The sequence below is a fragment of the Pelophylax lessonae genome (assembly GCF_965119305.1).
Source record: "Pelophylax lessonae genome assembly, chromosome: 11".
Classification (NCBI taxonomy): Eukaryota; Metazoa; Chordata; class Amphibia; order Anura; family Ranidae; genus Pelophylax; species Pelophylax lessonae.
Window position 1 is genome coordinate 12232002 of NC_138778.1, and position 72089 is coordinate 12304090.

Below are 72089 nucleotides of genomic sequence, written 5' to 3' on the forward strand. Positions count from 1 at the left end.
GGAAGCGGGTCAGCTGATGCATGACATACGTGCACAGGAAGTGATCAGGGTAGGGAATTTTCACGGGGTAGGGTTTTTTAACGTTACAACGGCCCTAGTCGGGGGGTGGAGCCAAATAGCAGCACATCATATGACATCACTTTAGCTAATAAACGCCCTCCCTTTAAGGCCATTCAGAATAAAGTGCACTTTCAGGCAGGCATGTTCTTTGCCCACTGGGCCAATCAGACACTTCTAATGTTATTGAATCGAAGAGAGTGTAATAGCGATAGAATTGTGTATCCTTTGAATAAGACCATATATACAATCCCCTTTCCAACTGCTCTTTTCATCCTGCTGCAATCCTAGGTATTACACTCATTCAAGCATTTGACCTGCCTAAGGGGGCGGAGAAAACGTCTAACTGACAGTGCACTCCGTTCTGAATGGACTGCAAGGAAGGGTGTGGATTGGCTAAAGTAATGTCACAGGACATGCGACTTGCTATGTAGCTCCGCCCGCTTCCAGGCTGAGCGCAGATGAAAATAGGGATCAAAATTGCATGACCGAGGGGGGAAAGAAAAAAGGTAAAAAAATAAAAAAAAGGTACAAACAACATTTTTAAAGCCCCGTGTGTACACCCACGTGGCTGTTTATGTGCCCTATCTATCTATGCAGGGGCAGATAACAAGGTTTGGTATCCTTTTAAGTTGGGGTTTTGCACTTAGGGGTGTATTTATGAAAAATACAATAAAAAAATGAAAGGATTGCATAGCTGTTTGTCTATTGAGACTGCATGTAAATTCATTGTGTGTGACCAGGGTAAAATTGAATGTTCAGTCTATATTCTGTGCAGATCGAGTGTGTAAATGTGGAAAATACAACATTATGGCCACTAGAAGGTGCTGGCCATCAGAAGAAATAAATGTACTTCCCACCGCCATCTAGTGGGCATAATGTATGCTTTCTGCATTCACACATTTGAATTGCCAAGAATAAAGCTTGGGGAAATGCAGTGTAAATTTATCGGAGAAACAGCTATACAATGTTTTTTTTTTTTTTTTAATATAAAATACACACCTTAAACCGAATTTCCGGCCTCAAATACCTTTTTTAACTAAAAATACCCCTATAATACTACTCCATCGCCCTTTACAGAACCGCTATTCTCATACTTACAAGGTGTACAGTATTCGATTTTAGTCAAAAGCTTACTTTTAATAACGCTGTCTGAGTGCGGCCATCTTGGATGTGGGCATCTGAAGCCGCAGTGTAATCTGCTATGTCCTTCTTCCTGATTCCAGGGAGTGTTCTGGGAGTTCTTCCTGATTCCGGTGTAACGTGAGAATTACCTACCCCGTGAGAAAAACCTACCCTCGTCACTTCCGGCCAGGAACAGCTGAGCAGCGCAGCAGTGCGCATGCTCCCAGCCCCGGATACCTAATAGAAAAGCTGAGGACCTGACTAGTGCGCATGCGCACTAGTAGGAAATTATCACGGTGTCCGTGAAAAAAACCTACCCACGCCACGCTTACATTAAAACAGCTGTGCTACAATATAAGTCATCTCCGCTCCTGTCCCTGTCACTCCCCTGATCTTGGCTAGTAAATATAAAAGCGGGTCTTGGCTCCTTGATTTATGTTCTCATACAGCCGCCGCCGCTTTAATATTTACTAGCCGAGATGAGGGAAGTGACAGGGATAGGAGTGGAGATGACTCGTATTGCAGCAAAGCTGTTTTAATGTAACCGTTGCATTACATACAGTGCCGTGCAACCGGAAGTGACGAGGGTAGGTTTTTCTCACGGGTAGGTAATTCTCACGGAACACCGGCCTCCTGGGAGTGATGACAAACAGCTCCCAGGATGCAATGCAAAGGCGGAAGTGATGTCGGTGGCCGTGGCCACAGAGGGGGGGGAGAAGGAGGAAGTACAATAAAAAATGCACTGAAAATAAGGTAAGGGATCCCCGAAAAAAAATGAAAAAGCCCAATTGTTGATCAGCATAGCGAGCACTCCAGGAATCACTAAAGTTGCAAAATAGGCCGGAACTCCACTTTAAAGCCACTCTTTAAAATTAAACTGGACTGGTTTGGGATGTATTTTTGGGCATTTTTTAAAAACTGATATTTTATATCTTTAACCACTTCAGCTCCGGAAGGTTAACCCCCCTTCATGACCAGGCCATTTTTTTTTTTTTCTAGATACTGCACTGTGTTACTTTAACTGACAATTGTGCGGTCGTGCGACGCTGTACCCAAATAAAATTTATGTCCATTTTCTCCCACAAATAGAGCTTTCTTTTGGTGGTATTTGATTCCCTCTGTGGTTTTTATTTTTTGCACAATAAACAAAAAAATACCAACAAACTAAACAACAAAACAAAAAAAAAAAAAAAACATTTTTATTTAATTTCTGCTATAAAACACATCAAATAAAAAAAAAAAAAAGTAAAAAATCTAATTTATTTATCAGTTTAGGGCAATATATATTCTGCTACGTATTTGATAAAAAAAAAAATCCCAATAGGCGTATATTGATTAATCGTCTACAAATTATGGGATATTTTTATGGAATTTTTATTTATTTAGTTTTTATTATTAATGGTGGCGATCAGCGACTTATAGCGGGATTGCGACGGACAAATCGGACACTAAGTGACACTTTTTGGGGACCAGTGACACGAATACAGTGATAAAAAATATGCACCGTCCCTGTACTGGCAGGGAAAGGGTTAACATCAGGGGCGATCAAGGCGTTGTGTCCCTAGGGCTTACATTTCTCATGATGCTCATGCATTCTGCAGTGTAGTTGAGCGTCATGGGAAATGTATTTTCAAAACATCTGGGGTGCCAAGGTTCGCCATCACTGCCCTAGGGAGTGCTTGCTAACTGTGTGGGGGAGGTGCTTTTACTGTGGGAAGGCAGAGATCTGTGTTCCTGCTTAGCAGAAACACAAGATCTCTATCTTCCCTTCTAACAGAATGGCGATCGGCCTTGTTTACATAGGCAGACCGCTGTTCTGCCTCTGTTTAGAATGTTCAGCGGGTACCGGTGGACAAGCAGGTCCGGCAGACCTGCTGATTGGCTCCCGCTGTGTCCAATCAGACCAGGAAATGCAGAATCACGTACCTGCATAAAATTCTGTGCAGAGAGGATGCCTTGCTGCCGTATAGCTACGGTCAGCAAGCGGTTTATATATACCCAGGGCTTTTTGTTCAGCAGGAACGCGGGGGAACGCAGTTCCGGCACCTCTAGCACTGAATGTATTTTATAGCAAGGAGTGTTGGGGTGTGCCTGAAGGTCTATCGATGCTGGCGGCTGGGGGATCTATTGTCGCTGGTTGGGATCTATCTTTGTGTAGGGGTCTACTGTTGCCAGGTATGTCTATTGTGGCTGGTGGGGGGGTCTTATGTTGCTAGGGGGTAAAATGTTGCTGGGAGAGGTTTATTGTTGCTGGCTGTTGGAGGGTCTATTGATGCTATCTACTGGGGAATCTTTTGTTGCTGATGGGGGTCTATTGTTGCTAGGGTGGTATTTTGTTGTGGGGGGTCTATTGCTGCAGGAGAGTCTATTGTTGCTGGAGGGGGTCTACTGTTGCGACATTCCCACAATAATTCATTATAATCAATACAAATTAAACAAAAGAAAGGGAGCCTCTTTTTTTTTTTTTTAAGATTTCACCACTGAAATCCCTGAGAAAGACAAGAAACCAACATACTTGGGCTTTAATGCCCCAGCAACACAGATCTGGGTCTACTGATAAAACGGTCACGGTCTACACCAGGGTTTTCCAAACTACGGCCCTCCAGCTATTGCGTAACTACACGTCCCATGAGGCATTGTAAAACTCTGACATTCACAGAAATGACCAAGCATGATGGGAATTGTAGTTCCTGAACATATGGAGGGCCATAGTTTGGAGACCCCTGGTCTACACGGAATGAAGCAAACAGCACAATATATTCCTAGTTGGTAATATTCATTGATCCAGTCCAAATACAGATCACAAGGTGGAGGGGCTCGGTGAAGGTGGTGGTAAAGGTGTGGAGGTGTCTGATGGGGTCACACAGCTCATAAAAGGATATCCGCCCAGCTTTATAATCCAGATAGATCCTGAATTTATGGCTGGTAGGCTTGTGAAGAAATTGAAAAGATTTACTTTCATGTATATTTTTATATTCCTTTTTATACCTGTACAAACACCAGGAATCCTTATCGACCCCAATATACGATTTCCTGTCCATACTGGGATAACACAACCCCACTCTCCATCCAATGGAATTACTCGTGTCCACCTCCCAGAAATGCCGCCCTGAAGAAAAACTGCTCTTGCTTAAAACCTGATTGTACTTAAATCTTTTGGGAGTTTCTGGACGATTTAATGATACTGCTGACCAAGATGCAGTTTTCAAATCCCCTGAAATCTGTATATTATTAGCAGCTGTGTTTTCATCAAGTAAAACACCTTCTGGTTGCTGTATACAGATAGAAATATCTTTTATAAAGTCAGATAATTTGTGTAATCTGTCTGTGATAAGATTCTCATAAAAATCACCTTCACTGGGAATCATTGCGTCCATAATATCCTCCTGCTCAGTACAACAGATGTCCTCTCCGTCTGAGTTCTGATCCTCCAGGACGGTCATTGGGTCGGTGGTTTTACACAATTCCTCAATGTGTCTCATCTTCCTGGACATCTCCTCCTTCTGTATCTCCAACTGTTGGATCAGATTGGACACAGATTGTGAGATCTTTTCTGTCTGCATGGAAATTTCACTCAGGACTCTCTTCTCAAGTTCTTCCAGCTCTCTTCTCACATCTCTGAACAGGACAGTGACTCTCTCAGTTACACCGGCTGCTTTATCTTGTACGTCTGTCCTTCGTTCCTCCAGACTCTGAACTTGTTTCTCAGCCCATGCTTTCTTTGAGGTCATCATCTCCAGATCTTTCCTCAACTTCACTTTCTTCTTCTCAGAGGCCTCATCCAGCTTCTCTACCGGGTGTCCTTTGTGTTCTCCCTCGGCAATACAGTATACACAGATACAAGCCCTTTCCTTGGGGCAGTAATATTCCACAATCTTTTTATGGATGGAGCATTTTTTGTTCCCCGGGGAGTTGGTGGGATCAGATAAGACGTGTTCTGGTGACTTGACATGGACGGTCAAATGTTTGCTACACAGAGAACTTTCACAGAGCAGGCAGGATTTTATAGCCGGTACAGGAAAGTCCACACAGTAAGAACAATAAATTCCTGCCTCTTTTTGATCAGGCTGAGAAATAAAAAACATCTCCGCTATGTTACGTAGAGCTCTGGCGCTGTACAGTACAGGTCGCTCCTGGAACTCCGCTCTGCACTCCGGACAGGTATAAAGTCCAGATGCCTCCTGAGTGTCCAACACACGGCCAATACATTCCCGGCAGAAGTTGTGTCCACATTTCAGGTTTACCGGATCCGTATAAATGTTCAGACAGATGGAGCAGCTCAGCTCGTCTCTCAGATTAGCAGATGCCATTGTAGCCTGCAGGAGGAGAAATTAAACCAAATGTTTGTTTAGTTTCTGTTAAACAAGACGCACAGAATAATATACAGGAAGAGTCACCAGAACTTTGCTTGTCCAGCTCACCATTCAAAGAACAGTCCACACACACACACACACTCCAACGTCTCAAATGTTCTAAGATTTCAAACATTGTTTGCAGATCTCTGATCTTGGTTACCTTTGTAGCAGCTCTGGATGAATTTAAGGCCCCTTTCACACTTGTGCGACCTAAGAGCCAGTTCACATTGCCGCGACTTGTCGGTCGACTTGTCAGCCTGACAAGTCGCGCTCCCTCGCGGTCCATTGACCGCTACAGGACCCGTTCTAATAGGAGTGACACAAGTCGCTCCGACTTAGAAAAAGGGTCCTGTACTATTTCGGGGCGACCTCGGAGGGACTTGCATAGACTTCCATTATGTGAAGTCCATGCAAGTCGCTCCAAAGTCGTGGTGCTATGTAATGCACAAGTCGCCCCCGAAGTAGTAAGGAGTCGTGTCGCCTCAGTGTGAACCGGCTCTAAAAGTCACGCAACTTTTTGCCACGATTTTGATTGCACTTGAAGCAATACCTGTGTAATCTTGAGGTCTATGGACCTCAAAATGCATCAAAGTCAGACCAAAGTAGTGCAGGGACTACTTTGAAGTCATTGTGACTTGAAGTCGCAGAGATGCGAATGGTACTCAATGGAATTCATGGAGTACGACTTGTCACGCGACTTTACAGTCCCAAGTCGCAGGACAAGTCACACAAGTGTGAAAGGGGCCTAAAGTGGTTGTTGACATTTGATATAGTCAAGACAATTTTGAAAGCTTAAGACCGCATTCACACTGAAGCGGCACGACTCCTGCACGACTTCGGGGGCGACCTGTGAAGTCCCGTGCACCGCGACTTGCACGGACTTCACATAATGGAAGTCAATGCAAGTTGCCTCCAGGTCGCCCCGAAGTAGTACAGGACCCTTTTTCTAAGTCGGGGTCCTGTAGCAGTCAATGGACCGTGACTTGTCAGGCTGACAAGTCGCCTGACAAGTCACGGCAGTGTGAATGGAGCCTAAATAGAAAAGTCAAATTTATTTATGTTATGAGATCATGGTTTAGCAAACCAACAAAATGTGTATAAAAATATGAGCTGTGAATCTGTACAGCACCATTTGGCTCTTGGTAGCTGAGGGTCCAATGATCATTGTATACTCTGAATAAACCATATACAGATGATGAAGGCTGATTGGCATTGATGTCCTTCCTTGAAAGACCAACATAACATTGTAAAGGCAGAAGTTGATTTTATCTTAATACATTCGGCTAAAAAAAAAAAAAAACTTGTGTGCAGCAGCCCCCCCTAATGTCCCGTACACACTTTCCGATAATCGTACGATAAAACTCGCTTTCGACCTGATCGCACGATAATCTGATCGTTAGTACACAGCTTTCGACAGCCGATCACGACAGTTGGTCCAACAAAATCCGAAGGGACAAACAGGAAAACTTCTGTCGTACGATAGCCCCGCGAACAACAATCGTTTCATCAGTACACCATAAGTCCGCTAAAAATCGATCGCCAAAGACCGCGCATGATCAGAAACACTAAAGGAGCACGGAAAAAGCCTGGCTGCCACTGTTTTGTTTTGCACCATCTGATACGTACGGTTTGTACGCATTGTTGAATTTGTCCCGTTGAATTCAATGTTAGTATCATGCAACAAAATGCGAACGATAACTCATCGGATTATCTGAACGCGTGTACGGGGCATAATACTTACCTGGAGTCCATCTAGGTCCAGCGAAGTTGCAGCAGTGTCTCGGCTGCCCAGGACTCCCCTCCTCATTGGCTGAGCCAGAAGACTTTACAATCACTTTACTACATTCCAAGTTTGTGAACAAGTCTGCAAGTCTCCAATGAAAATTTACCTTAATTATCTCACTGTGGGTCATTCGTTGTCTTCTTCAGAAATCTTTTTTTTTTGCTCAGAGACTCTGCAGAGCTGAATCGTCAACTTCAGTCGCTTCCAATAATGACCCAACTTTCCTCTCTGCAGTCAGGAAAAGTTTGACTTTGTAGTCATGTGACTGCTGTCCCCCCCCACAGAGGGAGCTAAAGCTACAGATAGTTCCAATAAAATCCCTGGGCTGCTTTCTGGTTCCTTCTGATTCTCTCTCAGGTAACAAGCTGCCTGGAGTTACTGGGCAGAAGTGCTGTCACCGGGCAGATTGCAGCCTATCACCAAGCAGAGCTGCCAGTGGATTGGTGATTTAGGTTTTGGAGGGAAAACAGCTGTCCAACCTCTGTGACCTTTGCCCATTTATATGTCCTGTCCCTGTGGGGGTTGTCAGCAGTTACCTCAGGATCTTCCTACAGCTTCATCTGACCACCACATGGCTTTACTCGCCCAACCCCCCAGGTTTTCTTGTTTATTCTTTTATCACAGTCAGACTTTATAGGGTAATGTCACCCTTTGTGGGTGTACACCATCTGTAACATTATGGTTGGTACGGTTACATTTGGTCAGCTTGAGTCTTAAAGTGGAGTTCCACCCTAAAATTATACTCACCTCCATCTTCTCGCTCCGGGTCACCTGAAAAACAAATGGATAATCGCAATTTTTTTATTTTTTTTTTAACTTACCTCGTTTAGAAGAAAATATACTTACCTTACTTCCTCTTCCTCCCCTCGGCGGCCACGGCGATTCGTCACTTCCTGGCTTTGCAATGATTCCTGGGAGCTGAACGTCATCGCTCCCAGGAATCAATGCGCCTGCACCGGCCCCCGACGTCAGTTACGGTGCAGGTGCCATCATACCTTGCAAAACAGCTTCTGGGCATGCCCAGAAGCTGTGCAGGGATGATGCTGCGGCACTGGAAGTGACGGTGGGGCCGGTGCAGTGCATTGTGGGACCGAAGAAGACGGAAGAGGACGCAGAAGAGGATCGCGCTGGCTTCAAGCTGCCCACACCTGAGATGGCAGCGCTGGAGAATACATTTTCAAGGTAAGTATTTCTTCTAAAAGGTAAGTGCAACCCGGGACAGATCAGAGGCTAGCCATTGTGGAATGCACTAGCCCTGACTGTCCCGGGGGTATTTTTATAAAAAAAAAACGTTCACTGAGTGGAACTCCGCTTTAAGTGCTTTGGTTTTATTGGTTGTATTTGTAATTTGGTTTGTCATTTTGAATTTTTAAATAATGGTATTATTAGTGATGTACCAAAATTTTATTGGTTGTATTTGTAATTTGGTTTGTCATTTTGAATTTTTAAATAATGGTATTATTAGTGATGTACCAAAATTTCTTCCGCCGAAAATTATTGGCCGAAAATATGGTTATCGCCATCTTGCCGATAGAAAAACAAAAAATGCAGATAATGGCTGTCGAAAATGCGCAACTTTGCTGCAATTTTGCCACCATTTTGCTGCCCTTGTGTGACTCAAACTGCATGAAAAACTTAACAAGGGTGCGTTTTTTTATGCCTTTCAATGGGGAGGTGTGTTTTTGGTGTGGCTTTTTTACCTGACCAAAAATGCAGCAGGCAGGATTTTTAAAGCCCCGTACACACGATCAGATTATCGAACGATCTGTCGTCCGTTTTTTGTGGCATGCTAGTCTGATGTGGAAAGTGAAGAGGTTATTTTCATACGAATTTTCCCGTACGACAGAATTCTACTTCAGAAGGGATGTCATGTGTTGGGTTGCTTTCTGTGTTCTTTCGTCTCTGAGCATGCCTAGTCTTGCTCTTAAGATTTTTTTCCGTCGAAATCTGTACTAATGAGACAAAAATCTGACATTGATATTACGGATGATAAAAATTATATAGCCTGCACATCAGGATTTTGTCAGCCTAAAAGTCGGAGTTGGCTGTCGAAAGCACCATACTAACAATCCAAAAATCGGCAGATTGGTCGTCGGACGAATTTTCCCATCAGATTTTCTTATCGTGTGTACGGGCCTAACAGCCCATTCAGACTGGCGCGACAGGACTTTGTGGGGCGACCTGTGAAGTCGTGGTGCACAGCGTGCACCGCGACTTTGGCGCAACTTGCACGGACTTCCTATAATTGAAGTCAATGCAAGTCGCCTCCAGGTCGCCCCAAAGTAGTACAAGACCCTTTTTCTAAGTCGGAGCGACTTGTGTCGCTCCTATTAGAACGGGTCCTGTACTACTCAATGGCGAGCAACCGACCGCGACTTGTCAGGCGACCAAGTCGCCTGACAAGTCGCGCTAGTCTGAATGGACTCTTAACACTGCAACTGACCAGGGTGAAGACATTCATAGAATATTCATTTAAATTCATGATATTAATTATATACATCCCGCCTGGCTATCATTCTGCTATAGGCCGAGCGGGATGTGGTCAATTAATATCATGAATTTAAATGAATATTCTATGAATGTCTTCACCCTGGTCAGTTGCGGTGTTAAAAATCCTGCCTGCTGCATCCACTGTTCCACTATCGTGGGATTCGCTAGTGTGGTGTGTCGCTCTGACACACCGCATCTCCAATCTCAGTTAGGAGTCTGTGACGTAGGCCCTTTAGCTGTGTCCAAGCTGATCACAGGAAGTGCCAATAATAGTAGCTGACAGGGTGCATGTAATGGAAAGCCGATAAGCGGCCCTCCTGCCAGGAGGGGTCTGCGCTGATAAGTAGGTCTGGTCTCAAAATACCAACCAACTCGTTCTCTTCGTTCCTCCCAGGACCACCTGCTCTCAAGCTCCCTTGTAACCTCTTCCCATGCTCGCCTCCAGGACTTCTCCCGAGCCTCTCCCATCCTCTGGAATGCTCTACCCCAATCTGTCTGACTATCTCCTACTTTGTCCACTTTCAGACGATCCTTGCTTGAGGTCATTGAGTGTCACACACACACACACAAATGGGACCTTTAATATAACGGGATCATACAACTGCACCTCCAGTAATCTTGTGTACCTCATCCAATGCAAAAGATGTAGCAAAGGATCTTATGTAGGCGAAACAGGACAGAAGTTGCAAGCGAGGATGAATTTGCACAGACATACCATCAAAGAACATATAGAAGATAGTTTCTGCACACCTGTGGGACATCATTTTTCACAACCGGACCACACTATAGAAGACCTCAATGTTTTAGTTCTTAAAGGGAATTTCAGAACTATCCAGGAAAGGAAAACTTTTGAATTAAGAATGATATTTCTTTTTGACACTAAACATAACGGCTTAAACTTAGACATGGGTTTCCTTACTCATTATCCTACAGTTTTATGACCCCCTCTGTGACTATCCCCCCCACCTTCCCCCGTCTTCAGCTCTCCCTCTATCTTACATTTTGTGAATCAGTACTGCTTGGATCTTGATGAAGGGGACATACCCCGAAAGCTTGTCCTGAAAAATTGTATGTTAGTGCAAATAAAAAAAGTATCACGGACATTACTCAATTGTCTCAGACGATCCTTGAAAACATATCTCTTTAGAGAAACCTATCGGGCAACCACCTAACAACTGTACTTTTATTTTTCTCCATTAGCCCATCACCCACAGTTATTACCTCTTGTATCTCTTGACCCTCATTCTTAGATTGTAAGCTCTGACAAGCAGGGTCCTCTGATTCCTACTGTATTTAAGTATATTGTACTTGTACTGTCTACCCTCAAATTGTAAAGCGCTGAGTAAACTGTCGGCGCTATATAAATCCTATATAATAATAAGTAAGCGCATTGATTATCAGTGCAACCCCATCAGTGGTGCCCACCATGAAGCCCACAAACGCCTACTTGGGAAGCCAATCAGTGCCATCTATCAGTGCTGCCTCATCAGTGCCAACTCATCAGTGCTGCAGAAAACGTAAAAAAAAAAATATTTTTTCGAAATTTTGGTCTTTTTCTATTTGTTTAGCAAAAAAATAAAAAACCCAGTGGTGATCAAATACTAGCAAAAGAAAGCCATTTGTGGGAAATAAATTATAAAAATGTCATTTGGGTACAGTGTTGCATGACCGCACAATTGTCATTCAAAGTGTGACAGCGCTGAAAAGTGAAAATTGGCCTGGGCAGGAAGGGGGTGAATGTGTCTGTTATTGAAGTGGTTTTAAAAAGTTAAAAAGTAATACAATTATATATAAAAATAATTAAAAAAATAAAAAAAAATGTAAAAAAAATAATTTTGGTTTCGGCCAAGTGAATCCTGAATTTTCGGTTTCGGCACCAGAGTTTTGGTGCACCACTAGTTATTAACATTTCTAAACCCAATAAAGGATCCGCGTCCTAATTTTTCTGGTTTGTGTGTTTATATTATAGTATTATGTATTTGGGTATGGGGAGGGGGCATGGGGGTGTACAATCCCAGGCTGTTGGTGTTAAAGCGGAGCTCCGGCCACAAAATCGACATAATCGATTTTGGGCCATCCGCTTGCTCTTGGTCACCTGAAAAACAAATGGATAGTTACGATTTTTTTTTCGTTTACTTACCTTGTTATTGAAGAAATTATACTCACCTTTCTTCCACTTCCTCCCTCTGTGGCCTCGGCCCGCGCCGTCACTTCCTCTTTGCATTGATTCCTGGGAGCTGAACGTCATCGCTCCCAGGAATCAATGCGCCTGCACCGGCCCCGCTCGTCACTTTCGGTGCGGGCTCCTCATTCCCTGCTTAACAGCTTCTGGGCATGCCCAGAAGCTGTGGAGGGATGACGCGCCCGCACCGGAAGTGACGAGCGGGGCCGGTGCAGGCGCATTGATTCCTGGGAGCGATGACGTTCAGCTCCCAGGAATCAATGCAAAGAGGAAGTGACGGCGCGGGCCGGGGCAGGCGCATTCTGGGAGAAGAGGACACGGAAGAGGAGGCAGAAGAGGATGCGCTGGCTTCAGCTGCCCACATTCGAGATGGCAGTGCTGGAGAAGAAATTTTCAAGGTAAGTATTTCTTCTAAAAGGTAAGTGCGACCCGGGACAGTACAGAGGCTATCTATTGTGGAATGTACTAGCCCTGACTGTCCCGGGGGTATTTTTAGGTAAAATTCACCCCCGTGGCCGGAACTCTGATTTAATTCAGTGAGCCAAGTTTATAAAAACAAAATGGCTCCAGATCGTAGATATAGAAGGAGCAGGATATGTGACGGGTTTGGAGGGTAAATAGTGAATGACAGGAGTGCCGTCTATGAACAGTGAGAAGAATACAGTCCAGGGAACCATTGGGGGGGTCCGGGGGGGGGGGGCGCTAGGGGCGGATGACAGGTATTGTCAAACTGAATGGGTCGAGCTGTCATATGGTGGGACCGAAGGGTGTAGAATGACAGATTTCCCTGATTTCCAGCAAGTCGATGAATAACTGAAAGTAAGACCCCTCATTCACATGGGGGCAGTAAAAATAGGCTATTGAGGTTTTATCGCGCCCTTGGCCATCCACCAAAGAGATAGCATGTACACATGCCATGGCTAAATTGATACCCCCACCATATCTGGGCTGGGGGGGGGGGGGGCAGTCCTGCTACCTATGGTTAATTCAGTGAATAGGGCCACACAGTAACTGCTTTGGCACAGTATTTTTCTACTAAATCCCCATTTGACTAAAAAACAAAAAAAAAAAAAGGCCATTCAGGAGGCAGCAGTATGCCACTGCTCTACCACCCTCTGAAAAGCAGTCAACCGTGGATCACTTTTCAGAGTGTTGGCAAGGGTTTCTTGCACAACAGCTAGATGCCTCGTGTGCAAGAGAACTGGCAGCAGCGTGACAGAAAGAGAAACGAAAGCAGCACTGTAGCTGTCGATTAAACTAGGGAGCAGAGACAGCAAGAAAAGTGCACTCACCATACACGTTACAATCTGACCATACAATCTTTGTACAATCAACTTTAGATTTACCAAAACTATGCAATATAAAGGACCTACCTAAACTATTCAATCCGTTTGTAGCCAATCAGTTTGGCTTTTGCACAGAGTATTTGTTAGTAGATTGTATGGAGATTGTACAATCGGATTGTAACATGTGTGGTTACAGTAAGATTAGAAGGAGCTATATATTGTGATCATGAACACACCCTTCCACCATATAGGAAAACTGCACCCCAGACATGTGCCCCTCCTGCCCTCCCCCCTGCCCTTAATATCTATCTTGCTGTCTCCCAGTACACAGACTGCCTCCCTCCACCACCTCACCCTATATGCCCGTCAATGTCACAGACTATTTACCTGGCTGTATAAATCTCCCCCCTCACATGGTTCAAAAGCTGCATAGCTGGAAGATGGCAGAATGGGGGTGTTACAGCAGGCATAGCTGTGTAGGAGAGAACGGGATGGAGCAGCTGCAGCAGCGCTAGTCTAGGGTAGAATTGAGGAGGGTTATAACCCCTGTCAGATTATTTTTTTTTTTATGCCATCTATGTCCAATTGGGGAGATTTTTCTTCACTTCCTGTCCCATAGCCACAACAGGAATTTGAATCCAAATGAAGGGGAATCCCCAGTTAGACTAAAGTGCGATACACACTAGTGGAAAATCTGCCGAAAATTCCCATCCGCGGTAAAACCGTACGATTTTCGGTTAGTGTGTACACAACTTTCAGCAGCTGATGCCGACATTTTCAACGAAAAAAAACGGAGGGACAAACACCAAAATTTTTATCGTCCGTCCCCAGACGACCAATTTTCATTTAATGTGTATGCATAACGTCCGCGAAAAATCGGAATACGAAAGACCGCTCATGATCTGAAGTTGCTGACGACCCGGAAGTCTAGGAACAAATAATCCAAAAAAAAGATCGGACGAGAAATTTTGTGAACATTTATGCACTGTCAACTAAAAACGGTTATGAACGCTGAGCAAGAGAGAGGAAAATCAGAGGATATTTCATCCGATTTCCATCAAGTGTGTACGGGCCTTAAGGTACCATGGTGGCTGGGGGGAAGGGCTGTAAAAACAGTCTGTACTGACTATATAATGAACAAAGTGCCAAGTGAAACAAAGTCCTTAATCTGAAGTGGGGTAGATTTATGCAAAGTGAAACAAAGTCCTTAATACAACAATAATTAAGAAGTGCCGTAGATTATTGAACGTGCTCAAGCTGTGCAGAAAATCGCAGATCTTTGTGCTTCACTCCTGTGACGATCCCGGGTATCAGATCCCTGCCCTTCTCCCTAACTCGTGACAAAGGATCAGCCAATCTCACACCCTGCCGTCACTTACGTAACAATGTCACTCTCAGCTGCAGAGGAGGGTTTACTTCCTCTTTAAGAGCTTAGGGGCAAGGTTAACACTTTTCAAAATAAAGTTTAATAACAAAAAGGTCAAAATTGGTGCAAATAAAATATTTACAGAAAAATGATGTTTCGAAGAAATGGAGACACAATTCAGCAATTAGAAAAATAAGGTAGAATTGAGAAGTAAGAATACTTGCATTCAATGTCCTTGGGTTATCAGAGTTCAGAGTTCGATAACTGAGCCAGTTGTGATCGGTTCTCAAACTTGATAGATTTTTCCTCTAGATGTTACCATGAGAACTGTATAACTGAGTTTGAGCCAGCTTTTTCTCTAGAATCAAAGGGGCGTTGCCTGACACCCCTGACCAATTAAAACAGAGTGGCAATGGGCTGTCCTGGGGGTTTATGACAATATCAAGACCTCCCTTTTGGACAGATTCATATCTCAAAATATGTATTGGTTACCTTCTTTAAACTGCTAGTTTATCATTCAGCATGTAATTTGGCATCAAGTGATACCAAATTCTGATAACATTATAACACAGGGAATATCTTATCACTATCTTCAATTCTATACGTGATAGGGCGGTCATGCATGGTCTTAATTTGATCAGTATGACATTTCTCATCCAAATATATACTTATTGTTAATGTGTCATGTTCCTGTCTGCATTTATGAATTGTGTGTGTATCTGTTTTTTAATGAACAGAGCTGCTGCTGATTGCTATTTACGACTCCCATTAGTTCTGGTTCTCCCTAATGGATTTGTTCAAGTTTTACGACAGGCCTGGACGGAAGAACTGCCAGGATTCAATTAAGATAAGGCTTTTTTGAAGTGTTAAGCCCCTGCATTCCTTGAGTTAATTGAGGAAGGGGGGGGGGAACAATATCACTGAGTATATATGGTATGCCATACTGTCATGGCCGCTCGGAACAAAATGATTGCTTGCAAAAGCTTTTAGTATATCCAGTCCAGAATATCATTACAACTCTGTGCTCCCCTCTTGTGTCCCCACTCACCGGACAACTAGAAGGGATGAGCTCAATAGCAAAACCAGCAACATGTAAGGTATCTGTATAGTTCTTCCTGATGTAACTCCGGGTCACCTGGGCTGCAGAACCTCTTTACACCAATGGCTCCTATAAAAGGTGAAAACATGAAAGAGAACGCTCCATAGTGTAGTATATTTAAAATATTTATTTAAAAAAATATCCACTTACACAGTTTAAAATACAAAAAAATGCTTCCTCTATTCGTGGTGGACGCTGATTCCGTTTGCGTTCCAACCACCGGAAACCGGATGTGACGCTAGATGTACGGGATGTCAGCTTTACGCGTTTAGCTCCTCCTACTGGGTGTCTTCTGAAGGTTATACGTATGTCTGGCTTTTATTTAGTCTGCTCCTCCTCTTCCACCCATTATGTTAATTATTGCTACGAACTTTCATATACATCCAGCGGAAGTTTACCGACCGCCATATTGGTCCTCCAACATGCCGGAAATTACTCGGTCGCCATGTTACTACTCTATCCCATATCTTTACATCCCTGCCCATCTCATAAAATATGTACACATGTTTCAATAGCTATAGCATGCACAATAACTCTCCTACTTGTCGGACTATGTGTGTGTATATATACAGTCAGGTCCATAAATATTGGGACATCGACACAACTCTAATCTTTTTGGCTCTATACACCACCACAATGGATTTGAAATGAAACAAAGATGTGGTTTGACTGCAGACTTTCAGCTTTAATTTGAGGGTATTTACATCCAAATCAGGTGAACGGTGTAGGAATTACAACAGTTTGTATATGTGCCTCCCACTTTTTAAGGGACCAAAAGTAATGGGACAAATGGCTGCTCAGTTGTTCCATGGCCAGGTGTGTGTTATTCCCTCATTATCCCATTTACAAGGAGCAGATAAAAGGTCCAGAGTTTTTTTTCAAGTGTGCTATTTGCATTTGGAATCTGCTACTGTCAACTCTCAATATGAGATCCAAAGAGCTGTCACTATCAGTGAAGCAAGCCATAATTAGGCTGAAAAAACAAAACAAAAAAAACCCATCAGAGAGATAGCAAGAACAATAGGTGTGGCCAAATCAACTGTTTGGAACATCCTTAAAAAGAAAGAATGCACCGGTGAGCTCAGCAACACCAAAAGACCCGGAAGACCACAAAAAGCAATTGTGGTGGATAGGGATGCACCGAAATTTCGGCCACCGAAATTTTCGGCCGAAAATGGGCTTATCCCATTTCGGCCGAAAATGGGCTTATCCCATTTCGGCCGAAAATGGGTTAAAAATGCCGAAATTAATGGCCGCCATGAGGAAGGAGGAGGGCGCAGCGCAGGTTTGAAAAGTCCTGCCTCTGGCCGGCCGCCCGCCTCCCTGTGATGTCCCTACAACTACGATGTGTATGAATGAACTGACACACCGGGCGGGACGGTGGGCGAGCGGCCGCTAATAGCTATAACTATGTGAGCGCTTCACTTCCCTGTCATGCGGGTATCTCCGCTGACAGGGAAGTGAGGCGCTCACATAGTTATAGCTATTAGTGGCGGCTCGTCCGCCCTCCCACCCTGTGTGTCAGTTCATTCATGCACAGATCGTAGTAGTAGTGACATCACCGGGAGGAGGGCCGCCAGCCAGAGGCAGGTCTTTTGAATGAAGTACACCGGAGAAGCAGAGTGACAGTAAGGACGCTGAGGCAGGGGGGGTGACGCTGAGGCGGGGGGGGGCTGAGGCAGGGGGGGGGAAGCTGAGGCAGTGGGGGGGGGAGCTGAGGCAAGCTTACCATTGGTATTAGTATTATGCAGCATGAGGGGGTTAATGTATTGCCACTGCTGGTCACTGATGCATTAGTGACTGACCAGTGGCAGTTAATTAACCCCTTTGTGCTGCATTAGTGCAACCAGGATCAATGCAACCAGTGTTAATTAACACTGATACTGGTTGCACTAATGCAGCACAAAGGGGTTAATTAACTGCCACTGGTCGGTCACTAATGCATCAGTGACCAGCAGTGGCAATACATTAACCCCCTCATGCTGCATAATACTAATACCATTGGTAATTAAATTAACCACTTGCCAACCCGTCACAGTACATATACTGTGACAGGGTGGCAGCGACAGGTGTACGTCGCTGCCTGTTTTTGGTGTATGCCCCTCTTCTATCTATTTTAAAATTATTTGTGGGAAAAAGTAATTTTCGGTTTCGGTTTTCGGCCAAGGGCATCCTGCATTTTCGGTTTCGGACCAGAATTTTCAATTCGGTGCATCCCTAGTGGTGGATGAATTCTTTCCCTGGTGAAGAAAACACCCTTCACAACAGTTGGCCAGATCAAGAACGCTCTCCAGGAGGTAGGTGTATGTGTGTCAGATCAAGAACACTCTCCAGGAGGTAGGTGTATGTGTGTCAAAGTCAACAATCAAGAGAAGACTTCATCAGAGTGAATACAGAGGGTTCACCACAAGATGTAAACCATTGGTGAGCCTCAAAAACAGGAAGGCCAGATTAGAGTTTGTCAAACAACATAAAAAAAAGCCTTCACAGTTCTGGAACAACATCCTATGGACAGGTGAGACCAAGATCAACTTTTACCAGAGTGATGGGAAGACAAGTGTATGGAGAAGGAAAAGAACTGCTCATGATCCAAAGCATACCACCTCATCAGGGAACTATGGTGGTGGTAGTGTCCTGGTGTGGGCATGTATGGCTACCAATGGAACTGGTTCTCTTGTATTTATTGATGATGTGACTGCTGACAAAAGCAGCAGGATGAATTCTGAAGGGTTTTGGGCAATATTATCTGCTCATATTCAGCCAAATGCTTCAGAACTCATTGGACGGCGCTTCACAGTGCAGATGGACAATGACCCGAAGCATACTGCGAAAGCAACCAAAGAGATTTTTAAGGGAAAGAAGTGGAATGTTATGCAATGGCCAAGTCAATCACCTGACCTGAATCCGATTGAGCATGCATTTTACTTGCTGAAGACAACACTGAAGGGAAAATGCCCCAAGAACAAGCAGGAACTGAAGACAGTTGCAGTAGAGGCCTGGCAGAGCATCACCAGGGATGAAACCCAGAGTCTGGTGATGTCTATGCGTTCCAGACTTCAGGCTGTAATTAACTGCAAAGGATTTGCAACCAAGTATTAAAAAGTGAAAGTTTGATTTATGATTGTTAATCTGTCCCGTTAATTTTGGGACCTTAAAAAGTGGGAGGCACATATACAAACTGTTGTAATTCCTACACCGTTCACCTGATTTGGATGTAAATACTCTCAAATTAAAGCTGAAAGTCTGCAGTTAAAGCACATCTTGTTTGTTTCATTTCAAATCCATTGTGGTGGTGTACAGAGCCAAAAAAATTAGAATGGTGTCGATGTCCCAATATTTATGGACCTGACTGTATATCAAACTGTAATGGTATAAATACAGTTACATCTGTGTGTACATAGTTATTCCCCGTGGTAAATACACAAGGGCTGGTACCAAATGCATATAAATAACTAAATTATACTTATAACAACATACCACAATATATATGTAAAACTTAATAACATTTAATACGTAATGTGCTAATATTGTGTGAGTGTACCTAAATACCAACCAATAATTTGCTTGGGTTTGTGATGCAGTATGTTAACGTAAAATCCCCCTTGGGATTAGAAAAAAAAAAAAAAACAGGCTTTCAGGAGGCAGCAGTACCACCAGCTCCACTGGTCAGCACTCTGGATCCTCTGCAGCCCAGCTCCACTCCTGATCCCTAGGCGGACCGCCTGGACCACCTTCCTCACTCTGCAGGAGGAGAGACAGCCGTCCGCCTCCTCCTCGGACTTTGCTCCCGCCAAAAGACACCCTGTCACATGCTCCCGCCCTATTTATGTCCAATCCCAGGATGGATTGCAGGAATGCCATCCCACTGGAACTGACATAACACAGAGTGTGCCACTGGCTAGGTTTCCTCCACTGTCCAATGAGCTCCCTCATTGGCTGCAGTGGGGACACTCCCTCAGACGCAGTGAACCACACCTAGAAACATGTGACAGGCCAAACTAATAGATCAGCTCCCCTGATAAGCAGCAGGAGCAAAATAGAGGCTTTTACCTAGCACCTGTCTAGGAGGGTGCTACATACAAAACATGAAGATGGCCTTACATCTGGGAATTTCCAGTCAATTTCAACCACCTCTGAGTAAATAGGAATCAAAAATAGGATCGGAAGTAAACTCCAGAACCAAAGGATCTTCAAGTAAAAAATGATTATTTTATATGTATATATTTTCTGTGTGTAGTATGTGTCGATGTGTTCTTATCATGTTCCCCCCCCCCTACCTGAAGGCACCCGGTATTTGTGCTGGCCATGGTAACAAAAGAAGCAGCAGTGGAATGCTGGCAAAATAAGTATCTTGGGGTTGGTGGGTTGGGTAGGGGCCACCATACAGGTTACAATCTGACCATACAATCTTTGTACAGTCAGCTGTAGATTTACCAAAACCATGTAATATGAGGACCTAGCTAATCTAACTCACTCTAATCACTACATAGTTTATGGTGGATCTAAAAAGAAGATTGGAATGTGTGTGGGGAGCTTAACACAAACACTGCCATTTGCACCGAATAGGATGTCAGAGCAGAATGGGATCCACCATAGACTGTTAAACCAGCCATAGATGGATGGAATCTTATACAGTTCAGCAGGAGCTGGCCTAGATTCAATCCATCTATGCACAGGCTGGTTGTACTGAAGTTCATCAATTAATTGGCTTTAGTACAACCAGCCTGTTGGATTTTTTTTTGCATGCGATCACTACTGGTGGTTATAGCCACCAGTAGTGACCATTGTGCTCTGCTGGGAGCGAAGTCTCTCTGCCAGCAGAATAAAATAATGCTGCAGGAGGGGTTACTGACTGTGTTGATGGAGGAAATCTAGCAATTTTCTTTTCATTACACTATGGTGAAAATTGTATAATCTATGGCCTGTATTATTTGAATACAATTCCATTCTCTTTCCTGAACATACCATTGAAGGGTCACCATTATAAGGAATGTACCAATAAAACAGAAAAAAAGTCACCAGATACTGGACACATCAGTACACACTGGCCAAATATACAGTCATTAACATCTGGTTTATGTTAAGATCTGGCTTTTAGCTTCCTACTGACATAACTGCACTGAAGCTCAATTCACACTTGTATGATGCCAAAGTTGCGCCACCTTTGAAATGAAACTTTGGATGGGTGCAACTTGGATACGACTTTGGCTTTGACCAGTGATAATGGAAAACTGTTGCATTATTTAACATTCAGGTACAACTTTCATGCAACTTCTAAGGGTTAACATTGAAGTCTGTGGCCCTCAAGTTGCATGAAAGTCGGACCAAAATTCCTCCCCCGAAGCAAGGATTAGATATCAGGGCTATTACTCTGACTCGTTCCCAATCTCTAAGGGGACGAGACAGGGGTGTCCCCTTTCTCCTCTTATTTTCGCGATCGCGATTGAGACTCTCGCCCTTGCACTCAGATCCAATCCAGACATCAAGGGGGTCACATGTGGCACCCAAGAACATAAATGTGCGTTATTTGCAGACGACCTGCTTCTATTCGTCACTTCACCTTCCGTTTCCCTTCCTAATATCTGCAAAACACTGGAGGACTTTGCGAAAGTTTCAGGCCTTCGGGTTAACTTAACGAAATCATCCATCCTGAATATTTCAGTTAAAAGGGAGGAGGCCCAACGCCTACAATCCTCCTTCGAGTTCCTCTGGAATAATTCCCATATCAGATATCTAGGGGTTAATCTTACAGCCAAGTTCGAGGATCTACACAAAGCAAATTACCCAGCTGTCTACCAATCCCTACGTGGAGAACTACAGAGTTGGTCTCTCTATCGCTTATCATGGCTAGGCAGAATTAATGCCATTAAGATGAACCTGCTTCCTAGACTACTATACCTATTTAGGGCTCTCCCAATTCACCTCCTCAGGGAACCATTGCACAAGTTTCAAAATGCGGTAATCGATTTTATTTGGGGGGGCATGGGTCATAGACTCTCCCGCAAGGTTTTATACACTCATAGACGAAGGGGGGGGTTGGGAGTCCCCAACCTGTGGCTCTACTATCGTGCAGCACGACTAGCTCAGCTCTCTGTGGTTTACTCTAGATTTGAAAAACCAGACTGGATACAAATCGAGAGACAGGCAGTCCCCTCATACACTCTGGATTTCCTTCTCTGGAGTCCGCCCAGACTCAGACCTCCCATACTGTCCCCAGTATTGTCCTCTTCCTTCGCTTTGTGGGATAGGCTACGGCAGTCCTCCTCTCTTACTTCCCGTATGAGACCACTTTCACACTTATTCCATAACCCGGCCTTCCAACCCGGTATGGACATCAAGGCCTTTCAATGGTGGCTGGATAAGGGAATTTATCGTATAGGACACTTTTTCACTCCCAAGGGCCCCTTCACACTTAAATATTGCTCTGACAAGCTCAAAATGCCACTATCGGAAAAGTATAGATTTCTGCAAATCTCTCACTTTGTTGCAACCATTTCGAAAGATGAGACACCCCCCTTCTCCTTCACAAGCTATGAGGTATGGTGCTGTAACTCTGCAGAGCAGAGAGGGGGCATCTCAATAATCTATCAGTCACTGATATCCGATCAAGAGAAGCTTCCATATATGCAGGCTTGCGAAAGGGACCTGGCATTCACCTGGGACATGGAGGAATGGAGTAGAGCTGGCTTTCGCTCCTTTCAGGGGATCGGAAGTGTTCCTTTAATGGAAGCGGGATTAAAAGTAATGACCCGATGGTATCTTGTACCAGTTAAACTTCACAAGATGTATCCCTCTTCCTCACCTTTATGCTTCAGGGGATGTCAGATGCCTGGTACTATGCTACATGTTTGGTGGGAGTGTCCTAGACTAAGAGGCACGTGGAACAGAATTTTTCACATGATATACAAAGTTACCGGTCACAGGCTTCCCACCACTGCCCCTGTTGCTCTTCTGCATTCGAGGCTCCCTGGCATTCCGAAATACACCCAAACATTAGTTCGCTATATTCTACTGGGTGCAAAACTCTCCATTGCGGGGTCCTGGAAATTATCCAGGGTCTCCATCAGGAAGATACGAAATAAAATCACCTGGATAATGACCCAAGAAAGGATGGTCAGTGTCCTGACCAATACGGTACCCAGATTTGAATTAATCTGGGAGTCCTGGGCCAAATATGTAGGTATCTCACTGGTACCTGGAGTGACCTTGAATTAGATTACCTAATTGTCTTCTCCTGGGGATTGGCTGTACCCTCTTCTTTCTGTCCTATTCTCTTCTCTTTTCTCTTTCCCTTCCTTCTCTACCCCTGATCCTCTCCTAACTAGTACTTCTCTGGGCCAGTGGCCCCTCTTCCATGTTATTGGGAGGTAACTACTTTTTATTACGTTAAGTTTGTTGGGGGAGATAGCACTCTAGTTAGCTGTCGAACTGTACAAGGTGTATTCTGCTTTTGCCTGTGCTATTTTTTTCTTTTTACCGTGTTCAAATTAGCCCCCCTGCTGGGAAGAGAGCTGGCAGACAGGTATGCTATTCTTGAGGCCGTACTGTTACTTTTAAATGTACTTTTCCTGTTTTCTCATTGGCCATTACATTTCTAGTGTTTTCTGTACTGCTTTGCTCTTGGGAATGTTGCCGTATGGACTGAAAACCTTCATTCTTTTGATTGCCTTGTTCTATTATTATTGCTATTTCTCCAAGATATGTTACTTTCTCAACATTTCATTATTGTATTTTGATGCCATGTTCACTTGTTATTCTTGAATAAAAATTATTGAAAGAAAGTCGGACCAAAATATTGCATGAACTACTATGAAGTCGCTGCAACTTTAACCACTTGCCGTCTGCTCACTTGAGTACTACTGCGGCAGAGTGGTTCGTTATCGTCTGGCGACGTAAACCTACGTCGCCAGACACTCCCCTTTCTCGGCGGGAGGCTCGCTCCCGCTGTATTCAGTCACAGCGGGAGTCGGGCCAGGGGAGGAGCACCGGCGATTGCCGCTGCTCTTCCCCGATCGTCGGGGATCTAGTGTGGAGATCCGCCTGCTTGTGTAAACACAAGCGGGCGGATCTCCTAAGTGATAGACAGTGACATATTGCAGGATTCAGCATAGCTGAACCCTGGATCTGTCCCTGTGTCACTCAGTCACCCTTCCCCCACACACGTTAGTAAGCACCAGGCATACATTAACCCCTCCCTCTCCAATAAAATTAACCCCTTCCCTGCCAGGGTCATTTTTACAGTAACAGTGCATATATATAGCACTGATTACTGCAGTAATGTCACTGGTACCCCCAAAAGTGTCAAAAATGTCAGTCAAGGGTCCGATCTGTCCGCCGCAATGTCGCAGTCCCGCAAAAAAAAAAAATCGCAGATCGCCGCCATTACTCGTTAAAAAAAAAACCACCAAAAATGACAGAAATCTTTCCCTTAGTTAGTAAACGCAATAACTTTTGCGCAAACCAATCAAAATACGCTTATTGTTGTGATTTTTTTTACCAAACATAGGTAGCAGAAAACAAATTGGCCAAAAATGTAAAAAAAATTTAGATTTTTACATTTTTTTTGGGGGGAATTTCATATAAAAAATGTGAAAAATATTGTTATTTTTTCAAAATTTACGCTCTTTTTTTGTTTATAGCTCAAAAAGTAAAAATCGCACAGGTGATCAAATACCACCAAACGAAAGCTCTGTTTGTGGGAAAAAAAGGACATAAATTTTGTTTGGGTATGGCATCGCACGACCGCGCAATTGTCAGTTAAAGTCGCACAGTCCCGAATTGCAAAAAGTGGCCCAGACGTAAGACAGCGAAATCCTCCCGTGGTAAAGTGGTTAAAGCGGAGTTCCGGCTTGAAAAAAGAAAATTTAGATAAAAATACCCCCGGGACAGTCAGGGCTAGTGCATTTCAGAATGGATAGCCTCTGAACTGTCCCAGGTTGCACTTACCTTTTAGAAGAAATACTTACCTTGAAAATGTCTTGTCCAGCGCTGCCATCTCAGGTGTGGGCAGCTGAAGCCAGGGCATCCTCTTCGGGGCCCTCTTTGGTCCCAGAATGCCCTGCACCGGCCCCACTCGTCAGTTCCGGCGCAGGCGCGTCATCCCTACACAGCTTCTGGGCATGCCCTGGGCATTGACTCCTGGGGGCAATGACGTTCAGCTCCCAGGAGTCAACGCAAGAAGGAAGCGGGTCGTGGTCGCAGAGGGAGGAAGAGGAAGTAAGTATATTTTCTTTAACCACTTACCGCATATCGACGTACCCATACGTCGGGTAACTTTGCGGGGTTATACCGGGATGATGCCTCTAGCTAGAGGCATCATCCCGGTACCGTGGTTTGAAGCCGACGGCTTTCCATCGGTAACGACCGATGCGGCTCGGGAGCCGCTCGATCGTTACCCGGGACGTCCCCCCCCCCCTCCCGCCGCCATCCGTGGCTTTGCTCTCGAGCACCCAGCCGGCACGTCCGCCGGCTGGATGGAGTACCGATGAATGCCGGAAACGGCATCGATGACGTAACCCGGAGGCGGCGTCCATGACGTCACTTCCGGGTTACTGTGCTGCAAAAGGCGGCAAATTTGAAAAACGGCTGTATGCAAAAACGCCGTTTTTTGCATACAGGGAAGTGTAGTGGAGGGGTTTAGGGTCTTTTAGACCTTCGATCCCTCCATAAAGAGTACCTGTCACTACATATTGGTGTCACAAGGGATGTTTACATTGCTTGTGACAGCAATAAAAGTGATCAGATTTTTTTATTTTTTTTTTAAAACCTGTAATAAAGTTAAAAAAAATAAAAAATAAATAGGAAAAAAAAAAAAATGTAGCCGCCCCCGTCACCGTTAACTCGCGCACAAAAAAAAAACGTATACGCAAGTCGAGCCGCGAATGAAATCGCTATTCAAACCACACATGTGAGGTATCGCCGCGACCGCCAGAGCGTGGGCAATAATTAAAAAAAAGAGCTACACTCTAACTCTAAACTGGTAACCGTTAAATAAATTTAAAGCGTCGCCGATTGAGATCTCTATTGACCGCAGTTTGTTGCCATCCCACGGGGGGGCGCAATTTTAAACCGAAACATGTTGGGTATCTATTTACTTGGCGTGACATGTTCTTTCACAATATACAAAAAAAATGGGCTAACTTTACTGTTTAGTATTTTTTAAATGCAGTGAAATGTGATTTTTCAAATTTATTCCAAAAAAATGGCGTTTTAAAGACCGCTGCGCAAATACCGCGTGACAAAAAATTTTGCAATTACCGACATTTTATTCTCCAGAGTCTTTGCTAAAAAAATATATATAATGTTTGGGGGTTCTAAGTAGTTTTCTAGGAAAAAATACTGGTTTTAACTTGTAAACAAAAAGTGTCCGAAATAGGGCTGGGGCTTAAGTGGTTAAAAACAAGGTAAGTGAATTTAAAAAAAAAAAAAAATGTTAATTATCCAATTGTTTTACAGGTAATTTAGAGCAAGCAGACAGTGAAAATTGTTTTTTCAGGGTGGAACTCTGCTTTAAGCCGTACATATATGAATGGTTATGATTGGAAAACATGGGGAATGGCTTGTCATGCAACTTTGAAGTCCAAAGTTGCTTGACAAATCGTGCAAGTGTGAATAGAGCCTAAAGGCCCGTACACACGTGCAGATTGTCGGCCGAAAAGATTCGGCCGACAACCGATCGGACGATTTTCGGCTTGTTAGTATGATGCTTCCGACAGCCGACAGCGCACTTTCGGCCGAACAGAATCTGTCGTGCAAGCATTAAAATGTTTGTATGCCGACACCAGAACGGCCGATTGTTCGCCAGTCAGTACAGAATTCGGCCGACAATCAGCAGATTTGCAAGACTGGGCATGCTCAGAAAAGAAAAAACACAGGGAAAGTTAACCATCACATGACATCACTTCTGCAGTCGGCTGTTGTTGGTGGACAAAATTAATGTGCAGTCTTTTGCACTTTTCAGCGGACACGACAGCCCGGGGACAAAAGACGGCCGATCGTTCGGCCGACGATCGGTACGTGTGTACGGGGCTTAAGAATATGGAGCTGGAGCCGATTGTTAGCTGGGAAGGAGTACTGATTGCAGCTCTTATCTTCCTTGATCTTGCTGACTGCTTTTGGCAATGCAGGCACAGTCCCCTATACGTCTGACCTCACTGTGTGTACAAGACAGGTACTCATTGCCTACAATAAGTAAAAAAAATAAAATGATCAAAGAATAGTAAATTTTATTTTTACAATGACAATTTACCCATCACCTCTGTAATAACATGGCAGAAATGCTTTAATATAAATGGAAACTTTTGTTAATATTACAGTATTCACCATATTAGGATACATAAAAAAACATTTTCAAAGTAATAAAATGTTTAGTAACACAACCTCTATCAACCAATCAAATATCCTCTTACCAGGTCAGCACCTGTCAGCACAATAAGAGGTGAACGATGATTGGTTGCCGAGGGTTAGAGCACTTAACATACTGCAAAGTCTAAGGCCTCTTTCACATGGAGCGGACCGTATTGCGATCCGCTCCGGCGCTTTTTTTTTTACGGACACGGATGACACTTGTGTCATCCGGTCCGTATGTCCGCATATCATCCCATCTGTTTCCGGATGATATACGGACATAATGTATGTCTATGGGATTGCAGATGTCAGCGGATGACACCGCTGACATCCGATTTTGCGTCCTTTCCGTTTTTTAAACGGAAGAAAAAATAGGGTTCTGTTCCGTTCCAAAAAACGGAACAGAACTGAAAGGACGCAAAATCGGATGTCAGCGGATGGTCATCCGCTGACATCCGCAATCCTATTGACATACATTATGTCCGTAAATCATCCGCAAACGGATGGGGTGATATACGGACATACGGAACGCCCGTGTGAAAGAGGCCATAAACTGAAAGCATACAAATTCAAAGGGTTCATGGAATGGAGAGGACACCATGATGACTGAATAAAGTTCTTAGGCAGGCCATACGTGATTAAATTTGCTTTCATTCAAACTGCAGGTTAAAAAAAAAGAAAAGAAATGGATTTTCACATTCGATGTGGATGGGAGAATCCCTCCCTATTGTATTCTGACAGCAGGGAGAGTTCCCTCCCGAGTCCGACCCCACCCCATCAGAACACACTCATCAGCACCACCAGCTATAGCCAGCAGGGTTGATTGAGCGGAACTTTTCCAACAGGCTGGTTGTACAGAAGTCAATGGAGAATGGAGGGATCGACTTTATACAACCAGCTTGCCCATAGATGGATCAAAATCCAACGGGTTTGACCTATCTATGGCTGGCTTTAGGGGTGTATTTATAAAAAGAAAATGGCATAGCTGTTCATCCATCGAGGCTGCATGAGAATTCAAAATCTTCAAAATTGTATTTTCTCATTCTCTGCAGCTCAAATGGGTGAATGTGGAAAATACTGCATTATGGCCACTAAACCATACTGACAATCATAGGGAATAAATGTGCTCCTCATCGTCATCTAATGGCCATAATGTGCGTTCACATATCTGAGTTGCCAAGAATATAGCTTGGGGACACACAGTATAATTTTAATGAAGGAACAACTAAGAAACTTTTTTTTCTAATAAATGCACACCCTAAACTCACTGTTTAAAAGGAAACTGGAGTGGCTTTGGGACAATTTTTTAAAAACTATTTAATACTTTATATCTATATTTATTCCTATGTAATTTTTCATAGGAATAAATATAGACATGAATATATATTGACATATTGTTGTTTTCCTTCCATTTGGGTAATTTTCCCCTGCCCGTTGTCGTAAAACAGAACTCTACCTTAGTAATTTTTTTCTCGCTGGGTCCCTCTCCCCCCATATATATATCAAAAAAATGATTGGCAAGTTGTACTAACCCACTCCATGCTCCAGCACAGTCCATAATGGCCGCCTTGGTCCAGAAATATACATTTAAACTCAATAAAATGTTATGTGTTTTCCAACTGGCCACCTCTAAATTATTTTTGAGCGACTGGAACTCTGATTTTAGTTCCGTTTTTTGCTATTTAATAGTCTGCATATGCTGCAGGGCCAGGATTTATTTTCCCATGATCGGAACCTTTGATTTTAGGTTCCGGTTTAATTCCCTCAGGACTTTTTGGTCGAACACGGCATCACTTCCTGTTCTGGTGGGACGATCAGTTCCTACTCTTGGGATATGGTCTTTCTATATCCGGTGTTCCGTGAAAAAACCATACCCTCGTCACTTCCGGGGCACCTACGTCAGCACCTATGTCATTGAACAGCTTAGGGGCTGACAAGTGCGCATGCTCGGAGGGTATGGATTTATCACGGTAGTGTGTGTAACGTTACACTTGCGGCGGTTACATTAAAACAGCTCGGCTGCAACATCTCCGGGGCTGTGAGCATGCGCACTGCTACGCTGCTCAGCTGTTCCTGACAGAAAGTGACGTGGGTATGGATTTCTCACGGGGTATGGTTTTCTAACGTTACACCGACCCCTACCACATATAAGGCATCCAGTACATGCGAGGCCACGCCCTGATGACATCTGTGCGACAAAACTGGTTGGGTAGAGCTGGATCACGTGATGTTGCCAAGCACGGAGGTCAGCCATCTTGATTGTTGGAAACATTCCCCTGTGGATTGTTGATATACATGCGAGATTTTATCTTACCTTTGGTGAGTGAGTTTTCTGGATTTTAATACATTTTATACTGAAAGTATTACATTATAAATTGTCTTTATCTATGTTGGAACGTTATATCCATTGAGGACCATATGAAGTGGAATCTGCTTAAGAGTGGAAGAGTGTTGCTGTTCGATCGATTGGATTCTGTAACAAGTGCAATCGACCACTGTATGTAGTGGTCCACTCTGGATGGAACATTATATCCATTGAGGCCCATATGAAGTGATATCTGCTTAAAGGTGGAAGAGTGCTGCTGTTGGATCGGATTCTGTAACAAGCGCAATCGACCACTGTATGTAGTTATCCACTCTGGATGGAACGTTATATCCACTGAGGGCCATATAAAGTGGTATCTGCTTAAAGGTGGAAGAGACCTGCTGTTCGATCGGATTCTGTAACAAGCGCAATCGACCACTGTAGAAGTCCACTCTGGATGGTAAGAGTCAGTGAGTGTACATCTGTCGGTGAAGGATTTCTCACAAGATTTTCTATTTTGGACCCCACACCTATTGGACTCTGTGTAGAATTTCCTGTCAAGGACTTTCTGTTAGTTTTTAGCACTGAACCTTTGTATGTTCTAAGAATGAACAGAAGCTGCTTTATCCCATCCTCTTACCTTTATTCCCCTCTCTGGCTATACCATTGACACCATAAGGCAATCCTCTTTTGCTTATTTGTTGTTTTTAGGCGCTTCTCAATGGAAAGCCGGGATATTTATCAATGCCTATCACACTTCCCACAATCTCCTCAAGTGACGCCAGCCATGAAAGTGTTTATACTGGTGTTGGCCTTTCCTTGACTTTTCTCTTATTTATGTTACCACCTGACACCCCAAGTTGCTGTTTTCTTGACCTTGTGCTGCTGCCAGGATCTGATGGACCTGGCGGTTTAGGTTCCTTATTTGCACTTATTGATATTGATTGTTGTATGCACTTACTCACAGTTTACCATATGTCATACCTGAACAATTTATTTCACTGTATGTTTCATACCCCCATGCTTCTCCCCTAACTCTGTAAAACCCTTCTCTTTCAATAAAATAAGATTGAACTAAGAATGAACAGAAGAATGGGAGCCCCTTGTAAGGATTTCACCACTGAATTTCCTGAGAAAGATAAGAAAACATCACAGGCTGGCCATAAACTGTTCGAATCTTGGCCAGTTCAGCAGGGACCAGCTGAGATTCGAACCATCTGTGGTCAGACTGACTGTACCCAAATTGATCAACTGATTAAACTTGAGTACAATCAGCATGTCAGATTTTTCTACATATGGTTACTGCCAGTAGCTATAGCCAGTGTTCTGCCGAAAACTCCAACTTGCCGAATTCTCCAACTACGTTATTTCCGGTGAGTGTACACCAGGAATAATTGGAGATTTCGACCACTTGGTGTTTTCACACAACACCGGCAGCCTATACACTCCGGGTGTACTTTCTGGATTCACCGATTTGAGTTGCCAAGAATACAGCCTGGGGATATGCAGTGTAAATTATATGGAGGAACAGCTAAGCAACTTTTATTTTTTAATAAACGCACACCCTAAAGTCACTTTTTAACGAAAACTGGAGTTGGTTTGGGACAATTTTTTTAATTATTATTTTATATCTACAATATATTTGTGTGTCATTTTTCATATTTATATTGACATGAAGCAGAGCTCCAGCTTGTTTTTTCCTTCCATATGGGTCCTTTTCCCCTGCCCATTGTCATAAAGAAGAACTCCAGTGATTTTTTTTTCTCCTGTTGGGTCCTTCATCCCCCACATATAACAAAAAAAAAAAAAATTATTGGCAAGTTGTACTAACCCACTCCATGCTCCAGCACTGTCCATGATGGCCTCCTTGGTCCATAAATAAAATATGTAGAAGACCCCTCTAAAGTCAGAACATTATGATGTCTTTCCTGAGTTTCCTCAATATATGGCCCCTATTAGAAATAACATTCTACTGGTCTAAACTGCAATCTACAATAAGGTTGTGTACCCAACCCCTTTATCTGCAGAAGCCCAGCCCCTTATCTACAAACTATAGACAAAATCATGCCACTATTGCAAATTTTCTCCCTTTTTTATAAACCATTTTTTTATACTAGACAAGATAATTGTCTGGTGTAAAGAGTGGAGCTAGAGGATCTGCAAAGTGCAGAGAAAGAATCTAATTGTCAGATTCTGCCTCGCTCTCCCTGCGCATGCGCGAGACTTGAGCAACGGAATCCGCCCTGCAACACACCCAAATCCGCCCTGCAACACACCCAAATCCGCACTGCAACACACCCAAATCTGCCCAACAACAATAGTATTCCACCTATGACATCGCTCAAGTCTCGTGCATGCGCAGAGAGCGAGGCAGAATCTGACAATTCTCCCTCTGTGGTTTGCAAATCGTCAGATAATCCGACGATCTGCGCAGTGTTGACGTCACGCCAGCTGATCAATAGATGAGCTGGCGTGACGTTACATACTGCGCATGCGCAGATCGTCAAATGGCATTATTCAACGGGATGCACTTTTCGACAAAACACTGGCTATAGACAGTTCAAATATTGGCAGGTTCAGCAGTGACCGGCCAAGATTCAAACCATCTATGAGCTAACTGTACCCAAGTTGATTGATTTTCTACATATGGTTACTGCCGGCGGCTATAGCCGGTAGCAGTAACCATTGTATTCTGCAAGCCGGGAATGCGCCCCCCTGCTGGCAAGCCGGGAATGTGCGTTGCGCCCCCCCTGCTGGCAGAATATAATAGCGCAGTGGGAGGCAGCCCCCTCTCAACACTGATGTTGATGGGAGAATCGAGCAGTTTGGTTTTCTTCCACCCATGGTAATAGGAATGAAAATCATATCATCTATGGCTAGTCGTAGGCTTTAGTGCTCAAGCACCCAACAAACACTGAACTATCAGATTTGAGTGAACTGACAAAACTGCCACTGAATGCACAAAATAAAACATACAGCAAAATATATTCCTAGCTGGTAATAGTCATTGATCCATTCCAAATACAGATCACAAAATGGAGGGGCTCGGTGAAGGTGGTGGTGTGGAGATGTCTGATGGGGGTCACACAGCTCATAAAAGGAGATCCGCCCAGCTTTATAATCCAGATAGATCCTGAATTTATGGCTGGTAGGGTTTAGAAGAAAATACATATGCTTACTTTCATGTACATATTTATAGTTATTCTGATCCCTTCGCAAACACCATGAAACCTTATTATTTCCAATAAATGATTTCCTGTCCATACTGGGATAACAAAACCCGACCCTCCATCCAATGGAATTACTCGCGAGCAAAATATATTCCTAGTTGGTAATTGTCATCGATCCATTCCAAATACAGATCACAAAATGGAGGGGCTCGGTGAAGGTGGTGGTGAAGGTGTGGAGGTGTCTGATGGGGTCACACAGCTCGTAAAAGGAGATCTTCCCAGCCTCATAATCCAGATAAAGCCTGAATTTATGGCTGGTAGGGTTCAGAAGAAAATGCATAGGTTTATTTTCATGTACATAACCATAGTTATTCTTATCCCTTTGAAAACACCAGGAAACCTTATTATTTCCAATAAATGAGTTCCTGTCCATACTGGGATAACACAACCCAACCCTCCATGAAATGGAATTACTGGTGTCCACCTCCCAGGAGTGCCGCCCTGAGGAAAAACTTCTCTTGCTTAGAACCTGATAGTTATTACATCTTTTGGGAGTCACTGGACGATGTAATGTTACTGTTAACCAAGATGCAGTTTTCAAGTCCTCTGAAATCTTTATATCATTAGCAGCTGTCTCCTCATCAAGTAAAACACCTTCTGGTTGCTGTATACAGATGGGAATATCTTTTATTAGATCAGATAATTTGTGTAATCTGTCTTTGATGAGATCCTCATGGAAATCACCTTCACTGGGAATCATTGTCTCCATATTATCCTCCTGCTCGGTATGACAGATGTCCTCTCCGTCTGGGTTTGGATCCTTCAGGACGGTCAGTGGGTCGGTGGTTTTACACAATTCCTCAATGTGACTCATCTTCCTGGACATCTCGTCCTTCTGTATCTCCAGCTGTTGGATCAGATTGGACACCGATTGTGAGATCTTCTTCTCCTGCCTGGAAATCTCACTCAGGACTCTCTTCTCAAGTTCTTCCAGCTCTTTCCTGAAGGAACTGAACAGGACAGTGACTCTCTCTGTTACACCGGCTGCTCTTTTTAGTACGTCTGTCCTGCGTTCTTCTAGACTCTGGACTTGTTTCTCAGCCCATGCTTTATTTGAGGTCATCATCTCCAGATCTTTCCTCAACTTCTCTTTCTTCTTCTCAGAGGCCTCATCCAGTGACTCCACTTGGTGTCCTTTGTGTTCTCCAACAGCAATACAGTATACACAGATACAAACCCTTTCCTTGGGGCAGTAATATTCCACAATCTTTTTATGGATGGAGCATTTTCTGTTCCCCGGGGAGTTGGTGGGCTCAGATAAGACGTGTTCTGGGGATTTGGCGTGGACTTTCAAATGCTTGCCACACAGAGAATTTTCACAGAGCAGGCAGGATTTTATAGCCGGTACAGGAGAGTCCACACAGTAAGTACAATAGATTCCTGTATCTTCCTGATCAGGCTGAGAAGTAAAAATCATCTCTGCTATGTTACGTAGAGCTCTGGCGCTGTACAGTACAGGTCGCTCCCGGAACTCCTCTCTGCACTCCGGACAGATATAAAGTCCAGACGCCTCCTGAGTGTCCAGCACACGGTCAATACATTCCCGGCAGAAGTTGTGTCCACATTTCAGTGATACCGGATCCGTATAAATGTTAAGACAGATGGAACAGCTCAGCTCGTCTCTCAGATTCGCAGATGCCATTGCAGCCAGAAATTACACTGGAAGTTTGTTCAATACAAGACAGGAAGAGTCACCAAAACTCCCACTTGTCCAATTCACCTTCCAAAGAACCAGTCCACACACACTTCAAGATCTCAGTTTGCGGATCTCTGATCTTTGTTACCTTTGTAGCAGCTCTAGGTAGATTGAACACAATTCGGGGTTGTAAACATGCCTGCAAGTCACCAAATGATAACTTCCTTCCTTCGTATCAGCTCAAATAATGGTCTCACTTGCTCGTTGGGTTATTGTTTTCTTCAGAAATCTTTTTGCTCAGAGACTCTGCAAAGCTGAATCACCAACTTTAGTTGCTCCCAATAATGATCTAACTTTCCTCTCTGCACTGCAGTCAGAAATAGTTTGACTTCCTGGTCATGTGACCACTGCCACATGACTAGGTCTCACAGGAAGAATTAAAGCTACAGAGCAGTGTCTATGAAAATGACGTATACGATTATAGTTGGGGCTTTTTTTCTCAGAGAATAGGAGCAGGTACTCCTTGGTACCATTGCCAACGCTCTTCCCGGGGAAGAAAAGCAATATGGTGAACGTGGTCAGCATAGTTGCCAACATTTAACCACTTAATCCCCGGAAGATTTTACCCCCTTCCTGACCAGGGCCTATTTTGCGATTCGGCACTGCGTGACTTTAACGTACAATTGCGCGGTCGTGCGACGCTTTACCTAAACAAATTTGATGTCCTTTTTTTCCCCCACAAACAGAGCTTTCTTTTGGTGGTTTTTGATCACCTGTGCGATTTTTTGATCATGCGCTATAAACAAAAAAAAGCGTAAATTTTGCAAAAATAACAATATTTTTCACATTTTTTTATATGAAATTCCAAAAAAAAAATGTAAAAATCTAAATTTAACATTTTCGGCCAATTTGTTTTATGCTACATATGTTTGGTAAAAAAAAGTGTATTTTGATTGGTTTGCGCAAAAGTTATTGCGTTTACTAACTAAGGGAAAGATTTTTGTCATTTTTGTTGTTTTTTTTTTTAACGCGTAATGGCGGCGATCTGCGATTTTTTTTTTGCGGAACTGTGACATTGTGGCGGACAGATCAGAGCCTTGACTGATATTTTTGACACTTTTGGGGTTACCAGTGACATTACTACAGTAATCAGTGCTATATATATGCACTGTTACTTTAAAAATGACACTGGCAGTGAAGGGGTTAACTTTTTTTGAGAGGGAGGGGTTGTGTGTGTCCCTAGGGGCGTGATTCTAACTGTGATTGGTTGTGGCTTGAGGTGTAAGAACAGTGATCAACGGTCCTACATAGCAGAACCGTATTCTTACACAGGGGAGAATGACAGGCGGCTTTGTTTACATTAGCCGCCTGCCTTTCTCCCGGTGTAACGGACGATCGCGAGTGCCCGGCGGACATCGAGTCTGCCGGGCACATGCGCGGGGGGTCCGTGACCGAGCGGGAGCGTGCATTCGGCGGCGCGCGCTCGCTCCCCAGAACCTCATAGGCTAGCGACGTAGCCCTACGTCGCTTTGCCTGTGAGGGGCTGACCACCGACGTAAATCGTCGTTAGGCAGTCGGCAAGTGGTTAAAAAAAAGTTCCAGGGACACTTTGCAGCACAGCTATCAATTACTTACCACACCCACTTTCCTGAAGCTCCGCCCACTCTGCATAATTAATCTCGCCCATTTATCAGATTATAGAGTCTACTCAATATAGAGAGAATAACAGGAAATTAAAAAGGGAATTTCAAACTTAAGGCCACAGTAGCAGAGTTGGAATAATTCTCCCATTCAGCTGCACTACTTCTGCGTAACATTTATGGGCAGTCTGATTAACAGGCGCTTCCAGGGACAATATAAATTACCTGGGACAGGCTCCTATTTGCAGGGACTGTCCCAGGAAAAAAGGGACAGTTTGCAAGTATGGGTCAGGTCTTGGAATTGCATGCTACACCGGTTAGAGATAGACTTGGGCGTGTTTGAGTTTGCACGTGCTCGATCCCGCCAGGAAGCCAACACTGCAGTCTGCTAATCACAGGCATTTCTGTGCAGCATTGTCGGCTTTCTGGCGGGATCGGGCATGTATGAACTCGATCACGCCCGAGCCCATCTCTTAAGGCCCGTACACACGATAAGAAAATCTGTAGTGAAAATTCGTCCGAGGACCAATCTGTCGATTTTCGGATTGTTAAGCTGGATACACACTATCCAACTTTTGTGGTTATATTTTCTTCAGATTTACCTTTTCTATGTAATGCAAGGGCCGGCCAGATTGCATACAAATTGAAAGTGTTTAGGTTTGACCTCATATTATATGGTTTTGGTAAATCTAAAGGAAAAAGTCTTCAGAAAATCTTATAGTGTGTATGGCCCATTAGTATGGTGCTTTCGACAGCCGACTCCGACTTTTCGGCTGACAAAATCCTGATGTGCAGGCTATAAAAATGTTGTCGTCCGTCAAAGCAACGTCCGATTTTCGTCTCATTAGTACAGATTTCGACAGAAAAAAATCTTAAGAGCAAGACTGGGCATGCTCAGAGACGAAAGAACACATACAAAACAATCCAACACATGACCTCACTTCTGAAGTAGAATTCTGTCGTACGGGAAAATTCGTATGAAAATAACCTCTTCACTTTCCACATCAGGCTAGCATGCCACAAAAAACGGACGACCGATCGTTCGATAATCTGATCGTGTGTACGGGGCTTAAGAGTCCTTTCACACGAACGATCTGATCAGATCCGCCTGTCAGTTTTTTAGGCGGACCTGTTCGGATCCTCGATGCATCCCTATGGGGTAATGGATGTCAGCGGAGACATCTCCGCTGACCCCCGCTGCTATCCGATTCCGATCCTATCCGTGAAATCCGGACGGATTGAAACCCTATTTTCCATCTGTCCAGCGGATCGGATGAGATGAGAATGAACAGGTGGTCCGTTCTCATCCGATTCCCCCATAGAGGACAGCGGGGATCTGACAGCTCCCCTCTCCACACACAGAGCGGAGACGGAGCTGTCATCCACCCGCTCAGCAGGGATCGACGGATCGGTTCCCGTGTGTTGGGGGCCCGCCCCCCCATCCATGCATCCGGCCCCCTAATCTGCATGCAGGGCGCCGGACGTATGGAGCTTAATGGGTTTTTTTTTTTTTTACATCACATGATTAGAGCCAGAGGCTCTAATAGGGCGATGCAAAGGGTGGGCTCGGGGCGCAGAGCAGTGCATCCCGAGCCCACCCATTGTGTGACAATAGCGAATGAAAATTCGCTATTGCCACACCGATCCTCCTCCTGGCCAATCAGGAAGCGCGTGCGATACGCGCTACCTGATTGGTTGCAAGGCAAACCCCATGCCATATGCCGAGGAGGAGGCATGAGCGGGAGGACTGCAGGAGACGCGCGGCGGGACAGAGTGAGGAGAAGCCGCCGCCGCCGGGACTGAAGAGAAGCCGCCGCCAGGTAAGTGCATTGGTCTGGGGGGGGGTGGTTGAAGCCCACACTGCATTGAAGGGGGCACGCACGCTGGTCTCTGCATTGATAGGGGCATGCTGTGGCGCTCTGCATTGATTGGGGGCACGCTGTGGCACTCTGCATTGATTTGGGGCATGCTGTGGCATTCTGCATTGATTGGGGGGCATGCTGTGGCACTCTGCATTGATTGGGGGGCACGCTGTGGCACTCTGCATTGATTGGGGGGCACGCTGTGGCACTTTGCATTGATTAGGGGCACGCTGTGGCACCCTGCATTGATTGGGGGGCACGCTGTGTCACTCTGCATTGATTGGGGGGCACGCTGTGGCATTCTGCATTGATTGGGGGGCATACTGTGGCACTCTGCATTGATTGGGGGCACGCTGTGGCGCTCTGCATTGATTGGGGGCACGCTGTGGCACTCTGCATTGATTGGGGGCACGCTGGTCACTCATTTTTCTGTTTGCGCCCACCCAAAAATTTTGAGCACCAGCCTCCACTGTCTGGGTCTGATCCGGCAAAAAGAACTGAAGGGGATTTGTACCACTTCTTCTGTCCGGAATAGATCAAGGGTGTAAATGGACAGCCATTCAGTCTACATATAGCTGCTCATAGGGCAGAGCAGGCCGCATAAGTGGAATGGACAGGGATCTGTCATTCGGCCGCTCTGCACAGCTCAGCAGGGTATCAGAGGGTACAGGGTTCCAGAATGTGGGTCACACAGAGAACAGGTGTGTGCATCACACAGGGTGCAGGGCCCAGAAAGGCATATTGTGCAGCGAAAAAGCATGCGTATCACACAGGGTGCAGGGCTCGGTAGTGGGTAACACACAGGCCAACCCCCCCCCCCCCCCAAGAACTCTTCCCTCAGCCTCTGTTCACCCCAAATGCAACTTTGAAATCGTGCAACTTCACTTGAAGGCCCTTTTCAGATGGAGCGGAATCTGTACAAGCAGATCCTCCTACTGTGAGGGGGATTTCTCAGCTGATCCCCACTGAGCAGGCAGATGACAGGTCTGTGTCTGCTCCACTATACAGAGCGGACACAGACAGCCTGCTGTTCTCTATGGGGCGGTTGGATGGAAACAGACTGCCTGTCCATTTCCATCTGATTGTGATCCAATTCGATCTGCAGGACAGATAGGGATCCCCATCCGTCTGTTTTTAGCGGACATCCGCTGCCCCATAGAGAACAATGAGTGTTTAGATTAGGTCCACCTGAAAAACGGACAGGCAGACCCGATCAGTTCAATGGTGTTAAAGGAGCTGAAATCGCACAATTAAAAAAGAGAAAATATCCAGTGAGCCGCAGTTGTGGAGGAAAATGCCTTGTTGATGTCAGAGGAGAATGGGCAATGGTTCAAGATGATAGAAAGGCAACAGTAAATCAAATAACCACCTTTACAACCAAGGTTTGCTGAATGCACAACACATCCAACCTTGAAGCAGATGGGCTACAGAAGCAGAAGACCACAGCAGGTGCCACTCCTGTCAGCTAAGAACAGGAAACTGAGGCTACAATTCGCACAGGATCACCAAAATTTGACAATAGAAGATTGGAAAAACGTTGCCTGGTCTGATGAGTCTCGATTTCAGCTGCGAAATTCAGATGGTGGGGTCAGAATTTGGTGTAAACAACATGAAAGCACGGATCCATCCTGCCTTGTATCACCGGTTCAGGCTGCTGGTGGGGGTGTAATGGTGCGGGGGGGATATTTTCTTGGCACACTTTGGGCCCCTTAGTACCAATTGAGCATCGTTTAAACACCACGGCCTACCTGAGTATTGTTGCTGACCATGTCCATCCCTTTATGACTACAGTGTCCCCATCTTCTGATGGCTCCTTCCAGCAGGATAATGCACCATGTCACAAAGCTCCAATCATCTCACCACTGGTTTCTTCAACATGACAATGAGGTCACTGTATTCCAATGGCCTCCACACTCACCAGATCCAGTCACTGTACTCCAATGGACTCCACACTCACCAGATCAGGTCACTGTACTCCAATGGACTCCACACTCACCAGATCAGGTCACTGTACTCCAATGGCCTCCACACTCACCATATCCAGTCACTGTACTCCAATGGACTCCATACTCAACATATCCAGTCACTGTACTCCAATGGACTCCATACTCAACATATCCAGTCACTGTACTCCAATGGCCTCCACACTCACCAGATCCAGTCACTGTACTCCAATGGCCTCCACACTCACCATATCCAGTCACTGTACTCTAATGGCCTCCACACTCACCAGATCAGGTCACTGTACTCCAATGGACTCCACACTCACCAGATCAGGTCACTGTACTCCAATGGCCTCCACACTCACCATATCCAGTCACTGTACTCCAATGGCCTCCACACTCACCATATCATGTCACTGTACTCCAATGGACTCCATACTCAACATATCAAGTCACTGTACTCCAATGGCCTCCACACTCACCAGATCCAGTCACTGTACTCCAATGGCCTCCACACTCACCATATCCAGTCACTGTACTCCAATGGTCTCCACACTCACCAGATCCAGTCACTGTACTCCAATGGCCTCCACACTCACCATATCCAGTCACTGTACTCCAATGGTCTCCACACTCACCATATCCAGTCACTGTACTCCAATGGACTCCACACTCACCAGATCCAGTCACTGTACTCCAATGGCCTCCACACTCACCATATCCAGTCACTGTACTCCAATGGTCTCCACACTCACCATATCCAGTCACTGTACTCCAATGGACTCCACACTCACCATATCCAGGCACTGTACTCCAATGGCCTCCACACTCACCAGATCTCATCCAATAGAGCACCTTTGGGATGTGGTGGTACAACCTGGTACTAGCAAGGTGTATCTAATAAAGTGTCCGTTGAGTGTAGATCTTACAAGATGGCGGCAGAATGTCAGGGCCACAGAAAGAACAGAAAAGTCGCCCCATGGGATTATCACCCCTTTTCTTTTTTTCATTTATTAGTCATTTGCTGATTCTATCCCATTATATGTATGGAATGCTGAGTTATGATGAAACCCCTGGGCTGCTTTCTGGTTCCTTCTGTTTCTCTCTCAGCTGCTTGGAGTTACTGGGTAGAAGTGCTGTCTCCGGGCAGATCGCGGCCTATCACCAAGCAGAGCTACCAGTGGATTGGTGATTTATGTTTTGGAGGGAAAACAGCTGTCCAATCTCTGTGACCTTTACCCTTTGTCCTGTCCCTAAAGCTGGATACACACTAGTGATCGACCAATACCGATATTTTGATCATTGCGTATCGGTATCGGCCGATATTGTCGTTCATTTAAAAAATAATTAATTTTTTTATTTTTGACAGGTACTCTTGTAGAGGGATCTGGGGGTCTAAAAGACCCCAAACCCCTCCTCTGCACATAAAAGCATTTAAAACGTTGAATGTTTTGAATGCTGTCATGTTTTAGAATTTGGCGCGAGTACCCGGAAGTGATGTCATCACTTCCAGTTTTTTACATGGAGACCCAATCAGAGCCGAATGCGGCTTTGATCGGCTTTGATCGAGCTTTCGGGGGTCGTGCAGGTCGTCCCAGTGCGATGAGAGACCGGGGCGAGCCGCGGAAGGCAGTGGGAGGGGGGGACGAAAGAAAGCTCTATTTGTGTGAAAAAAATGATACAAATGTCATATGGGTACAGTGTAGCATGACTGCGCAATTGTCATTCAAAGTGTGAGAGCGCTGAACGCTGGAAATTGGTCTGGGCTGGAAGGGGTGAAAGGGCCCGGTAGGCAAGTGGTTAAGGAGGGGTGGGTTCCCTCCAGGTATACCTGCCCTTAGTCTATCCATTATTATACCTGTGCTCCAACTTGGGAGACTCTCAAAATTAAAGAGTTAAGCCCCGTACACACGCACCGATTGTTGGCCGACCGATCGGCCGTCTTTTGTCCAGTGTTGTTGGGTTGGTTGAAATGTGCTCTAGACTGCACACGAATTTTGACGGCCAACAACAACCAACTGCAGAAGTGATGTCATGTGATGGTTGACTTTCCGTGTGTTCTTTCCTCACTGAGCATGCCCAGACTTGCTCATCAGATTTTTCCCTGTCGAAATCTGTACTGACTGCACGAAAATCGGCCGTTATTTTGACGGCCAACAAAAATTTTATAGTCTGCACACCAGATTTTTTTCATGCGAAAAGTCGGAGTCGGTTGTCGGAAGAATCATACTAACAAGCCGAAAATCGGCCGATCGGATGTTGGACGAAAATTCCCTGCCAATTTTCGACGCGTGTGTACGGGCCTTTAGTCTATCCATTATTATACCTGTGCTCCAACTTGGGAGACTCTCAAAATTAAAGAATTAGGATTGCAGTGGCCTGACCTCAACCCGATAGAACACCTTTGGGATGAATTAGAGCGGAGACTGCGAGCCAGGCCTTCTCATCCAACATCAGTGCCTGACCTCACCAAATGCGCTTCTGGAAGAATGGTCAAACATTCCCATAGACACTCCTAAACCTTGTGGACAGCCTTCCCAGAAGAGTTGAAGCTGTTATAGCTGCATAGGGTGGGCCAACTCAATATTGAACCCTACGGACTAAAGCTGGATACACGTTATACAGTTTACCGAAACCATATAATATGAGGTCAGACCTAAACACTTTCAATTTGTCTGCGATCAGGCCGGCTCTTCTACTACATAGTTGAAGGTAAATCTAAAGGAAATCTACCAACAAAAGTTGTATAGTGTGTGTCCAGCTTTAGACTGGGACGCCATTAAGGTTCATGTGTGTGTAAAGGCAGGCGTCCCAATACTTTTGGTGATCTAGTGAATATTGGCCAATAATAGTCATTAACATCTGGTTTCTATAATAAATGTGGGTTTAGCTTCTTAGGTTCGGTTCAAATTGGTGCAATGCGGGAACCCTGCGAATCCACTGCGGGTTCCCGCATCGCACCCGACTCGCAGGCAGTTCACACTGCCATATGCAAATCGTAGGGGGGTGTCAATACAAAGTTAATGACACCCTCAGATCAGTTCGCATATCGCAGTGCAACTGTCAATTTGGACATGAATCGGATCACATAAGTGTGAACAGCCATGCGATCCGATTCTGGTGGGGACCCAAGAAATAAAAAAAAAAAAAAAGGGTCCTGCACATGTTTGGTCTGAATGTGATGCGAATTCAGCCATACAATCTGTATGGCTGAATTTGCATCGCACAGACATCACATGTGATTTTCAGAGCAGTGCGGTGCGAATCGCATGCAATGTCTGACATTGCTAAAGTGTGAACCGGCACTTACTGACACAAATGTACTTAGAATCTGAAGCTGGAGTCCATATCAGCGACCACACCAGCTCCAGCCCGCACACCATACCCCCCCCCCAGACCACACCAGCTCCAGCCCGCACACCATACCCCCCCCCCAGACCACACCAGCTCCAGCCCGCACACCATACCCCCCCCCCCAGACCACACCAGCTCCAGCCCGCACACCATACCCCCCCCCCCCCAGACCACACCAGCTCCAGCCCCCACACCATACCCCCCCCCCAGACCACACCAGCTCCAGCCCCCACACCTTCCCCCCCCCCCAGACCACACCAGCTCCAGCCCGCACACCTTCCCCCCCCCCAGACCACACCAGCTCCAGCCCGCACACCTTCCCCCCCCCCAGACCACACCAGCTCCAGCCCGCACACCATACCCCCCCCCAGACCACACTAGCTCCAGCCCGCACACCATACCCCCCCAGACCACACCAGCTCCAGCCCGCACACCATACCCCCCCCCCAGACCACACCAGCTCCAGCCCGCACACCATACCCCCCCCCCAGACCACACCAGCTCCAGCCCCCACACCTTCCCCCCCAGACCACACCAGCTCCAGCCCGCACACCATACCCCCCCCCCAGACCACACCAGCTCCAGCCCGCACACCATACCCCCCCCCCAGACCACACCAGCTCCAGCCCCCACACCTTCCCCCCCAGACCACACCAGCTCCAGCCCACACACCTTCCCCCCCCCCAGACCACACTAGCTCCAGCCCCCACACCTTCCCCCCCCCCCAGACCACACCAGCTCCAGCCCACACACCTTCCCCCCCCCCAGACCACACTAGCTCCAGCCCGCACACCATACCCCCCCAGACCACACCAGCTCCAGCCCGCACACCATACCCCCCTCCCCCAGACCACACCAGCTCCAGCCCCCACACCTTCCCCCCCCCCCCAGACCACACCAGCTCCAGCCCGCACACCATACCCCCCCCCCCCCAGACCACACCAGCTCCAGCCCGCACACCATACCCCCCCCCCCCAGACCACACCATACTCCCCCCCCCGGATCACACCAGCTCCAGCCCACACACCCTACACCCCCCCCCCCCCCAGACCACACCAGCTCCAGCCCGCACACCATACTCCCCCCCCCCCCACCCACCGGATCACACCAGCTCCAGCCCCGACCCACACACCATATCCCCCCCCCAATGATGAAGAAACAATAATCAGGCAAAACTAAATTTTATTTTTTATAATGACAAAATACACAACACTATAATACCATGACGGAAACATGCTAGTAGCATCAATGAAACATTTTGTTATTAAGTAAGCTCTTATCATATTAAAGTAGAACTGAAGGCTATCAATCTATTTTGGATAGAATAAGAAAGGGTTAAAACCCCGTCACTTTTTTTTTGTCATATGCGTCCCATTGCAGAGAATTCCCTTCACTTCCTGTCCCATCGCCAAACAGGAAGTGAAGGAGATCCCTGCAAAATAAGGGGGACCCCCGACCCCCCCGGGTCATCAGAACTGGTGTCCCCATTGGAACATTTCCCTCTATTACTTTTTTTTTTTGGGGACAACCCAAAATTTGGGGTTTTCTTCTACTTTCACTTTCAATGATAATGGTAAACAGGACAAAGAGAGGATGAATGTCCCTAACGGGGACACAGACAGCAATAAAAACTGACAGATGTCCTAATCCATCTCCACTCTATACAAAACTAAAAAAAAAAGTTTTGCTTTTAGTTATAGTTTAGGCTCTGTTCACACCTGAGCGTATTTCAGCTCGTAAAACTCATCTCTGAAGTCTCAAAACTCCCAACAAGCAAAATCCCATTCATTTCAATGGCCCCTGTTCACATATCAGCGTTTTGTCGCCTGAAGCAAAAGATTTGTAGCCTCTTTTTTATGCAGATTACAAGCATTTCTATTAGATGTCAATGCCTGCCTCCAAACACCTGCAAAAAAACACCTGAAAAAGCCAGAAAAAAGCCTGAAAAAAGGCACAAAAAACAGCTGAAAAAAGCCCAAAAAAAATGGCTGAAAAAAGCCCCCCCCCCCAAAAAAAAAAAAAAAAAAACGTCAGAAAAAGCACCTCCAAAAAACCTGGAAAAAAGCCGAAAAAAAACACATGAAAAAAGCCGAAAAAAACGCCTGAAAAAAGCCCAAGAAATGCAAAAAAAAAAGCCCCCAAAAATGGCAGAAAAAAAGCCAAAAAAAAAAAAAAAACCTGAAAAAAAGCCCAAAAAAAACACATGAAAAAAGCAAAAAAAAAAAAAGCCTGAAAAAAAGCCCCCCCCCAAAAAAAAAAACCCAAAAGTGGTGGAAAAAAAAGCCCCCAAAAAAAAAAAAAACATGGAAAAAAAAGCCCCCCCCCCAAAAAAAAAAACGCCAAAAAATGCCTGATAAAAAAAAAAAAACCCGGAAAAAAAAAAACGCCTGAAAAAAGCCAAAAAAACACTAGAAAAAAAAAAAAAAAAAAAAAAAATCACCAAAAGAAAAAACCCTGAAAAAAGCCCAAAGAAAAAAAAAGGCTGAAAGCCCAAAAAAAAAAAAAAAATGGCAAACCCCCCTTCCCCCCCCCCCCAAAAAAAAAAAAACGCCTGAAAATGATACGCTCAGGTGTGAATGGAGCTTCTAGATGCATGACCAACATTTTCAGAGCAATAAAAATATTTACATTTCCACATCCTCTATCAACCAATCAAATCTCCTCTTACCTGAGCCTGTTGGTACAATAAGAGATGGATGATGATTGGTTGATGGGGGTTACAGCAATTTACACTGCAAATTCATAAATCAAAAAACAAAATTACAAAATCGGTTTATAGAATAGAGCCGACATACAGGGCCGCTGATAGGGGGGGGGGGGCCCAACAGAACAAGGGGGGGGGGAACTTGTCCTCCTGTAGAGGGCCCGGGCACACAGGGGGGTCCCAAAAGCACAGGGAATCGGTGCTGTTGGGCTGAGGGACAATTACAGAAGGAAGCCCTGTGCGGCTCTCTGCAGCAGCTGAAAGCCGGTCTCTCCCCCTCCTGACAGCTTTCAGCTGCTGTGGGGAGAGACACAGACACAGGGCATCATTCCTGTTATTGCTTCTTTTTTTTTTTTAAATGTAAAAAAAAAATAAAAGGGATAATTCACACGGGTTCTCTGTTATGTTTGTGTCCGCTAATAATGATTTTAGTGTATTTTTAGTGATATATTCGGGGGGGGGGGGGGGAGGGGGGCCCTGTCAGGTAGGCTGTACAGGGCCCACCGTGATTTCTAACAGCAGCTCAGCTGACATGTATGTTTGTCCCCGACCATAAGAAAAATATAAGATATCCCTATATAGTCAGTTATGTTTTCAGGCATTGGACTTAAAAACAAAGCAAAGCGACTCAACCATGGATGAAAACACAGAAACTGGGGTGCAAAAAAACGGCAGCAGGGGATCTGAAGTGAGGAGTCCAAATCTGAAATATTTGGCTTTATATCTGACTTTGTTTGCGATATTTACAATAATGATTTATAATAATGAGTGGCTGCAGGATAACTGTGAAGCATGGTGGAGATTCCTTGCAAATTTGGGGCTGCATTTCTGAGTTGGAGGTTTGGTCAGGATCACCGGTGTCCTCAATGCTGAGAAATACAAGCAGATACTTTTCCATTAGGCCATACCATCAAGGGGGTGGAGGGGCAAAATTATTCTGCAGCAGGACAACCACCCCTTACACAGCTTTAGCCCCCCCCCCCCCCCCCGGGTCTGACCACCGACATTCCCAGGGCCCGCCCCACCGAATCCCTCCCCCCACTGGCCATCCCACCGAATTCCCCCAACTGGCCATCCCACCAAGCCCTCCAGGGCACCCAATGTTTTAAACACTCTTACAACTTCTATATAAGACCCCTGGACACCTACCAACCTCTATAGAAGACCTACAAGACCTTGAACACATACCAACCTCTATATAAGACCCATGGTCACCTACCAACCTCTATATAAGACCTACAAGACCCTTGGACACATACCAACCTCTATATAAGACCCTTGGACACCTACCAACCTCTATACAAGACCCCTGGACACCTACCGACCTCTATATAAGACCCCTGGACACCTACCGACCTCTATACAAGACCCCTAGACACCTACCAACCTCTATATAAGACCCCTGGACACCTCCCAACCTCTATATAAGACCCCTGGACACCTACTGACCTCTATATAAGACCCCTGGACACCTACCGACCTCTATACAAGACCCCTGGACACCTACCAACCTCTATATAAGACCCTTGGACACCTACCAACCTCTATACAAGACCCCTGGACACCTACCGACCTCTATATAAGACCCCTGGACACCTACCGACCTCTATACAAGACCCTTGGACACCTACCAACCTCTATACAAGACCCCTGGACACCTACCGACCTCTATATAAGACCCCTGGACACCTACCGACCTCTATATAAGACCCCTGGACACCTACCGACCTCTATATAAGACCCCTGGACACCTACCGACCTCTATATAAGACCCCTGGACACCTACCGACCTCTATATAAGACCCCTGGACACCTACCAACCTCTATATAAGACCCCTGGACACCTACCATCCTCTATATAAGACCCCTGGACACTTACCAACCTCTATATAAGACCCCTGGACACTTACCAACCTCTATGTAAACCCCCCAATACCCACTGACCTCTATATAAGACCTCCCCCTGACACACTGAACTCTATACAAAACCCCATGACAGCTATTGATTTTTATATAAGTCCCCCCCCCCCTTTACACCTACCTCTTTATAAGACTCTAGACATACACTGTCCTCTATTTAAGATCTGTAAATACCTACCAAACTCTATATTAGACCCCCTGACACTTTCCAACCTCTATATAAGACCCCCTGACACCTACCGCTATATGAAAACCCCTGGCACCTATCTTCTATATAAAATACCCCTGGCACCTATCTTCTTCTATATAAAGGACCCCTGACACCTACCTACCTCTATATAAAAGACCCCTGGCACCTACCTACCTCTATATAAAAGAACCCTGGCACCTACCTACCTCTATATAAGACTCCAGACACCTACCTACCTCTATATCATACCCCCTGACACCTACCTATCGCTATATTAGACCCCCCTGACACCTACCTACCGCTATATATGACCCCGAATGGTTAGTCCACCCCTGTATAACACTGATATCTATACACTGGAGTGTTATTACCTGTAATACCCAGGCCCCCTACGTGTGTATGGGCTGTACCCCTGCCCCCCCCCCCCCCAATGGGCTATCCCCCTGACCCCTACCCCCCCACCCCTGAATGGGCTGTCCCCCTGCCCCCCTCGATGGCAGCCCTGACTTCAGTGTTGTGATATTGTTATATAAACACAGTCTGTGTTGATGTGGGAATTCCTCCTTCCGAGCCATTGTCTTCTCCCGGCAGGGGGGGGTCAGGGGAGGCCCTCCCAGCCAGGGGAAGACAGTGATTATTGCTAGGGGCTATAGCAACACCTAGCGATAATCACAGGTAAAACCCAGCAGGCTGGTTGTACCCAAGTTGATCGATTAATCATTTTGGAACATTGAGCCTTCCTATACATGGTTCAAATCTCGGCCAGTTCCTGCTGAACCGATCGAGATTGGAACAGTGTATGGCCTGCCTAACTTTGGAGCCTCACTGTTCTTGCAACAAAATGGTTGTCCTGCTCCCAAGAAACCATTCCCTGTAATATAGAATACAATAGGAATTTAACAGAAGAAGGGGAGCTTCACCATGACATCCCTCAGAAGTATAAGCTCCCAACATCAACTCAAACCAGGGATCCTCAAACTACGGGCCTTCCAGTTGTTGCGGAACTACACATCCCATTAGTCATTGTAAAACTCCGACATTCACAGACATGACTCGGCATGATGGGAATTGTAGTTCCTGAACAACTGGAGGGCCGTAGTTTGAAGACCCCTGATCTAAAGGGAGAGGGATCACTAATTGCACGCAAGGTGGCGTTTGAAAGTGGAAGATTTCTCCTATTATATGTTTATAGAGCATTGGCACATTGGATTATCAGCATGAAGAACGGCACAACTGGAGGGCCATCGTTTGAAGACCCGTTGTTATGGCACTTTTCCACTGCAAGTACCGGCTCGGCTCTACTCGGCCCTGCTTGCTCTTCCACTGCTGGTACCGCATGGTACGGTGTTGGAACGGTTCAGTACGGTTTGCTTTTCCACTAAAGTAGTACTAAAAGTTAAGTGGGTGGGATAACAACGATTCTCTGACCAATCAGTGACTAGTAGTAGTGACTGCATGCAAAGGATTGTGGGATATGGTACCGGTATGGTACCTCTTGGAACCACAATCGAGGTGGTACCGTTGAGAGCCGTACCTTTTGGTTCCATGTAGTGGAAAATCGCCACCGTACCGTACCGAACCGTTCCTACACCGTACCATGCGGTACCAGCAGTGGGAAAGCACAAAAGCGAGCCGAACTTTTCTGTTCCATGTAGTGGAAAAGCGCCGCCGTACCGAACCGTTCCTACACCGTACCATGCGATACCAGCAGTGGGAAAGCACAAAAGCGAGCCGAACCGTTCGGTTCCATGTAGTGGAAAAGCGCCGCCGTACCGAACCGTTCCTACACCGTACCATGCGATACCAGCAGTGGAAAAGCACAAAAGCGAGCCGAACCGTTCGGTTCCATGCAGTGGAAAAGCGCAAAATGCCAAAATACTAGAATTGGGTGGACCGATAAAACTCACTGACTTCAGAGAACATACAACACGATATATACTCCTAGTTGGTAATTGTCATGGATCCGTTCCAAATGCAGATAACGAGAAAGAGGGGCTTGATGAAGGTGCTGGTGAAGGTGTGGAGGTGTCTGATGGGGTTGTTCAGCTCATAAAAGGAGATCTGCCCCGCCTCGTAATCAAGGTAGATCCTGAATTTAAAGCTGGTAGGTTTGGGAATGAACGGGATGCATTTGCTTGCATGCATAATATTATACTTGTATTCCTTTTGCAAACACCAGGAAAACTTATTATCACCAATATACGATTTCTTGTCCATATTGGGATAACACAACCCGACTCTCCAGCTAGTTGAATTACTCGTGTCCACCTCCCAGCAATGCTGCCCTGAAGAGAAACTTCTCTTGCTCAGAACCTGATAGTTCTTAAATCTTTTGGGACACTCTGGACGATTTATCTTTACTGCGGACAAAGATGCCGTTTTCAAATCTCCTGAAATCTGTATATAATTGGGTGCGGTGTCCTCGTCGAGTAAAACACCCGATTGCTGAGCACCGGCGTGGAAATCTTTTATAAAGTCAGATAATTCGTGTAATCGGCTTGTGATTGAATACTCATCGAAATCTTCTTCACTTGAAATCTTTGTGTCTGTATTATTATCCTCCGGTTCGCTTTGGTAGATGTCCTCCTCCTCCTCCGAGTTCAGATCCTTCAGGACGGTTATTGGGTCGGTGGTGTTACACAATTCCTCAATGTGACTCATCTTCCAAGTCAACTCGTCCTTCTGTATCTCCAGCTCTTGGATCAGCTTGGACACAGATTGCGAGCTCTTCTCCTTCTGCCTGGAAATCGCACTCAGGACTCTCTTCTCAAGTTCTTCCAGCTCTCTCCTGATATCTCGGAACAGGGCAGCAACTTTCTCCGCTACACCGGCTGCTTTTTCCTCTATTTCGGCCTTGCGTTCCTCCAGACTCCAGACTTGTCTCTCAGCCCATGCTTTCTTTGAGGTCATCATCTCCAGTTTTTTCCTCAACTTCTCTTTCTTCTTCGCAAAGGCCTTACTCAGCTTCTCCACCTGGTGTCCTTTGTGGATTCCAACAGCCATACAGTATACACAGACACAAACCTTGTCCTTGGTGCAGTAATACTCCACAATCTTTTTATGGATGGAGCATATTCTGTTCTCCGGGTAGTTGGTGGGATCAGATAAGACGTGTTCTGGTGAATCGGCGTGGACTTGCAAATGTTTGCCACATAGAGAACTTTCACAGAGTTGGCAGGATTTTAGAGCCGGTACAAGAGAGTCCACACAGTAAGTACAATGGGTTCCGGTATCTTCCTGATCGGGCTGAGAAGTGAGCAGTTTCTCCGCTATGTTACGTAGAGCTCTCGCGGTAAACAGTGCAGGTCGGTCCTTGAACTCCTCTCTGCACTCCGGACAGATATAAAGGCCTGACGCCTCCTGAGTGTCCAATACACGGTCAATACATTTCCGGCAGTAGTTGTGTCCACAGCTCAGCGTTACCGGATCCGTATAAATGCTCAGGCAGATGGAGCAGCTCAGCTCATCTATTAGATCGGCGGATGCCATCGTAGCCTACGGGAGGAGAACTTAAAGTGAACGTTTGTTCCAAGACGTAGGGGACAATACAGGAAGAGTATACAGAATAGAGAATAGAATACAGAATAGAGAATACAGGAAGAGTATACAGAATAGCGAATAGAATACAGGAAGAGTATACAGAATAGAGAATAGAATAGAGGATACAGGAAAAGTATACAGAATAGAGAATACAGGAAGAGTATACAGAATAGAGAATAGAATAGAGGATACAGGAAGAGTATACAGAATAGAGAATAGAATACAGAATACAGGAAGGAGTATACAGAATAAAGAATAGAATACTGAATACAGGAAGAGTATACAGAATAGAATAGAGAATACAGGAAGAGTATACAGAATAGAGAATAGAATACAGAATAGAGAATACAGGAAGAGTATACAGAATAGAGAATAGAATAGAGGATACAGGAAGAGTATACAGAATAGAGAATAGAATACAGAATACAGGAAGGAGTATACAGAATAAAGAATAGAATACTGAATACAGGAAGAGTATACAGAATAGAATAGAGAATACAGGAAGAGTATACAGAATAGAGAATAGAATACAGAATAGAGAATACAGGAAGAGTATACAGAATAGAGAATAGAATAGAGGATACAGGAAGAGTATACAGAATAGAGAATAGAATACAGAATAGAGAATACAGGAAGAGTATACAGAATAGAGAATAGAATACAGAATAGAGAATACAGGACGAGTATACAGAATAAAGAATAGAATAGAGAATACAGGAAGAGTATACAGAATAGAGAATACAGGAAGAGTATACAGAATAGAGAATACAGGAAGAGTATACAGAATAGAGAATAGAATACAGAATACAGGAAGGAGTATACAGAATAGAATACTGAATACAGGAAGAGTATACAGAATAGAATAGAAAATACAGGAAGAGTATACAGAATAGAGAATAGAATACAGAATAGAGAATACAGGAAGAGTATACAGAATAGAGAATACAGGAAGAGTATACAGAATAGAGAATAGAATACAGAATAGAGAATACAGGAAGAGTATACAGAATAGAGAATAGAATAGAGGATACAGGAAGAGTATACAGAATAGAGAATAGAATAGAGAATACAGGAAGAGTATACAGAATAGAGAATAGAATAGAGAATACAGGAAGAGTATACAGAATAGAGAATAGAATAGAGAATACAGGAAGAGTATACAGAAGAGAATAGAATAGAGAATACAGGAAGAGTATACAGAATAGAATAGAGAATACAGGAAGAGTATACAGAATAGAGAACAGAATAGAGGATACAGAAAGAGTATACAGAATAGAATAGAGGATACAGGAAGAGTATAGAGAATAGAATAGAGGATACAGGAAGAGTATACAGAATATAGAATAGAATAGAGGATACAGGAAGAGTATACAGAATAGAGAATAGAATAGAGGATACAGGAAGAGTATACAGAATAGAGAATAGAATACAGAATAGAGAATACAGGAAGAGTATACAGAATAGAGAATAGAATACAGAATACAGGAAGAGTATACAGGAAGAGTATACAGAATAGAGCAGGGTTTCTCAACCAGTGTGCCGCGGCACACTGGTGTGCAGTGATGAGTCCCCAGGTGTGCCACGGCAAAATGACCCCAATTTTGGTGCATTTTCTGAAAGCACACCAAAAATGAGGGACATAATATAAGTCTATAGGAAACCACATGAAGCGCATATGAAAACCGCGGGTATTCTGCGCTACACCTGGGCTGTAACCAAACTGAAGCAGAAGTGCAAGCGGAATACAACATAAAAAAGAAGTGCCGTTTCCATAGAATAGAGCCGTTGTGTGGATCGTCCCAGGCTCAAGTATCCCATTAATGTAAGTAACAATTCAATTTTTGTTCGACATTTTTGGTTGGTGTGCCTCGAGATTCTGCCAGATGGTAAAGGGTGCCTTGGTTGAAAAAAGGTTGAAAAACACTGGAATAGAGAATAGAATACAGAATACAGGAAGAGTATACAGAATAGAGAATAGAATACAGGAAGAGTCACCGAAGCTTCGCTTGTCCAACTCACCTTTCAAAGAACCAGATCCACGCGCTCACTCCAAGATCTCAAACGTCCGAAGGTTCTAAACACAGTTTGAAGATCCGATCTGACTTTGTAGCAGCTCTTGATGGATTAAGCACACGCCAAGGTTACGAAACACATGTGCAAGTCCTTCGAATCGATAATTTCCCTTCGTATCGCTTCAAACAACGATCTCACCGCTCTTTGGGGGGTCGTTGATTGTCTTCTTCAGATCTCGGCTCTTTTGTTTCGAGAGGCACAGCACGGAGCTCAATCCTCGACTCTGGATAATTCAAACAATGATCCCTCTTTCCTCTCTGCAGTCAGAAACCGTTGGACTTCCTAGTCATGTGATCACTGCCCCGCCCACAAAGGATTTAAAGGTAAACAGTCTCGGATTTAAAGGGACAGTGACGTTTTTTTTCAAATCTGGACTTTTTTTTCTTTTTAGAGAATAAGTCCAAGCACTCACATAACACCCCCGAACAAAGGGCGGGTGTGGCCCAGGGCACAGAACTGCATATCATGGAAGGTTCAGGAATGCATGCTCGCATCCAATTGATACTTCCTCCAGCTCTCCAAATGAAAGTCTGTACAGGAGGTGGAGAAAGAGTCTGCAGCAGCCGTACATTGCGCCCCACCGTCCCCTGATCACGTGTGCAAGGCTGTGCAAAAATAAAGAAATTAATTAATTAATAAATGCACATTTTTTTTTTCCTGCAAAAATATGCGTATTTATTTTAGCTTTCTTTTTTTAGGCTCGGTTCACACTTGTGCGATGCGGGAACGCTGAAAATATGCAGTGTGTTCCTGCATCGCATCCGCACATGTGGCAGTTCACATTGCCATATGCGATACGCAGGGGGTGTCTATTAAAAGTTAACGACACCCCCAGTTGCGATCGCATATCGCAGTGCGATCTGCAAGTTCGCACAGAATCGGATCGAACAAGTGTGAGCCACTGTGCGATCCGATTCTGATGCGGCTCAAAAAATGCCTCATGTGCGAGTTTGCTGCGGATGCGCTGCAAATTCAGCCATACAAAGTGTATGGCTGAACTCGCATCCGCACATCAGATCGCATGTAATGAAGGAGCAGTGCGCTCCGAATCACATGCGATCTCCCAAACCGCAATAATGTGAACTTTCTGCGATGACAGACATCGCATGTGATTCGGAGTGCGCTGCTCCTGAAATCCTATGTGATGCGATTTCAGCTATACAGATTGTATGGCTGAATTTGCATTTGAATTGGACTGAACGCGCGCAGCACCCTTTTTTTGGGGGTCCGCAGCAGAATCGGATCGCATGGTGGTTCATACCGGTGCGATCCGATTCATGTGCAAACTGTCAGTTCATACTGTGATATGCGAGCTGATCTGGGGGGTGTCGTTAACTTTGTATTGACACCCCCCCAGCGATTCGCATATGGCAGTGTGAACTGCCTGCGAGTTCAATGTGCAGTGGATTCGGATGATTCCCGCATCGCAGAAGTGTAAACCGGGACTTAAGGCCCGTACACACGTACCGATTGTCGGCCGTAAAGATTCGGCCGACGACCGATCGGCCGATTATTGGCTTGTTAGTATGATGCTTCCGACATCCGACAGTGCATTTTCGGCCGAACAGAATCTGTCGTGCAAGCATTAAAATTTTTGTTGGCCAACACCAGAACGGCCGATTGTTCGCCAGTCAGTACAGAATTCGGCCGACAATCAGCAGATTAGCAAGACTGGGCATACTCAGAAAAGAAAAAACACACGGAAAGTTAACCATCACATGACATCACTTCTGCAGTCGGCTGTTGTTGTCCGACAAAATTCTCATGCAGTCTTTTGCAGTTTTCAACCGACACGACAGCCCTGGACAAAAGACGGCCGATCATTCGGTACGTGTGTATGGGGCATTAGGCTTTCTTTCCTTTATTTTCATCTGGTGATCTGGCCAGTAAAGTCTGTTGTTTTTCAACAGAACACGCTCTCCTGCACATGTAGCAATAAAGCCCCGTACACATGTCCCGAATGTCGGCCGAACGATCGGCCGTCTTTTGTCCGGTGCTGTCCTGTCGGCTGAAAACTGCAAAAGACTGCACATGAATTTTGTCGGCCAACAACAGCCGACTGCAGAAGTGATGTCATGTGATGGTTAACTTTCCCTGTGTTTTTTCTTTTCTGAGAATGCCCAGTCTTGCAAATCTGCTGTTTGTCGGCCAAAATCTGTACTGACTGACGAACAATCGGCCGTTCTGGTGTTGGCCAACACAAATTTTAATGCCTGCACAACAGATTCTGTTCGGCCGAAAAGTCGCTGTCGGTTGTCGGAAGCATCATACTAACAAGCAGACAATCGGCCGATCATTCGGCCGCCGAATATTTACCGCCGACAATCGCTACGTGTGTACGGGGCTTTAGAGTGTTGAGACAAACACAGGGTGCTTTACAATGAGCAACTTTTACTTATATATGTAAAAACTTTGTAGCAAAAGGATAAACACTGTAACTGCACGGAGAGCTGGACATGTGCATAACGAAACAATGTGTTTAGATTCGCTAACCACTTCAGCCCCCACCCCCGAAGGTTTTACCCTCCCCCCTCCTGACCAGGCCATTGGTTGCAACACTGCACTGCATTACTTTTACTGACAATTGTGCGGTCGTGCGACGCTGTACCCAAATACAATTGATGTCCTTTTTTTCCCCTCGAATAGAGCTCTCTTTTGGCGGTATTTGATCACCTGTGCGATTTTTAGAGTACAACCAGCCTGCCTATAGATGGATCGAAATACGGGCGGTTCCTGCTGAGAAAAACGACAGGCTGGTTTTACTGAAATCACTCGATAGGTCGACTCCAGTACAACCAGCCTGCCTATAGAGGGATCGAACTTCAAGCAGTTCCTGCTGAAAAAAACCACAGGCTGGTTGAACTAAAATCACTCTATAGGTTGACTCCAGTACAACCAGCCTGCCTATAGATGGATCGAACTTCGAGCGGTTCCTGCTGAAAAAAACGACAGGCTAGTTGTTGAAAAAAACGACAGGCTGGTTGTACTGAAATCACTCGATAGGTTGACTCCAGTACAACCAGCCTGCCTATAGATCGATCGAACTTCGGGCGGTTCCTGCTGAAAAAAATGACAGACTGGTTGTACTGAAATCAATCGATAGGTTGACTTCAGTACAACCAGCCTGCCTATAGATGGATCGAACTTCGAGCGGTTCCTGCTGAAAAAAACGACAGGCTGGTTGTTGAAAAAAACGACAGGCTGGTTGTACTGAAATCACTCGATAGGTTGACTCCAGTACAACCAGCCTGCCTATAGATCGATCGAACTTCGGGCGGTTCCTGCTGAAAAAAACGACAGGCTGGTTGTACTGCAATCACTCGATAGGTTGACTCCAGTACAACCAGCCTGCCTATAGATGGATCGAAATTCGGGCAGTTCCTAATTTAAAAAAAACGACAGGCTGGTTGTACTGAAATCACTCGATAGGTTGACTCCAGTACAACCAGCCTGTCTATAGATGGATCGAACTTCGGGAAATTCCTGCTGAAAAAAATGACAGGCTGGTTGTACTGAAATCACTCGATAGGTTAACCCCAGTACAACCAGCCTGCCTATAGATGGATCGAAATTCGAGTGGTTCCTGCTGAAAAAAACGACAGGCTGGTTGTACTGAAATCATTCGATAGGTTGACTCCAGTGCAACCAGCCTGCCTATAGATGAATCGAAATTTGGGCGGTTCCTGCTAAAAACTGACAGGCTGGTTGTACTGAAATCACTCGATAGGTTGACCACAGTACAACCAGCCTGCCTATAGATGGATCAAAATTTGGGCGGTTCCTGCTAAAAACTTATAGGCTGGTTGTACTGAAATCGCTTGATAGGTTGACTTCAGTACAACCAGCCTGCCTATAGATGGATCGAACTTCGAGCGGTTCCTGCTGAAAAAAACGACAGGCTGGTTGTTGAAAAAAACGACAGGCTGGTTGTACTGAAATCACTCGATAGGTTGACTCCAGTACAACCAGCCTGCCTATAGATCGATCGAACTTCGGGCGGTTCCTGCTGAAAAAAACGACAGGCTGGTTGTACTGCAATCACTCGATAGGTTGACTCCAGTACAACCAGCCTGCCTATAGATGGATCGAAATTCGGGCAGTTCCTAATTTAAAAAAAACGACAGGCTGGTTGTACTGAAATCACTCGATAGGTTGACTCCAGTACAACCAGCCTGCCTATAGATGGATCGAACTTCGGGAAATTCCTGCTGAAAAAAATGACAGGCTGGTTGTACTGAAATCACTCGATAGGTTAACCCCAGTACAACCAGCCTGCCTATAGATGGATCGAAATTCGAGTGGTTCCTGCTGAAAAAAACGACAGGCTGGTTGTACTGAAATCATTCGATAGGTTGACTCCAGTGCAACCAGCCTGCCTATAGATGAATCGAAATTTGTGTGGTTCCTGCTAAAAACTGACAGGCTGGTTGTACTGAAATCACTCGATAGGTTGACCACAGTACAACCAGCCTGCCTATAGATGGATCAAAATTTGGGCGGTTCCTGCTAAAAACTTATAGGCTGGTTGTACTGAAATCGCTTGATAGGTTGACTTCAGTACAACCAGCCTGCCTATAGATGGATCGAAATTCTGTCAGTTCCTGCTGAAAAAAATGACAGGCTGGTTTTACTGAAATCACTCCATGGGTTGACTTCAGTACAACCAGCCTGCCTACAGATGGATCGAATTTCGAGCGGTTCCTGCTGAAAAAAATGACAGGCTGGTTGTTCTGATATCACTCGATAGGTTGATTCCAGTACAACCAGCCTGCCTATAGATGGATCGAAATTCAGGCAGTTCCTGCTAAAAACTGACAGGCTGGTTGTACTGAAATCGCTTGATAGGTTGACTTCAGTACAACCAGCCTGCCTATAGATGGATCAAACTTCGGGCAGTTCCTGCTGAAAAAAACAACAGGCTGGTTGTACTGAAATCACTCAATAGGTTGAGTCCAGTACAACCAGCCTGCCTATAGATGGATCGAAATTTGGGCGGTTCTTGCTGAAAAAAAATGACAGGCTGGTTTTACAGAAATCACTTGATAGGTTAACTCCAGTACAACCAGCCTGCCTATAGATGGATCGAACTTTCGGCGGTTCTTGCTGAAAAAAACGACAGGCTGGTTGTAGTGAAATCACTCGATAGGTTGACTCCAGTACAACCAGCCTGCCTATAAATGGATCGAACTTCGAGCGATTCCTGTTAAAAAAAAAACTACAGGTTGGTTGTACTGAAATCACTCGATAGGTTCACTCCAGTACAACCAGCCTGCCTACAGATGGATCGAAATGTGGGCGGTTCCTACGCAAAAAATCGACAGGCTGGTTGTACTGAAATCACTCGATAGGTTGACCTCAGTACACCCAGCCTGCCTATAGATGGATCGAACTTCGGGAAATTCCTGCTGAAAAAAATGACAGGCTGGTTGTACTGAAATCACTCGATAGGTTAACCCCAGTACAACCAGCCTGCCTATAGATGGATCGAAATTCGAGTGGTTCCTGCTGAAAAAAACGACAGGCTGGTTGTACTGAAATCATTCGATAGGTTGACTCCAGTGCAACCAGCCTGCCTATAGATGAATCGAAATTTGGGCGGTTCCTGCTAAAAACTGACAGGCTGGTTGTACTGAAATCACTCGATAGGTTGACTCCAGTACAACTTGCCTGCCTATAGATGGATCGAACTTCGAGCGATTCCTGTTGAAAAAACGACAGGCTGGTTTTACTGAAATCACTTGATGGGTTGACTTCAATACAACCAGCCTGCCTACAGATGGATCGAAATGTGGGCGGTTCCTATGGAAAAAAACGACAGGCTGGTTGTACTGAAATCACTTGATAGGTTGACTCCAGTACAACCAGCCTGCCTATAGATGGATCGAACTTCGAGCAGTTTGTGCTGAAAAAAACGACAGGCTGGTTGTACTGAAATCAATCGATAGGTTGACTTCAGTACAACCAGCCTGCCTATAGATTAATCGAACTTCGAGCGGTTCCTGCTGAAAAAAAAATTACAGGCTGGTTGTACTGAAATCAATCGATAGGTTGACTTCAGTACAACCAGCCTGCCCATAGATAGATCGAACTTCGAGCGGTTCCTGCTGAAAAAACCTCAGGCTGGTTGTACTGAAATCAATCGATAGGTTGACTTCAGTACAACCAGCCTGCCTATAGATGGATCGAACTTCAAGCGGTTCCTGCTGAAAAAATGACAGGCTGGTTTTACTGAAATCTCTCGATAGGTTGACTTCAGTACAACCAGCCTGCTTATAGATGGATCTAAATTCGGGCGGTTTCTGCTAAAAACTGACAGGCTGGTTGTACTGAAATCACTCCATAGATTGACTTCAGTACAACCAGCCTGCCTGTAGATGGACCGAACTTCGAGCGGTTCCTGCTGAAAAAAACTACAGGCTGGTTGTACTGAAATCACTCGATAGGTTAAGTCCAGTACAACCAGCCTGCCTATAGATGGATCGAAATTAGAGTGGTTTCTGCTGAAAAAAACGACAGGCTGGTTGTACTGCAATCACTCGATAGGTTGACTCCAGTACAACCAGCCTGCCTATAGATGGATCGAAATTCGAGTGGTTCCTGCTGAAAAAAATGACAGGCTGGTTGTACTGCAATCACTCGATAGGTTGACTCCAGTACAACCAGCCTGCCTATAGATGGATTGAAATTTGAGTGGTTCCTGCTGAAAAAAACGACAGGCTGGTTGTACTGAAATCACTCGATAGGTTGACTCCAGTATAACCAGTCTGCCTATAGATGGATCGAACTTCGGGCAGTTCTTGCTGAAAAAAACGACAGGCTGGCTGTACTGAAATCAATCGATAGGTTGATTTCAGTACAACCAGCCTGCCTATAGATGGATCGAAATTCGGGCGGTTCCTGCTAAAAACTGACAGGCTGGTTGTACTGAAATCACTCCATAGTTGACTTCAGTACAACCAGCCTGCCTATAAATGGATCGAAATTCGAGCGGTTCCTGCTGAAAAAATGTTAGGCTGGTTTTACTGAAATCAATCGATAGGTTGACTCCAGTACAACCAGCCCGCCTATAAATGGATCGAAATTCGCGCGGTTTTTGCTGGAAAAAATGACAGGCTGGTTGTACTGAAATCACTCGATAGGTTGACTCCAGTACAACCAGCCTGCCAATAGATGGATCGAACTTCGGGCAGTTCTTGCTGAAAAAAACGACAGGCTGGCTGTACTGAAATCAATCGATAGGTTGACTTCAGTACAACCAGCCTGCCTATAGATGGATCGAACTTTGAGCGGTTCCTGCTGAAAAAAACGACAGGCTGGTTGTACTGAAATCACTTAATAGGTTGACTCCAGTACAACCAGCCTGCCTATAGATGGATCGAATTTCGGGCGGTTCCTGCTGAAAAAAATGACAGGCTGGTTGTACTGAAATCACTCGAAAGGTTGACTCCAGTACAACCAGTCTGAATATAGATGGATCGAAATTTCGGCAGTTCCTGATAAAAAAAAACGACAGGCTGGTTGTACTGAAATCACTCGATAGGTTGACTCAAGTACAACCAGCCTGCCTATAGATGGATCGAACTTCGAGTGGTTCCTGCTGAAAAAAACGACAGGCTGGTTGTACTGAAATCACTCGATAGGTTGACTCTAGTACAACCAGCCTGCCTACAGATGGATCGAACTTTGAGTGATTCCTGCTGAAAAAAACTATAGGCTGGTTTTAGGGAAATCAATCGATAGGTTGACTCCAGTACAACCAGCCTGCCTATAGATGGATCAAAATTTGGGCGGTTCCTGCTGAAAAAAGCGACAGGCTGGTTGTACTAAAATCACTCGATAGGTTGACTTCAGTACAACCAGCCTGCCTATAGATGGATCGAACTTCGAGTGATTCCTGCTGAAAAAACTACAGGCTGGTTTTACTGAAATCACTCGATAGGTTGACTTCAGTACAACCAGCCTGCCTATAGATGGATCGAAATTCGGGCGGTTCCTGATAAAAAAAAAACGACAGGCTGGTTGTACTGAAATCAATCGATAGGTTGACTCCAGTACAACCAGCCTGCCTACAGATGGATCGAAATTCGGGCGGTTCCTGCTGAAAAAAACGACAGGCTGGTTGTACTGAAATCACTCGATAGGTTGACTCCAGTACAACCAGCCTGCCTATAGATGGATCGAACTTTGAGCGGTTCCTGCTGAAAAAACAAGAGGCTGGTTGTACTGAAATCGCTCTATAGGTTGACTCCAGTACAACCAGCCTGCCTATAGATGGATCAAAATTTCGGCGGTTCCTGATAAAAAAAAAAACAGGCTGGTTGTACTGAAATCAATCGATAGGTTGATTCCAGTACAACCAGCCTGCCTATAGATGGATCGAACTTCGAGTGGTTCCTGCTGAAAAAACTACCGGCTGGTTGTACTGAAATCACTCGATAGGTTGCCTTCAGTACAACCAGCCTGCCTATAGATGGATCGAAATTCGGGCAGTTTCTGCTGAAAAAAAACGATAGGCTGGTTGTACTGAAATCACTCGATAGGTTCACTCCAGTACTACCAGCCTGTCTATAGATGGATCGAAATTTAGGCGGTTTCTGCTGAAAAAAAACGACAGGCTGGTTTTACTGAAATCACTCGATAGGTTGACTCCAGTACAACCAGCCTGCCTATAGATGGATCGAAATTTCGGCAGTTCCTGATAAAAAAAAACCACAGACTGGTTGTACTGAAATCAATCGATAGGTTGACTTCATTAAAACCAGCCTGCCTATATATGGATCGAACTTCGAGCGGTTCCTGTTGAAAAAAACGACAGGCTGGTTGTACTGAAATCAATCGATAGGTTGACCCCAGTACAACCAGCCTGCCTACAGATGGATTGAAATGTGGGCGGTTCCTACGCAAAAAATCGACAGGCTGGTTGTACTGAAATCAATCGATAGGTTGACTTCAGTACAACCAGCCTGCCTATAGATGGATCGAAATTCGGGCGGTTCCTGCTGAAAAAAACGACAGGCTGGTTGTACTGAAATCAATCGATAGGTTGACTCCAGAACAACCAGCCTGCCTATAGATGGATCGAACTTCTGGCAGTTCTTGCTGAAAAAAACGACAGGCTGGTTGTTCTGAAATCAATCGATAGGTTGACTCCAGTACAACCAGCCTGCCTACAGATGGATTGAAATGTGGGTGGTTCCTACGCAAAAAATCGACAGGCTGGTTGTACTGAAATCAATCGATAGGTTGACTTCAGTACAACCAGCCTGCCTATAGATGGATCGAAATTCGGGCGGTTCCTGCTTAAAAAAACGACAGGCTGGTTGTACTGAAATCAATCGATAGGTTGACTTCAGTACAACCAGCCTGCCTATAGATGGATCGAAATTCCGTCGGTTCTTGCTGAAAAAAACGACAGGCTGGTTGTTCTGAAATCAATCGATAGGTTGACTCCAGTACAACCAGCCTGTCTACAGATGGATCGATATTCGGGCGGTTCCTACTTAAAACTGACAGGCTGGTTGTACTGAAATCACTCGATAGGTTCACTTCAGTACAACCAGCCTGCCTATAGATGGATCGAACTTCGAGTGGTTCCTGCTGAAAACAAATGACAGGCTGGTTGTACTGAAATCAATCAATAGGATGACTCCAGTACAACCAGCCTGCCTATAGATGGATTGAATTTCAAGTGGTTCCTGCTGAAAAAACGACAGGCTGGTTGTACTGAAATCGTTTGATAGTTTGACTTCAGTACAACCAGCCTGCCTATAGATGGATCGAAATTCGGGCGGTTTCTGGTGAAAAAAAAAACGACAGGCTGTTTGTACTGAAATCGTTTGATAGTTTGACTCCAGTACAACCAGCCTGCCTATAGATGGATCGAAATTCGGGCGGTTCCTGCTGAAAAAAACGACAGGCTGGTTGTACTGAAATCACTCGATAGGTTGACTTCAGTACAACCAGCCTGCCTACAGATGGATCGAACTTCGGGCGGTTCTTGCTGAAAAAAAAACGACTGGCTGGATTTACTGAAATCACTCGATAGGTTGACTCTAGTACAGGGGCGGACTGAACGGTCGGGCAATTCGGACGTGGTCCGATGGCCCCACCTTAAAGGGGGCCCGCCGCCCAGTACAGAATTAACTCACCCGATGTTGTCTCTGAGACAACATCGGGCTATCTGGGCCGGCGATACATCGGTAGGAGGATGGGAGCAGGGCCCGGCGGCCGGCGATGTGTAGGTGGGACTCGTGGGAGGATGGGAGCAGGGCTCGGCGGACGGCGATGCGTAGGTGGGAGGAGGGACCCAGCGCTGGGTTACTTTGTATGGTGCCCTGTGAGCGGGGGCGTGTCGGCGTCGCATACTGACGTGACGTCGACGTGCCCCGCCTCCAGAAGCCGCAGGTAACGGACGGTCATCACCTCACTGCACCGCACCGGAGACGAGTCCTGACCTCACCTGCTTTTTCCCTTCTCTCCTCTTCTCTTGTGACAAGTTGTGAGTTGTTTTTGTGTCCTATATAGCCTCGCTCTATTTAAAATAAAGCTCCACGCAAAAGTCTCTCCTCTGAGGAATAGTGTGTACATTTGCATTATACCACAAAATTTTAATAAAAATATATGATTCATATATTTTTATAAAAATGTTGTGGGATAATGCAAATGTACACACTATTCCTCAGAGGAGAGACTTTTGCGTGGAGCTTTATTTTAAATAGAAATTGTGCAAGTAAATCTGCGCTCAGGAATATAATCTATTTAGTGCAATTGTATGTGTTTATAATCTGTTTCAAGCTGCTGCTGAGAAAAGGATGAATCCTTAAATAGAGATTTTAATGTATCAGCGCTGCTCTATGTGCATAAAAATATATATCCAAGTGCTTAACCACTTTACCACCGGAGGATTTTGCTGTCTTACGTCCAGGCCACTTTTTGCGATTCGGCGCTGTGCGACTTTAACTGACAATTGCGCGGTCGTGCGACGCCGTACCCAAACAAAATTTACGTCCTTTTTTTCCCACAAACAGAGCTTTCTTTTGGTGGTATTTGATCACCTGTGCGATTTTTACTTTCTGCGCTATAAACAAAAAAAGAGCGTTTATTTTGAAAAAATAACAATATTTTTAACATTTTTTTATATGAAATTCCCCCCAAAAAAGATGTAAAAACCAATTTTTTTAAAAAATTTTGGCCAATTTGTTTTCTGCTACCTATGTTTGGTAAAAAAATCACAATAAGTGTATTTTGATTGGTTTGCGCAAAAGTTATTGCGTTTACTAACAAAGGGAAAGATTTCTGTCATTTTTGGTGTTTTTTTTTTAACGCGTAATGGCGGCGATCTGCGATTTTTTTTTGCGGGACTGCGACATTGCGGCGGACAGATCGGACCCTTGACTGACATTTTTGACACTTTTGGGGGTACCAGTGACATTACTGCATTACGGCTATATATATGCACTGTCACTGTAAAAATTACACTGGCAGGGAAGGGGTTAATTTTATTGGAGAGGGAGGGGTTAATGTATGCCTGGTGCTTACTGACGTGTGTGGGCGGAGGGGACTGTGTGAGTCATGGACAGATCGGATGTCCAGCTATGCTGAACAGTCCGATCTGTCACTCCCTGTCACTTGGGAGATCCGCCCGCTTGTGTTTACACAGGCGGGCGGATCTCCACACTAGATCCCCGACGATTGGGGGAAGAGCGGCGGCGATCGCCGCCGCTCCTCCCCTGGCCCAACTCCCGCTGTGAATGAAAACAGCGGGAGCGAGCCTCCGGCGGCACGCAAGCGCCGCCCAGAAGGGGGAGTGTCTGACGACGTAGTACTACGTCGTCAGACGATAACGAGCCACTCTGCCGCAGTAATATTACTGTGGGCGGTGGTAAAGTGGTTAAATTGGTGGAGGTGTATACTATATATATCACCAACCACCTACATGAGTATGTGCCAAATACCGGTATTTATAAAGCAAAAACACTGTGCAATCACAGTGTGATAAAATACCGCAACCAGGAAGCACTCAACCCTTGCAGCAGTATAGTGGGCAGTTACCCACTCGATATCCGGAGGGTCTAGCAGAGAGGGGAGCACACAGTGGAGCACCAGGCACTTTTTGTGATTGATCATCACTTCTTGTTTGGCACTGGGCACTTTTTGAGGTTCATTATCATTTCTGTGTTTACACCAGGACTTTGTGAGACTGCTGATAGCACATGAATTATAATTTCAGCAGTGGAATAACCAGCACTTTGTGATTTATTATCACCATATTTTTTGCACAAGAACTTTATGGAACTGTTGTGAGCACACGAGTCATATACTGTATTTGTACATTCGCACATTTGCACTTGGCACCTTATATTGGTTCAGCTATTTGCATTTTATGTGATTTGTTATTTAGATACGTGATTGCACAGTGTTTTTGCTTTATAAATACCGGTATTTGGCACATACTCATGTAGGTGGTTGGTGATATATATAGTATACACCTCCACCAATTTAAGCACTTAGATATATATTTTTATGCACATAGAGCACGATTATTTCAATAGAGGCCTTGTCGTTGAGCCATACATTATATAAAAACACAACATTAGGAGCAGCATGGCTTATAAGTGTAATAAGACCCATCTTTATAATGCACCATTTTATTAAAACTACATCAGTTAACCACTTCTGGACCAGAAGATTTTCCCCCTTAATGACCAGGCCATATTTTGCGATTCGGCACTGCGTTAATTTAACGGACAATTGCGCGGTCATGCGACGCTGTACCCAAATAAAATTGGTGTGGCTGGAGGCAGGGCAAGAGTGTGGCAGGAGGCGGAATATGGGTGGGGCCTGGAAGGGGGCCCTTGATTTATTTTGCCCAGGGGCTCTGAGGGTTCTCAGTCCGCCCCCGCTCCAGTACAACCAGCCTGCCTACAGATGGATCGAAATTTGGGCGGTTCCTGCGGATAAAAACGACAGGTTGGTTGTACTGATTGTAGGAAGTGCTTTCTAACTGTGGGGGAGGGGGGGAGGAAATGGATGCACTAGAGGAAAACTGAGATCTGTGTTTCTGCTAAGATCTCCATTCTCCTCTGTGACAGACTGCCGTTCTGCCTCTTCTCGAAACAATCGGCGGACCCACTGATTGGGGGGGGGTGCTCCGGCAGGCCCAAAACACAGCCGTCTGTCATTCTCCCTTAGATCATCACAGAGACTATGCGATCCTGTGCAATTGTCCTTTAAAGTCACGCAGTGTCAAGGAATAATAGGCGGGCGCAGGGGGGGGGGTGCCAGGTGTGCCTGGGCACATTTTAATCACTTTGTGCGGCGCTAATTCCCCCTATAGCTTGGGCTTCCTCCCAATGTTTGGCCCCTCCCCCACAGTGCTGCTGGCTTCCCTCCTCTCTTCTTTCCCTGGCTGCTGCGGGGGGGGGGGGGTTGTTTCAGGATGGAGAGGTGGGGAGGGGGGGTAGTAAATATGTCATTTACCGACCCCTTCCTTTTGTAAGCGAACACAGTAAACACGCTCGCTCGCTGTGTCCATTCATAACGGAATGATAGTAAACTGTTTACTATGCTTCAGTTTGTGAATGAACGGGTAGCCGCTCAGCACAGAGCACTTCCCATTCATTCACTGCCCAGTGCAGCTGAGGCTGCAGAGAAAAGCATGCGTGTTTGAGTTTTGGGGTGCACACCCTAATGCAATAGACTGCACACACCTATGCTGCCACGCCAAGCTGATTTGGGTGCATTGCAGACCGGCAGTGCCTGCACAGAGTCCTGACCTCAACCCGATAGAACACCTTTGGAATAAATTAGAGCAGAGACTGCGAGTCAGGTCTTCTCATCCAACATCAGTGCCTGACCTCACAAATGCGCTTCTGGAAGAATGGTCAAACATTCCCATAGACACACTCCTAGTGGCTTAGTGTGGGGGGTGCAGGGGGGGGGGGGGCGGTCGCACCAGGCGCAACATCTGGGGGGGCGCATCCGCAGTGTCACTCTGTCTGACTCTGACATACACAGTTCACACACTGTCTGCGGCTGCCTCAATCTTTAGGCTGGGAGATGTGTAATGCGGCCGCCCGCTGAAAATGGCGGGTCGGGTGGGGCGGGGCGGGACTGTGCCTCACCTGTCCATTGGTGTAGGGTGGGGTGGCATTGCAAGCCAAGCCCCGCCTATGCCGCCTCTCCTCACAGCTCAGTCAGTTTAGCAGCGAGTGAGTCAGGACCCTGGCGCTGTCACAGAGTCAGCAGCAGTGGCGGCTGGTGCGTTGGGGCACCGCCCCCCTATCCATGCATCCGGCCCCCTAATCTACATGTGGGGCGCCGGACGCATTGAGTTCAATGGGGGTTTTTTTTTAATCACCTGATTAGAGCCAGAGGCTCTAATAGGCTTCAGAAAAGGGTGGACCCGGGGCGCAGAGCAGTGCGCCCCGGGCCTACCCATTGTGTGACAATAGCGAATGAAAATTCGCTATTGTTACACGGATCCTCCTCTTGGGTCCGAGACCCGCTTCCTGATTGGCCGAAAAGGCGAACGCATGCCATTGGCCGAGGAGGAGGCCAGAGGACTCAAGGAGACGCGGGGAACTGAGGAGAAGCCGCCGCTGCAGGTAAGTCTCTCTGCATTGAAGGGGAGCACGTTGGTCTCTCTGCATTGAAAGGTGGTACATTGGTCTCTCTGCATTAAAAGGGGGCACGCTGGTCTCTCTGCATTGAAAGGGGGCACGCTGGTCTCTCTGCATTGAAAGGCGGCACGTTGGTCTCTCTGCATTGAAAGGGGGCACGCTGGTCTCTCTGCATTAAAGGGGGCACGCTGGTCTCTCTGCATTGAAAGGGGGCACGCTGGTCATTCTGCTTTCAAAGGGGGCACGCTGGTCACTCTGCATTGAAAGGGGGCTAAAATCCAGCGGGTTAGGGGGCGCAAATTACTTGCCTTGCCCCGGGTGCTGACAACCCAAGCTACGCCACTGCACACTCCTAAACCTTGTGGACGGCCTTCCCAGAAGAGTTGAAGCTGTTATAGCTGCAAAGGGTGGAGCCAACTCAATATTGAACCCTACGGACTAAGACTGGGATGCCATTAAAGTTCATGTGTGTGTAAAGGCAGGCGTCCCAATACTTTTGGTATGTAGTGTATATCCTGCTGACTGTACGTCTGACCTCACTGGATTACATGACAGGTGTTCATTACATACAAAAAGATGAAAAATGAGTAAACACAGAGAATTAAATTTTATTTTTATTTTTATTTTTTTTACCCATCACCTTTGGTAAAACACAACAGAGACACATTAGTTGTATAATCATTTTTCTCAGGATTAATACAATTTTCTGATAAATGGAAACTTTTGTTAATATAAAAGTCAGCTGTCACCATAGTAAGACACAGGACCAACATTTTCAAAGGAATAATAAATGTTTAAACTGACACAACCTCTATCAACCAATCAGCGGCCACAGAGTTGTAACCAGAACCTTCCCTTCAAGCCTGGGGCTCTTCCCACTGATCCTGGGGCCCTTTACTCTCGTTGCGGGGCCCTTTATTACGGTCCCACAGCGGGACCCTTTCCCAAGTTCTGCAGTGGGCCCCCTTCCTGCCATGGTGGTGGAATGCCAGGGCCCGGTCGCAAGTGTGACCTTTGCGATCCTGGAAGTTCACCCACTGGTGTCAGTATTTTTTATTTTTTGGTATTTTAATTGTATTATTTTTTATCATTTTATTTCATTTTTTTTACAATGTCACTGACTATGACTCTGTCCATTCAGAAAAGGTAGGAGCTGGTAAATTACAGATTTACCGACCCCTTCCTGGTTCTCTATTGTGACACATCCCCTGCAGCAGCTGGCAGGAGAGGGGAGGGAGCACAGTAGGGGGGGGGGGACCAGGGGAGCACACTGTTCTGCACTCCTGTGACCCCTTTACAGCAGACAACAGGCTGCCAACTGATGTCACAGAACCGGTCCAGGCTGGAGAAAGATCGTGACAATATGGTCAGAATCTAACCAGGAACCTGGAGCAGCAGCTGGCGCACCCTCTCAGCAAGTCACTAAGAGCCTGAGCCGGCCGCTCCCACCCTCTCTACAGCCTGGTTCTCCAGTGAGCGCAGGGGAGGGGGCAGGCCTCTCTGCTGAAGGAGCACTGAGCGATCGGCGGTGTTTGATCGCTCAGTTTTCAGTCGGCGGGGGGCAGATGCAGCATCCACCAAGGAAAGCATGATTCTTAACCACTTTGCATTCAGCAACATACCCGTACGTTGCTGGACTTTCAGTGGATAATGCAGCTACAGGCATCACCCTGGTGTTGTATTTTAGACCTGGCGGTTGGCTCTCTTGTAATAGCAATCGGAGCGCCTCACCAGCCACTCAATTGCTATTGGCCCCATGCACAAGGCGGCTGTTTTTGGTGTCAGATGTTTTTTTCTGCAGCCAGTAAATGCCCCGGCATGTTCTCCTATGTCTCCGCGGAATGTTCTCCTATGTCTCCCCCGGCATGTTCTCCTATGTCTCCTCGGCATGTTCTCCTATGTCTCCCCAGCATATTCTCCTATGTCTCCCAGGCATGTTCTCCTATGTCTCCCCAGCATATTCTCCTATGTCTCCCCAGCATATTCTCCTATGTCTCCCAGGCATGTTCTCCTATGTCTCCCCAGCATATTCTCCTATGTCTCCCCAGCATGTTCTCCTATGTCTCCTCGTCATGTTCTCCTGTGTCTCCCCAGCATGTTCTCCTATGTCTCCCCAGCATGTTCTCCTATGTCTCCCCAGCATGTTCTCCTATGTCTCCCCCAACATGTTCTCCTATGTCTCTCCAGCATATTCTCCTATGTCTCCCCGGCATGTTCTCCTATGTCTCCCCGGCATGTTCTCCTATGTCTCCCCTCCATGTTCTCCTATGTCTCCTCGGCATGTTCTCCTATGTCTCCTCGGCATGTTCTCCTATGTCTCCCAGGCATGTTCTCCTGTGTCTCCCCAGCATATTCTCCTATGTCTCCCCAGCATGTTCTCCTATGTCTCTCCAGCATGTTCTCCTATGTCTCTCCAGCATATTCTCCTATGTCTCTCCGGCATGTTCTCCTATGTCTCCCCGGCATGTTCTCCTATGTCTCCCCGGCATGTTCTCCTATGTCTCCCCAGCATGTTCTCCTATGTCTCTCCAGCATGTTCTCCTATGTCTCTCCAGCATATTCTCCTATGTCTCTCCGGCATGTTCTCCTATGTCTCCCCAGCATATTCTGCTATGTCTCCCCAGCATGTTCTCCTATGTCTCCCCGGCATGTTCTCCTATGTCTCCCCGGCATGTTCTCCTATGTCTCCGCGGCATGTTCTCCTATGTCTCCCCAGCATGTTCTCCTATGTCTCCCCAGCATGTTCTCCTATGTCTCCCCCCGGCATGTTCTCCTATGTCTCCCCCCGGCATGTTCTCCTATGTCTCCCCCAGCATGTTCTCCTATGTCTCCCCCCGGCATGTTCTCCTATGTCTCCCCCAGCATGTTCTCCTATGTCTCTCCGGCATATTCTCCTATGTCTCCCCGGCATGTTCTCCTATGTCTCCCCGGCATGTTCTCCTATGTCTCCCCGGCATGTTCTCCTATGTCTCCCCCCGGCATGTTCTCCTATGTCTCCCCCAGCATGTTCTCCTATGTCTCTCCAGCATATTCTCCTATGTCTCTCCAGCATGTTCTCCTATGTCTCCCCGGCATGTTCTCCTATGTCTCCCCCAGCATGTTCTCCTATGTCTCTCCAGCATATTCTCCTATGTCTCTCCAGCATATTCTCCTATGTCTCCCCAGCATGTTCTCCTATGTCTCCCCGGCATGTTCTCCTATGTCTCCCCGGCATGTTCTCCTATGTCTCCCCGGCATGTTCTCCTATGTCTCCCCAGCATGTTCTCCTATGTCTCCCCAGCATGTTCTCCTATGTCTCCCCAGCATGTTCTCCTATGTCTCCCCAGCATATTCTCCTATGTCTCCCCAGCATGTTCTCCTATGTCTCCCCGGCATGTTCTCCTATGTCTCCCCAGCATATTCTCCTATGTCTCCCCAGCATGTTCTCCTATGTCTCCCCAGCATATTCTTCTATGTCTCCCCGGCATGTTCTCCTATGTCTCCCCAGCATATTCTCCTATGTCTCCCCAGCATGTTCTCCTATGTCTCCCCAGCATGTTCTCCTATGTCTCCCCGGCATGTTCTCCTATGTCTCTGCGGCATGTTCTCCTATGTCTCCCCAGCATGTTCTCCTTTGTCTCCCCAGCATGTTCTCCTATGTCTCCCCGGCATGTTCTCCTATGTCTCCGCGGCATGTTCTCCTATGTCTCCCCGGCATGTTCTCCTATGTCTCCCCGGCATGTTCTCCTATGTCTCCGCGGCATGTTCTCCTATGTCTCCCCAGCATGTTCTCCTATGTCTCCCCCCGGCATGTTCTCCTATGTCTCCCCCCGGCATGTTCTCCTATGTCTCCCTGGCATGTTCTCCTATGTCTCCCCAGCATGTTCTCCTATGTCTCCCCCAGCATGTTCTCCTATGTCTCCCCCAGCATGTTCTCCTATGTCTCCCCCCGGCATGTTCTCCTATGTCTCCCCCCGGCATGTTCTCCTATGTCTCCCCCCGG

The 72089-nt window shown here is 45.7% G+C and overlaps 2 protein-coding genes across 2 annotated transcripts; both read right to left on the reverse strand.

Annotated features, from left to right (window-relative positions):
• Window positions 1-3916: 3916 nt before the first annotated feature.
• On the reverse strand, window positions 3917-34266 carry LOC309566993 (E3 ubiquitin-protein ligase Midline-1-like; the record flags this gene model as incomplete). The annotated part of the gene is made up of 2 exons (XM_082272312.1): window positions 3917-5506; window positions 32730-34266. 2 exons carry the CDS (start codon window positions 34264-34266, stop codon window positions 3945-3947), a joined length of 3099 nt encoding a protein of 1032 aa, XP_082128438.1. The 3' UTR covers window positions 3917-3944.
• Window positions 34267-49769: 15503 nt separating this feature from the next.
• On the reverse strand, window positions 49770-51392 carry LOC309567112 (tripartite motif-containing protein 75-like). Its single transcript, XM_082272442.1, has one exon. It carries the CDS (start codon window positions 51360-51362, stop codon window positions 49815-49817), a length of 1548 nt encoding a protein of 515 aa, XP_082128568.1. The 5' UTR covers window positions 51363-51392; the 3' UTR covers window positions 49770-49814.
• Window positions 51393-72089: the final 20697 nt, after the last annotated feature.

Coding starts and splice junctions, on each gene's coding strand:
- LOC309567112 (XM_082272442.1), bottom strand. CDS start 51,362: ATGGCATCCGCCGATCTAATAGATGAGCTGAGCTGCTCCATCTGCCTG.